Source organism: Cupressus sempervirens, chromosome 11 (genome assembly GCF_028749045.1).
Source record: "Cupressus sempervirens isolate cs-2001-9-10 chromosome 11, ASM2874904v1, whole genome shotgun sequence".
Taxonomy (NCBI): Eukaryota; Viridiplantae; Streptophyta; class Pinopsida; order Cupressales; family Cupressaceae; genus Cupressus; species Cupressus sempervirens.
Window position 1 is genome coordinate 149,351,436 of NC_143128.1, and position 72,089 is coordinate 149,423,524.

At 35.8% G+C, this 72,089-nt stretch overlaps 1 protein-coding gene across 2 annotated transcripts; it reads right to left on the reverse strand.

Annotated features, from left to right (window-relative positions):
- Window positions 1-14,325: 14,325 nt before the first annotated feature.
- On the reverse strand, window positions 14,326-54,672 carry LOC149528637 (uncharacterized). 2 transcript variants are annotated; one of them, XM_089810262.1, is made up of 8 exons: window positions 54,353-54,672; window positions 52,630-52,760; window positions 51,821-52,055; window positions 50,884-51,277; window positions 50,613-50,747; window positions 50,227-50,383; window positions 16,244-16,658; window positions 14,326-14,895 (listed from the first exon to the last, which is right to left on the reverse strand). In XM_089810262.1, exons 1-8 carry the CDS (start codon window positions 54,431-54,433, stop codon window positions 14,629-14,631), a joined length of 1,815 nt encoding a protein of 604 aa, XP_089666388.1. In that variant the 5' UTR covers window positions 54,434-54,672; the 3' UTR covers window positions 14,326-14,628. The 2 variants fall into 2 exon arrangements, with proteins under 2 accessions (XP_089666388.1, XP_089666389.1); XM_089810263.1 differs by lacking the exon at window positions 52,630-52,760.
- Window positions 54,673-72,089: the final 17,417 nt, after the last annotated feature.

Here is a 72,089-nt window from a genome sequence, read left to right on the forward strand (position 1 = left end):
ATTGTTTGTACTTGCTACCAAAGCTTGTCCCTTACCTTTTGAAGTGGTTGAAGATCCCTTGTCCTTGTAGGCATTTGACACATTAATTTTATGTTTCCTCATTAAGTTTAGCAACTCATCAATTTTCTTATCCTTACATTCATGTTCATCATGACCATTCTTCTTACAATAGGCACAAGTTTTCTTCTCCCTTTTGTTGAACTTGTTCCCCTTATTATTTTTGGAAAAAGACTTGCTTTGTTGTGAGGAAGATTGTTGTGTGGAGGAAGATTGATGTGTAGAGGAAGATTTTTGTGTGTCATCTTGTGGCTTAGCTTTCCACTACTTTTGCTTCTTATTGGAATTTTGATCACCTAGATTCCCTTGATCAGCTACCAAGGCTTTGGTCTTCGAAGATTGGAGAATTCCCATACTCACTAACTTTTCATGTTCTAAGACCAACATTCCTAAAAATGACTTGAATGAAGGCTTAATGAAGGCACTTCCCATTGTTAACTTGAGTATTATAACTTGAAACAAAAGTGGCATATTCAGGAGGAAGATGAGTCATCACATTTTTTATCAACTTTCCATCCTTGATGGGTTCATCACAATCTTTAAATTGTGCCCTATACATGTCTACTTAGGTAAGATAATCTTTGATGGTGTCAAAATTCCTAGGATCCAATTTGAAAATATTGTCCTCAATCGTGTAGGCCATATCTTCATCTACTATCCCATACAATGCTTCAAGTTTATCCCAGATTTCTATTGGATTGTTAATGTTCCTGATGTGATATTTGACAAGATCTGAGGTATTATTTAACAAGGTTCCTAAGGAAATTTCTTTTTTTGATGCACAGTCTTCTTTACGAGACTCATCAGCATCATTATTAGGTTTCTTTATTGCGCCAGTTACATAATAGAGTAAACCTTTTTAAACTAATGGTTCATTTATCTTTTCTTTCCAAGTAGCATAGTTATGTGGTGTTAACTTAGAAAAAGAACCCATAATGCAAAAGAAATAGCATAATATCAAAGAGACACAAAACAAAAGACACACACCCCCTTTTCACTCAATCAAATAACCCCCACTCCCCCCCCCCCCCCCCTGGAAAAGAAAAGAATGCTTTAGGCACTTTATACTTAGTGTAATTACAATAGGCTACTTGTCAAAATGGACAAAAGTGGACTTTTGATTTTGCTATTTACAATCTCCTCTTGGAGTTCAAATTTGGTATTTTGCAATGTAGCTTAGATATACAACAATTTTGAAGTTTGATCAAAGCAATACAGTACAAAAAAGCACCTATTTCTAAAAGTGGTATTTTTTGTCCACACAAGCCTATAATCTAGTTATAGATCTGGAAAGTAAATGAAAAATTATACACTTTCAAAAAAAATAAAACATGAATATGTGTCCACATGAGCTCGTACAAAGCATTTGAAGTTGCAAAAAGTAAGATTGGGTAGGTACAATCACCAAAAACTGATTTTTCTAACAAATTCATACACCAAATAAAAGAAAATAATAGCACCAATGAAAAATTCAAAAAATTCTAGCCCAAATCAAAAAAAAAAAATTACCTGATTTAGAGTTGGATGACCAAGATATGGCTCTTTGAAGTCAGACTATCAAATCAAAAATGCATATGAAGATGGGTCCCATTTACCAACTGCTGATGATGTCAGAAAAGAATAAGAATAAATTTGATGGTTTGGGTCCTGTCAAGCCAAAAAAATGAAAGGCCACCGAGGATCCTGTGACACTTGAACACGAGTCAAATTTTACTTGACAAGAATTGATGGAAATGCCAAAAAATTTAATAAAATTTACCAATCAAGTGTAAGTGCCCTATTGTTTATCATCGAGGGGTCTTGGAGCCTTAATGTCTTCACTTGTTCTTGGATGTGCTAGGTTTGATCTTGTCCAAACTGATACAATCCTCCAATGTCTGAATTGTGAGATGGTTTGGACTTGGCGCTTCCTCTTTATCAGGATTCAGGATTGTTGATCCAATCAAAGAAGGAATTTTTGTATGGGAGCTTTAGTATACTAATGAAGCTTGTGCTAGGAAACTCTGATGTGAAGCCCTACAACGCTACAGTATCAGTGCACCAGCTTGTGGAGAATGCTGATGAGTGAACCGGCGAGGCGGCTGGATCTGTGAACTTTGGCGCTGGTCACGCACTCCAAGCTTTCATTCAGTAATGAAAGACGTATGGTCCATAGTTTTCATTGGGATTCATTACGTTTCTGAACTATGGCGATGAATCCCACCATCTTCTTATTTTTCCATGGGCTCTATTCCATGGGCTTTGTTCAACACTATTCCAGGAACTCTTTTCCACGAGCTCTGTTCAACACCATTCCACGAGCTTTTTTGGCTACTTATCACTGGAATATGTGGCTTCCAGCAAGGCCACAACAGAAGCCGATGTGTTTATCTTTGAAATTATTGTATTAGCGGTGGTGTGTGCTATGAGATGAAAAAAACAGGCCACAGGGCAATAGTCATTCACACCAGGATGTGAAGCTCGGTATTTGGACAATACCGAGGGTAGCTTGAAGATATTTCTGAGAGATTAGTCATCTTCACAAACCACTGACTCGTGAATGTAGAGATCTCGGGTGGGGATTAACCTTCGACAACAATATTTGTAAAAAATTTGGCAAATTTTGATAATCCTTCAAATAGGCAAATTGGGCTTCCAAGTCCGATTTGCAAAAAAAAAATTGCCACAATTTAGCATAATATCTCAAAAAGAAAACTCTGAAATAACAAAGATTTGGAATAATGCGAAATTTCTAAATCTCCAATTAATGACAGAATATATGTAGATTTGAGAAAAAATGAAAAAAAAAAAAAATTAATTAAAAAAACTCAAATCTGTACCACTAAGATTTTGTCTCAAATTTGACTTTTGCCTAACATAGGCAAATTTATAGTCAAAATTTATAGAAATAGCCACCCTAATGCAATGGTGAGGTCAGATCTTGCTCAAAATGCTCCCAATTTTTGTAAATACTCTGGATCTGAATCATGACTCTCTAAGATGAAGCAAAAATGAACCTCTCTAACGGCCATGAAATGAAGCTCCCTCGGCTCTAATACCATGTAAGAATTTGCCTAAGGCAATAATTCAACACCAAGACCAAGAAGTTCAATAGATAGCACAAGAGAGACTAATGATGGTGAAATGAGAATCTCAATAATGATCAAAATAATAATAGAATTCAAATGAATACACACTAGAAGTACCTGTATATAAAGGCATCTAGAATAACTAAGAGTCAGCAAAGTGATAAGCCTCACAACTAAGCACATGTCCACCAAGAGTGGATTATCCTCCATTGAGCACAGGGGTTTGTGCGATGATGAGAGGATAAGTTTACATAGGTGTATCTCGTAAAGAGATGTTGTAGACACCATGTGCTCAATTGGAGTGCAAACAACTTTGTTGTCTACATGACAACCGAGATGAATATGCAAACTCCTATCTTGTCAACAAGACAACTCATATGACTATGCATACTCCTAGGTGTCTATATGATAATGCATTTAACCTAAGTAAACTTAAGTAAAGTGTAATAATAATTAATAATATACACTAACAAATGATAAAGGTCCATGATTCAACTTTAATTCAAGGAGGATTAATTGTGAAGAAAAGTGCACATGATTTTGGCCAATTGAAGAAAAATTAATTCCTTGACTTTTGGCATTGAATAATGTTCCTAGATCAACATTAATTCAAGGTTTGAGGATGTGTAAGTATATTATTTTGATGTTCAAGGGTCTATCCTTAACTACACTCAAGGACTCTTGTTGTAATCAAGTAATTACTCAACCTTGATTTTGATGTTTTTAGTTAGTTGGACTTAGGAAAGCTTTTGACTAAAGGAAATGGATTTTGAAGGGATCTTGAAACCCAAGTATATAGTAGGCTCAAGACTGAGGGACCTGTAAACCACACTCAAAGATATCCAATGCATGCCACAAAAAGAAATGAGACAAATTCAAAACATAACTAAGACAAAGATGGGGAAGTTGAACAACTCACGGCTCTCACCAACACAAATTGGTGGTCAAAGAAAAGATAAACTCTAGATAATTAGACCACCAAAAAAAATAACAAGACAACATAATTAAGATCTCCCCTTAGCTCCCAACTTGTAGGAGCTAAGGGTCATGTTTGAAGAATGAGAGGGATGTTTCTTTGAACATTTTCCTTTGACCATTATCCATCCCTCTTTGGTCATGGCAAGAACAAATTGTCAAGCCAATGAATCAGCAGAGTTTTCGAAGCCAATAGTAATAGGGACAACAAACTCACCCAAAGGAGAAGATCCAATACCATTAGTGACAAGGTCAATAGGATTACCAAGGGAAGCATGGCCATCAACACAAGAGTCACATGCCACAAAATGCTTTTGGAGAGGGACAATACCAATAATATTTCCCCCAAAAACCACATTATTTTTATGCTCATCACTTCTAGCCCTAATAGACTCAACAACAACAAGATGGACAAAACCAACATCAACAAGTTTTTTGTTAAACAATAAAAACAACAACAACCAAAGAAACACCAGAAGAGAGTCATTCATTGAAGTTCTCCCAGTGATTTGTAGATCGGATCCTCCTTCATAAAACCAAAAAATGTGTTATGAGAAGAATGAGTGGAAATTGCAGTCTTCCCATCCTTCTGACTAGAACTAGCACAAAAATCATCTTCCAACACATTAATTTCATACCTGTCCATTGAATGGTCAATGAAATTCATCAAGAATAGAAAATTGAAAGGTCTTATCTTCCTCATGGTCTCTATGAATAATTCAAAAAAATATATACTTCAAATTGTGACAACATACTAGACACTTATATGTAGAGATTGAAGGTTACTAAATTGTGGAATAGAAACTTTCCCAACATTGTCATGGATAAGCATGATGTAGTTATATGTAGACTCTCAAATTTTCTAAGAAAGAAAGAGAAAAAGGGTTGCATCTTCTAAATGATGAGTTTTATGATTAATAGGCATCTTCATTTTTCCTCATTGGTTCTTGCCTTCCAATTTACTCATTGGCTTATTTGGAGGCGATCCATTTTCATTGGTTGTCTATTTAATGTGTGTAGCAACCCTAATTATTCTTTTCTTTGAGGGAATCTATGTCATTGATTTTATATTGATCCTAGTCGTTCACATTTAGAGCACCCTTGCTCCACTCATTTGTAAAGAGATTATTTGGAGAATTATCACCAATCTATTGTCGTGATTGAATCAAAACACTGAAGTGTGGTGATTGAGTGAAAATTATCGAGAGTTGTTTGTTTCATTGATTTCTCAATTTAGAATGGAATTTATTTTCATGAACTTCATAATTTTAGAAGTCGCTCTAAATAATTTTAGTTGGATGAAAATAATTGTGGATACATCCTTATGGAGCCCATCTAGACCAAACCACTAGCTTCTTGTTGATTTTAAGTGTTCCTTGTGTGGTCAAACAACATAATTATAAGCTTGTCTTCGAAAATTATTTGCACATTGATATGCACTGATTACTTGTATTTATAAAATGGTAGTAGATTGAACATCTTTTAGTTTAGATTCATAAAATTAAAGTTCATTTATATTTCATTTTGCAAGCTAGAAGATAGAATAATTAATTTCTTTGAATTGTCATATTATTCAAAGGATAAAGTTGATGCATCATAGTGAACTAGTGTAAGTTCTTTTGTGATACTAGCATATCAAATATTAAACTTAGTGAATATCAACAATAAGGAACCTCTAACTCACTTTGGTGATCTTTCATTATAATCCTCAACATTTGTGACATCTTTATTCAAGACAAAATTCACTATTTTATGTTTCCTCTTGAAACATTGAGCATTTTATCCTACATATTATAATGGCATAAAACTCACATCAACATTTCCATCTTCTTTGTACCTCAATTTTTAAAATATATGGATAATGTTTTTAGATTATGACAAAAATAGGTTTTGAGGGGACCCAAAACCCCTTACAACTAGCTAAAAGATATATGAATAAAGTACCCCACGTTTCACAAGAATCCGAAACCTAAAGTTCAAAAAACATCAAAAAGTTGTGTTTTACAAGGACCTGGAACCTACCAAAAAGCAATTCAAAGTTCAAAACTAGGTTTTACAAGGACCTAGAACCTAAAGTAAACAGTTAACAAAAGATAGAAACGAAACAACACTAGCTAGGAAAGCTAGGACCAAAAACCCAACCAAAGACCAAAACCAGCAATTAAACAACTCTTTGATAACCTTTGCTAATTCCTTACCAGCCTCCACAGTACCCTGAAGGGTTTCTTCTATAGCAGCACTAGGAACAGCAACCACAACTTTCTTAATGCTTTATATAGTTGTTTTAGTAGGGCCACCCGAGATCTTGACAACAACAGGGAAATAATCTCCTCATTGCTTCTTTCACCTATACTTGTAGTAGCAGCACATAAACTAGAAGTAACCATGTCCATACGTTGTTCACTATCCTTTACCAATTGGCATAATTCCATTTTGTAGGCCTTCAACCTCTCACGGATGTTTCCTACCTAATTCTCCAGCTGGACTCTCTCTATTTTTTCTTCATCTAGTTCTCTCTAGAACTTTCCCATTTTTTCTTAGGCACAATAATTTCATTATAGAGCCACGAATCGACCTAGAGAAAAGTGTTTGCTTTCAGCTTAGCCTTATGGAGAAAAGACAGCTTCACTATATTATTATCATCTTTGGTCTCATCATCAGACCTTTTCTCTAAGTTGGTAGTCACTTTTTGGTACCATTCACATGTAACTAATTTTTGTTGTTTAAACCCTCTTGAGTTGTCATCTCCTTCTGGATCTCCTTATTCAAATTCTCCTCTTTAATCACAAGGGCTTTACTCTCTACATTCTTCTCCTTCTCAGTGTCCTCCATAAGCTTGACATCTATTATTTTCATTTTAGTAGGTATAGGTCTTTCACTTTGAGTCAAAATTTTATCATTTTGGCCTGAAGGTTTTGAAACCGACTTTGATTCCATATTCCCCTCTTTTCTACTTTCCCCATCATTTTTAACCAAAGTGATACCCCAACTACCAGAATACCCGTCCATATTTGAACTGAGATCCTCGGTTTCTATTTCATCCTCTACATCTTCACTTTTCTTAGACTCCATAGCTTCCTCATTAGCTTTTTTAGTTTTGTCAGCCTTACTCTTCTTTTTACCCTTATTATTGCTACAACCCTCCTCAATTTTGATAATATTGCTTCTAATTTTCTTAGCACTCATCTTATGAAGAGGCTCATTCCAAACCAATTTCCTCTTCTTTTCCACTATAGGTGAAAGGTTCACTGCATTTTTTTTTATAGTAATTTTCAATCAACAAAATAAGTCCTTCATGGAGCACAGGCCTAGTCTCTTTCTTTCTATGGGCCTATAGACTATTCAGTAAAGAAAATCTCAAATTGCAGGGAAAGGACATCCTATCCTTATACCGAAAATGTCTCAAAAACACAAAATGAAATTTATGAACCCTTTTTTATCTTTCATCCAAAATAAAATACTCATGGACACAAGATAAAACATCTTGCCATATTACCTTAATTTGCTCCAGGTTGTAGAAATCCTTGTTCTTCACAAGCTTCTTCTCATCCTCTTCATTTTTTGAAATTTTTTTGAAAGCATCATTTGATATATTGGTTTGCCCTTTGAATTTCAAGCCCTCCATAGGAAGAGCAATAATCTCTGCTATAAACTTCATCAAATCCACTGCTACCCCATGAATAGTAATCCTCTCCTCAGATCAGTTCTTGAAGAAGTAATCAGTAATGTGAGGTTTGAAACTGTGCAATTTCTCAATATACGTTGTCACTTTTCCCTTTTGGAGAATCTTCCAAACTACAGGTTTAACTTTCCATTCTTTGTTGCTAAAAGGCTCTTGTTTCCTTGGCTCCCCACCCATAATGCATCCAGCTCTGTAAATTGTATAAAAAATAGTAACTATCACAAAAGACAAAATATGATGTATTTCAAGAAAGCTATTCACCTGGAAAACATGCCAAGTTCTCTTGATAATAATGAAAAGGTACTTCCTTGAAATACGATAATAGTCCATAATAAAAGCACCACTTTCCATTATAACTTGCAAAATCTCACATAATCTTTCCTTCAATTGCATTAGTCATATCATAATTAATGATCGCCATAAGTTCACTTTCCTTGCTAAGGTTATTACTCCATGTCATCTTTTCGCTCGTGTACACATATTTATTAGCTATCCAATCAACCACTTTATTGTCTTCTCATAAATTATGAGATATAAATACTTTCTCAAATTTGTTAATCAAAATTTTAATTTCCATAATCCTTCCACCAATATTCCATGTCACCATATTCTTATTATTCAGTATATTAATTATGTTTAATGAATCTCCTTCCAACCATAAATTTCTATTACCAATTTCCACTACCATTTTGACCATGTAAAGAGAAGCAATAGCCTCTTCTTTATGGCTAGTCGAATGACCAATAAGTATGGCCACAACATCCACCACTCTGCTATAATGGTCCCTTAGGACTCCACTACACCCTGCTCTTCTAGGATTCCCTTTAGTAGAAACATCAAAATTAGCTTTCACCAACCCAGAGGAGAAGAACTCCATATCACACCCTCTCTGTGTTCATTTTGTTTAGTACTAGTTCTTGTCATTTTCATTGGATTGCAAATATGCACATCATCATTATTTTTATTCTGAGATTTAAAGTTCTCTTTGATTGCCCTAATAATATTTTGGCACACCACCCAATCAGGATCTTCTTTGTTTCTGAAGATTTTTTTGTTCGTTTATTTCTAGATGCTCCAACATAGACGGGGGAGAGATATATTCCATAGGAAACCAATGTCGGGCCTTCTCACAGGATATTTCCAATTTTGAAAACACTCAACATTATTAATAGCTTGAACTCACAAAATTTTCCAATATTGAAGGAGTGATCCCCACACATTATGGTTGTACGTAAAATTCATGAACATGTGGATAATGTCTTCAATTTTCATCTTACCTAGGGAACATATGTTCACTATATAAATACCTCCTTTTTAAAGATTATCTAGAGTTACGATTTTATTTTGAAGCATAGTTCAAATGAAGATATTAATTTTGGGAATAAGACCTTTAATCCAAGCTTTATCCCACAAGGGGGGATTGGTCTTTTCCTCAAATCTAAACACAAATGAAACCTTAAAGAAACCACTAGGTTCTGTTTCCCATACCATAGTATTCTCCACATTAGGATAGAGGTTACAAGAATTGAGGGAGATTTGAAAACTGGAAAAACTGTGCCAAAACTAAATAATATTTATCCACCCATTGATAGTCCAGAAGTTCACCACATAATCTCCAAAAACTCATTTACATCTTTCTATATGACTGATATCATCAAAGTCATCCGAAAAAGGATGATCCAAAAGCCACTCATCTTCCCAAAATCTGACCTTTTTAACATTCCCAATTTTCCACTTACAGCCTTTATTCAGAATATGTTTAGATCCTTGAATTAATCCCCAAATAGTAGAGGAATTAGAAATAATAGGATAGGACATTAAGTCAAAAATAGATGGAGCATTATAAAGGTACTTATGTTTCCAAACTGAACTCCATTCTTTGTCATCATAGTACACTCTCCATCCTTGTTTAGCCAATAGGACTCTATTTATACTTCTAATTGATTTGATACCCAATCCTCCTTCAATCTTAGGTTTACAAACCTTTTCCCAAGCTATCAGAGTCATTCTCTTTTTTTCTTCAATAGTAGACTACAAAAAAATTCTTTGAATTTTATCAATAGCATCTGCAAATTTAGTTGGAATTTTGAAGTAGCTAAGAGCATAGGTAGGGAGACTTTGAAGACAAACCTTTAGTAAAGTAACTTTTCCTGCTTGACTCAACATTTTTCCTTTCCAACCAACTAATTTCTTGTTGAATTTCTCCACTTAGTCCTCTCAATAGGATTCAAAAGGATTCAACCCCAAGGGAAGACCAAGGGAAGTCCTCAGAAAGGAACCTATAGAACACCCCAAAATGTTAGCAATTTTCCTTTGCCCTGTAACTATAGAATAAAGATTCAAAGCCTTTTTAAGACTCCTTGCCTCCCTCACATCAACTTTTCTCATAAAAATAGTGTCATCCACAAATTGTTCATGAGAATAGAGAAATGGTTGAGAATTAACCTTGAATTTCCCCTTTCAAAACTAGACTTCCAATATACCTCCCAAGACTATCATCCATAATAGTAAAAAAAATAGGAGATATAGGATTGAACCTTGTCTCAAACCCATTAAGGGCTTAAAAAATTCAAGTGAACTCTCATTAACTAAGATAGCTAGAGAAGATGTAGTAACAAGTTGCATTATATCTTAAGACTTTGTTCACTAAAACCAAATGTCAGTAACACCTTTTGAAGAAAACTCCAGTCAACTCTATCATAAGCTTTAACTATGTCCACCTTCATCACAAAACCCTAAAAGTTGGAGAGAGATAAAGAATGAATATTTTCATTTACTACAATAATAGAGTTCAGAATTTGCCTTCTAGGGATGAACCCATTCTGTTGATTAGAAATGATTTTAGGAAGGATAATCAATAAACATAGAGTTAGAACTTTAGAGATAATTTTGTAAATAGAATTAAAAAGGTTAATAAGTCTAAAATGTTCAGAGGAATCGGCTTGATGCTTCTTTGGGATTAGACAAAGGAAAGTAGAATTGATCTCCTTAAGCATTCTTTTAGCTCCAAAAAATTCTTTCAATGCATCACAAACATCTTTACCCACCACTTCCCAATATTTCTGGAAGAAGAACATAGGAAAACTATCCGGGTTTGGAGATTTATCTCCTTCAAAGGAATAGACAACTTTATAAATTTCATCCCCAGAAGGAATAGCTATCATCATTTTGTTCTACTCATTAGTAACAACTAGAGGAATGACTTCAAGGAGCTCCATATGTCTAGTGCCATCAACATTTGGGTCAACAGAAAGAAGGGATGAGAAATAAGACACCATTTCTCTAGAAATTTCATTTCCATTAGTAATTTTATCCCTTCCCTGGATAGGCTAGAAATACGATTCTTAGCCCTATGTTTCATAGTAGTTAGATGAAGGGATTTAGTATTACAATCACCTTCTTCAAGCTAAATAAGATATAGAGAATGTTTGAAATCTTACTTGTCTAAGTTTTTCCATACCTTGATATGTAATTTTTGAAGTCTCTATGCATCTTTAAATTTTAGAAGCGAAGTATAAAAGAGAAAATTGAAACATACAATATGTAAATGTTTTAGGATCTTAGAGAGAGAGAGAGAGAGAGAGAGAGAGAGAGAGAGAGAGAGAGAGAGAGAGAGAGAGAGAGAGCGTGTATGTGTGTGTGTGTGTACATACATACATATAAGTAACAGTGAATTTGTAATGTGCAGAATTGGAGAGTTGATCACTGCTATAGATATTGAAGATTATTGTATGTTACATCTATTTTTCACCAAGTAGCAATCAACATAAATATAAGTATATAGGGTCAAGTCCCCGTAGGCACATGACTCTACGTAAAGTCAAGTCCACGTAAGGTTGTGTCCCTACATCCACTCCTAACATATCTACTTGATTAGTTAAGACCATAGTCAGCCTATTTGCCAGCAACTGTAGATCTATATGAGGCTCGATAATAATACAAAGAAACATGATTTAGATCATTTATTTATTATGATCATGTGTGTGTGTGTGTGTGATTATGAGAATATATATATATATATATATATATATATATATATATATATATATATATATATATATATATATATATATATATATAGAATGAGTGTCAATTCAACAGAAGCTACAATTTAACACTAGAGATTGGATTGTGAAAAGATCTCGTGTATTTCCACTAATATGATCTTAAGACAATAGTAGGTCTTCTTTTTAATACATTAATAAGTATAGTTGTCTCCTATAAACATAATAAAGTTTGTATAATTGACTCCATTAATAATATAAAAACATGGATTAAAATAACACATATATACTTGAAAAAAATCATCCCTTATAGAAAAGAAAAAAGCAATTACACTTTCTTAAAAGCAATCAAATAACCAAATTTTTGAAATTGTAATGCATAGTAAATTGTCTGCATTAACTACATTTTAATCTTTATTGCAAGGTAAGATTGAAGGATGAAAAAATTTATAAAGAAAATAAAATAAAATCGAACTTAAATCTTAACAATATATACATGTGCAAGTATGATGAATTGGGTTGTTTAAACTTCCTTTACACGCTTGGATTGAGAAAACAAATTAACACTTTGCATGTGCAAAATCACAAAAAGACAAGGGAAGAACATCATAAACTGAATGTATTTTTACCGCATATTTCATGCACACTTGAGCCCCTAATTATTATTAATAAAGAAGACCAAAAATGATAACACATGAATCATTAGTTGATCTTTTTTAGTTTTGTGGTTCATAATTAGTCCTTTTGTGCACCACTAAGGACAAGAAAGTAGTGACAATTTTGAGTGAATATTCTTTGGTGCATCTTTAAGTGGGTATTAAACACACTTTGAAATGGCCACTTTTTTACTCTCAAATGCTCAATGATCGATCTCCTTGTGTGCACCACTAACGGGACAACAAAGTAGTGACAATTTTGAGTGAATGTTCTTTGGTGCATCTTTAAGTGGTATTAAACAACACTTTGAAATGGCCAACATTTTACTCTTAAATGCTCAATGATCTCCTATAACTTAAGCTCTACAAATACATGAGATTAGGATATATGAGTACTAGTGCTCTTCCTTATTATAATTTAATACACAATAAAATTGTTCATCAAAATTGTAAACTCTCTTTAATAATATCATATATTATTTTTCTTTGACAAAATTAGTTTTAGTTTGAAATTATTATTTCTATATATAAAACTATATCTATAAACATCAATTATCTTTAAAATTAGAAAATTACAAATAATATAATCTAACATGAAATTAGAAACATATGCTGAAATAGAAAACAAAAAACGAGATTATGATCAAACATTAGCTGGAAACTATTTATTAACATTATTAACCTTTTTCATATATTACATAATACTTCTAAAATTTTAAAACAAAACTGTCCTTTGAAATTTTAATTAAGATTTATTATTGTTGGCCATTTATCTAAAAGTTAGAATTGACCAAATCTAATGTTTTTAGGATATCAGATGGAGTTCAATTACTCTTAATGGAATCTGAAACTAAAGCAGCTGCTTAACACACGCATATACCGAGGGATAAGCTTGCAGCGACGCAGAATACTATGCACTGAAAGAATAGGCTATTCAAACATTTCTCTATTACCGCGTCACATCCTAGCCTAAAAAGCATAAACTCAACACCTAGATAATGGCTATCATCTAACCTTAAATCACTTTGCAAAATATATGGAAAGGTTGGTGAGATGATAATCTTTTCATAAACAATTGCATATTATTATTCTAAAATACTTTCCATACAACAAGAGGATCTTCATGCTCACGTTTTCAATGGGCATACATAATCCTTCGAATAGTAAAATATGTTAGAGTAGGATGTCGGCACAGACTATTACTTAAGCTTGGGATTTCAGTGTTCTGATTTGCAAATAGCTGTTCTGTTTTGCAACTCTTTGTTTTGTGTTTTCTGTCGAAATATTAATGGCTTCCCACAGAAGCCAAAACAGTACAGTAGCATGATGGTATGTTGAGGGCTCTACATCCCACACGTGAGGTTAGTCTTTTACTGTTTGTAAAAAGTTCACACATAATGAAAATTTAGTGCTGTCGTAGTTTTCTTCAAGATGGTTGCCCGCTTATGTGAACTTGATTATTTTGGTGACTTGTTATTCACTTCTCTTAAGCTGTCGTCTGTAAAGTTTGCTTTGTTCAATAAAAATTTCAATAGAATATTTATTAGATATTTGATATGGAGATAAAAACAGATATATTTTGGAAGCATGCTGCCAAAATATTTCCAAAAATTCTGATTGTTGTAATTTTCTATCAACGCTTGAACCTAAAGATTGTATTGCAGCTTTTATTCCTAGAAATACAATTGCTTCAAAGTTTGAAGGTTAGATATTTTTTCAAATGAATTTCAATTTTCTCTAACAAAAATATTGTATAATGTGTTATGCATTTATTTTTTCCCTATCAGACTATTATTTTATTTATTACACTTCTCTCTCTTCAATATTTTATATTTTTCTTTACTACACTTACTCTTCAAATTACAGCTGAGAAGTTATCCAGATTTCTTGGGAACCTCAGTTAAGGGATCCAACTCGCATGAAATTTAGCCACGAAACATATGGACAAAAATGTAACCAGTGTACTCTTCCAAGTGATGATATATATAAAATCATGGTAGGCCATATGCTATTCCACTAAGAGCATCACTTAATCTGACAAAGCATGTGAAGGGAGACACTATTACACAGATTACTGATAGAGAAATGTCAGGCAGTCAGGTGAAGCCGAGGCCGAGTAATGTCGATATTTGGGCAGGAAGTTCCTTGATAACAATATTCGTTCTTATCCATTCAGTCAAGCTAGATCAAAGCACAGTAGAAATTGCATTGCTTATTTCTGTTATCAAACCATTGTCAACTATGCTTCGAAATGGCACTCCTGCCAAATCTAAATTCATTTGATTCAGCACTACTCCACTGGCACAAAGTCCGATTCCTGCTAATGCAAATCTTCCTCCAAGGACTGTCAAGGGTTTAGAATCTTCAGATTTTAATTTATCATTTGATTCTCTCAATGCCCATGCCATTGCAGGTGGGAAAATGCCATAAAGTGCCATCATGCCATAAGCACCCTTCAACAGAAAAAACAATTCCTGACGTTAGCAGAAAAATAGCTTTAAATCCAAGAGACGGACTCTTAAACACTTTGTAAGAGAGGCGTAGTACACCTTAAATGATCAAAAAACCATAAAAATTAACAGTCCCTGAAGGCATACAAATTAAACCTAAAATGTTGGTAAAGAAAAGAGGATAGAATGCAGCTGTTTCTGGATATACTTCTCATAAAAATTTACGTACATTTCTGTCAAGTAAAATCACTCTTTATAGAAATCAGTTACAATGAAACCTTGTATGAATCAACCAAATACAAGACAGAAAGAGATCCTAAATGCAAAGAAATTGCATACATTGTTTCAGAAGTCAACTTGACAAAGAAACCTATGAAAGCTAACCTTGCCTTTTGTTAACATCACCTTAACTAATAGAATATTAGTTTACTTCTTTATAAGTTCATGCGTGTAGCCACCATTTTCCGTGGGTATATCAAGATTAAATTTTAAGAAACGTGATTCTTTCCGTCAATTATAGCTATCCATATTTTGAGTGATTGGTAAACTATGAATATGCATACATAACGTCTCCTTATACTTGAATTAGGCTATGCTTTCAAAATCATTTAGCGAGGTTGCAGCTATTATTGAGAGGACTAAGACCACATTTGAGAATATTTCTCTTCTTGTCGTTTGCCATTAGGAGAGACATGTTGCATTTTCTCTAAGAGAGCATGTCTGGTGAATGGAATTATAAATTAACAAATAAAATAAAATAAGCAACGATCATGCCTAATTATAAATGGCCATGGCATGTCTTAAACAAATATATTCATAGAGTTCTCTGTAAAGTAAGGCTCTGTTATTATACTACACTCTAAATATTGGCCCGATTGGGTTGGAGAAACTTGTTTCTTTCTCTAAACCCTAGAATCTATAGATGTTTCTAAGTATCTAGAAGATTTTTGAGCCCACCATTTTTCTTGTTCCCAAATTTCTCTTTATTCTTAGCGTTACTCCTTTATTTTCAATTTTATTCTTATTGTTGCTCCTTTATTTTCAATTTTTTAGTACTATTCTCTAGAAGGAAAGTCAAGTGCATTGAGCAACAAGATTCCACACGTTAATGGGTGAGGGTGCAAAGGAAGGAATTAGGTGCGATCAGTGCAATATTAACTAATTAAATTTCATGACAAGATGTGTTAACGCACAATAACAGCTCAATAAACATAGAAATTAGGCAAACTGCTTAACTTTAACAATAAATATTATATCTGTGGGCATATAATCAGGAGAATAACTCATCTACTACAAATTCTAGTTGTGCTGTACAAATATAAACAAAAATTAAGTCATTTAATTTACTAACCGCAATATCTGTTGCAGAGAAGAATGCATTTCCCACAAAACTTGAAATCAGTGTAGGTGGAAATATCACTAGTGCAAAAGATGCAAGCCGCAAACCATTACTTAGCCACCATCTGTTAACGACTGAACCCAATTCACTTGCCCTAACCATGGTATAAGGAAAAGATCTCCAAAAAGCTAAATGTGAAAATATGTCCTTAAAGGGATGCATTAATGTGATAGAATGCTTTGCTTTTGGGTATATCGTAGAGACAGTTGCATTGCAAATATCTCGTCTTAACAACACAATCATTTTGGATTTGCTTAATTGCTCCAAGAAAAACTCCAGCAATCCTAACCAAGTACCAATTAATGAAGTTGCGAGAGCCAAGAGAGAGAATAATTGAACAATGTAGGAAGCATTGCTCCCTCCAAACCTGCAAACCAAGCACACACACTTTTAGCTCTACATACAAGTGTTTTTCATTTCCTTAAATGCATGTCGAGAAGGAAACATTGAAACATGTTCTTTAACTGATGCATAAACTAAAATGAGAATAATGGTCAGTGACTGATGTACTTTTAAGACCAGAGAAGTGATAAACGACATAGGGTTCATATTCCAGAAGGAAATTGTTAGTACTGCTTGAACTCCATCCATCTCTCTCTATTGTATTTGAAACAGGGATATGGGAGACATGTAGAGATAGTCAAATTAAAGATATATTGTACGAAATCACCAATCAGTAAGCCTTCCAACACATTGTGAACAAATAGTCCAAGTTACCAAGAGGACTCACATAGCAAAGTGGGACACTGGCTAACCCTGTTATCATGAACATGAAAGAGCTGTAATCATCTACCATTTCTGAAACTTTTGTTCAGAAATTTTAGGTATAGAGTATCAAGTTTCATTATCTAAACACAAACAATTGAAGGCACGCCACCTCCCATCATGCTCAAGAAACCAAATTAAATCAAATCCAATTATTAAAAGGCAGATAAGACGGCACAGAATGAAATCTCCCACTGCATTCCATTTTGACATCTGCCATAGGCTATAGTATATACACTCGCATTAGCCACCAACTGTAATCCCTCAATCTGAAGGTTCCCTTTCGCAAAAAGAAATTTTGTTATGCCGCTCTTCCACCACAGGACTAACTCCACAAATGCCATAAACACATGTCAAATCCATACTGAAATCAAGCAAACTGCCAACAAATTTCAGAGCTAGTGTTTCTGAATTAGAGCCTTATCAGTCATTTGAACATTGAAAATTAGTAACTGAATCTACTTCATATGAGAAGAAACCTCATCCATAAAGGCACAAATCACTTTTTTCATATTTTCAAATTTCTTCATAGTAACAATAGCTGCCAGACCAGTATAATTTGAAATAGTATAAGACAGACTACTGGCAAAAGGATATGCTCCTGCACAAGAGTCAACAACTATAATAACAGACTTTTATTCACCTAAATAGAGTCTTTGACTACTCGCACTGAGGAGATTAGTCATTCCTACTTCAAACCTTGATTAATTAGGTGATCGCAATACGTAGATGTCTGCTGGAGCAGCGGTTAAGTGGGAGAAGAAGCAGTTTATGTTGATCGCATTAATGATGCAAGAGAGTTTGTTTAGGGTTTAGGGTTTTGGATAGGACTGGGTATCATCAAGATATTAAAGGCAATAGGATTTTAAGATTTATGGTACAGCCCTTACTCCTCCATATTCTTGAGAAATTTAGTCCCAGCAGCAGTAAAGGGATCATTACATTTTTCCACTCAATATATATAGTGATCCTTAGGATACAGACAGGGTTTTCTATCAGAATAAGTAACAAAGTTCCTGGAAAGCTTGACTTGGGATTGCTGACTAAGAAATAAAAATGTTACTTCGTGTTTTTTAGAGTATTCATACATGTATTCCTTAGCAGCCTAAAGAGAGTTTTTACCAACCACAAAAACTTATTAATGCAGATGAATCTCAACACACAAACATATAGAGAGAGGGAGAAAGAGAAAAAGACCGAGGGGAAAAATAAAAACTCGATTTGGGAAGTCTTCAGTTGAAGATAGATTTGTGTAATCAACCACATATTCACATTATCGGTTCCACTATTAGCTATTCATTTCTATATATTGATGTGCAATATACTTATCTAAGAGTTGATATTTCCATCATATTAATTGCAATTTCCATGTAAATTGTGAATACATACGAAGTGAAGTATCCTTGTTGTACACCAACATACAGACACGGCAAATCAATGGGGTCCGAACCTATGCTGTACGGGTGTAGTAACTACACCATACAGCCCTTGCCATCTCCATCATACAACCTTTCTGCGCATGTTGTACAGCCTTCCAACTCCACCGTACGGGCTGTCTACGTTCCACCTTACGGGAAGACTACTTCCATCATGCGGTTAAGAAAGCCACCATACGACATTTTGTCATACGGCTGTGAGCATTGCTTGGTCGACAAGGGCATAGTCGCACATCATCATACAGAAGACAAGGTGACGTAGGAGGACCATACCTAGGTTGTCGTACTTTGAAACATTGCAATGGTATCAGAGATGGTGATTTTGCCAACCTATTGGATAGCTCCTTTTGGCGTACACTATGGTGATTTTGCAAAACAAAGTGAAGTATGCAGGTGTATGCCAAAAGGAGGTACCATTCTACTAACAAAATAAGGGAACAATAGGATCGTGTCATTGAAGTCATGGAACTATTAATGGAGCTAACTAGAAGCCAAGCTCAGCTCAACAAAACCATAGTCAAAGGGGAACAACGACAACAAATCATGGACGAGACGTATTGTGAGGTTTTCACATCATCGCCCCAAAAAATTTGGGGACCCCCCTTTTTTCAGTTGCCATAGCAAATTTGGAGTTGTCCAAAGGTTTTTGAATTGGTAATTTTACACCTTGGACGTCTTCGGGCTAGGAAAGGGTTTGGTTTATTTTCACCCGATGCGAAACTTGATTTTCCAGTACATGTAATTTTATCCGTAGGCCAAACAGAATTCAACAACATTTTTTTGATGGTTAGAACTTAGAATGATATCTGGCGGGATAAATTTGCAAATTTTAGACTTAAATGGATTTTGAAAATTTGATATAATTGTATAAGCTTGAGCATTTTCAAAATGAAATTTTTAGATTTAGCTGTTTTGGAATATCTTGATTTTTTTTGGTGAAAAGGAAAATTTTGTATATATGCTTCTGGATTCGATTGTGTTAAGATTTTTACCATCGATTTTTCGAATCACACTATGTGATCCATCATCAAGATGAAGAGTAAGAAGCAAAACAAAGTGAAATTGAAATTGGAGTTTGAATTTTGACTGTCAGGAAAAGGATTTATTTTGTTAAAAATTAAAATTGTATTGCAAAATTGAAATTGGATTAAATTGCAAAATCTCATTAATTTGGTTGAAATTTTCCCTAGAGAATTTTAGAAATGTTAAGGGAAATTGGTAATTTGGAATTGAAAATTGATTTTGGCTTTGCTAGATTTGATTTTAATGATATTTTAATTACCAAAGCATTTTTTAAATGAAAATTTTAACATCTCCTAAGCTTACCTTGTTTCTATTTTGCAAATTCTGATCAAACTGGCAATTAAATGGGTCACTTTCACTATAGGGCTAAGTAATTTTAATGTTGCATTTAAATATGGGCCATTAATTAAGGGACTAACTTAATTTTGTTTTCCCTCCAGGCAGGTCGGCCCAATTGGAGAGGCAAAAAGTTTGGTATAAGAGGGGCTTCCCCCCTCTTATTTCCTCATTCATTCTTTCCACCTCTTCTTGCAAGTTGCAGCGATTTTCTTCTTTGGCAGCGAATTTCCAACTAAGGCAATTTTTGGGGATCTGATTTTGCATTTTGGCAGCGATTTCTTCTTCCTTGGATGGGAGATTTCTGCCCTAGCACGATTTGAAGGAGCAGATCCGAATTTTGGCAAGTTGGGCAATTTTTGCCCTGGGTCGAATGTGTGGTGAAGAAGCTTGATTTTTGCAAGATTGGCAACAATTTTGAAATCTTTTTCTTTCCTCCAAGGGCTGCGATTTTCTTCTTCAGCTTTGGCGATTTTATTTGGTGAAGAGGCAATGTGATTTAAGGTCTGAATTTTGGCAATTTTGGGTGAATTTGGAGAACCGAAATTTTGATTTAGAGTAGATTTTTCTACCCTTGGGCAGCGATTTCCTTCAAATTGGGCGATTTTGGCAAAGGAGGTCAAAATTCAGTGGCATGAGCAGATTTTTTTGCAAGGTTGGTGAGTTCTGATTTTTGCTAGGGCATCACATTTTGAAGAGGGACTGAATTCTCTGAGATCAGATCCAAACTTGAAGAGGGCTCGATTATTGGTAAAGGCAGATTTAAGGTAAAATTCTTATTCATTTTTAGAGGTGAAGATTGGTTTTAAAGGCGGATTCTATTCCTTGTTCTTGCTTGGTTCGTTTCCCTTATCTTCTTCTTGCACTCATCATCCACCACTTCATCATTTCCATTGATAGTCTAAAGTTGGAAGATATAAGTGTAGATTTCATGATAGGACATTTCGAGAGGCAGAGATAAGCTAGACCACCCTAGGATTGAAGTTTGGAGATTGATAAGTGTAGTCCATCCTAAGGTAACGAAGAGGCAGAAATAAGCTAGACCACCCTAGGATTGAAGACCCTAGGATTGAAGTTTGGAGATTGATAAGTGTAGTGCATCCTAAGGTAACGAAGAAGCAGAAATAAGTGGTAGTCCCACCCCTAGGATTGAAGTTTGGAGATTGATAAGTGTAGAGATAGGACTTGAAGAGGCAGAAATAAGCTAGATTCCATCGATAGAAAGAAGTTCGGAGATTGATAAGTGTAGTCCATATCATTTAGAATGAAGGGGCAGAAATAAGTGTTTAAGATGGTAGATGTTAGTACAAGCAAGAACCCAAAGAGAATGAATACCAAAAAAGACAAGGAAGACATGATATGTAAGACCACCTTCTTCTCGAAAGTGAGGCGAATAACTGACATCAATATCGACACGGTGAACATGGTATAGTTGAAGAATAGATTGAAGGAAGGTCAATCCCCCATGGCAAAGAAGATCTACAAGAGCGAAATTGTGCACGGCAACTTTCCCTCCTACCTTGCCTTGCCTGGAATTGGTAATGGAGTGTGCATCCTAGTTTGATATCATTACCAAGTCCATTATTTTTAATGAAGGGAAGAGAGTATAGGCTAAAATCAGCGGACAAGTGGTCGAAGAAGTATTTAATATTCCCCAGTATAAAGGCATGACAATGTTAATGATGGATCAGGAAACCAAGTTATTTCAGGGTAACCAAGAGGTCTAATTCATTCATCTAAAGCAGAATTGGTTTCACGAAGGCAAGAAGGGAGTCACCAGGTCGTCAAGGCTCACTAAGTCAAATTTCAAATCAGAGTATGGTGACCTTATTGTGCTTATCAACCGAATCATGGGCATGGCTCAAGGTATGCAATTCGAGAACTAGATGTACTATTTTATTGATGAAATTGAAAATGGAAAGAGAAAATTTGATTGGGCTATAATTATAAGTGAAAATTTAGAGTTGCAACTTAGGACATTGCAAAATCAAAAGCAATTCTACATGGGATCCTATCTTTTCTATTTGATTGTGAGACTATATGAAAATCCTGGACTTAAAGCTTTAGGAGTGATTGGCAATGGACTGGGGCAATGTTTGGTGCATGAGTGCTATCCACAGCTTCATTTGCACAAGACCAAAGATTATAAGATGTTTTATGACACCTTTTCCATGAAAACAGTAAGGATATTACAAGGGACACCTGCTAGGAGGCTCTCATTGGAAGCGGAAGCAAAAGTTAAGAAGTATGGGAGTTGGTTCATCCAATTTCTGCAATTCACATATATTAGAGTGGCAGGAAGTACAATTTGTCCCAAGAGACTTCCAAGGTACCCACCCGACAAGGTAGTTTTGATGGAGTTGGCTAGGCAACTTGAGCATTATGACAAGATAATGAAACTTAAAGGTGAGATAGGGATTACCTTCTCATTGTGAATAGGCAATGATACTTGCCCCAACCCTATTGCCTTTGCGGCTATGGAGAAGGAGTTAGAATGGTATCCTCTAGGATGGTGTAGAGCAAGATAATGATTCGATCCTAATGGTCTTACCAAGGTATCTCATGAAAACACATTCAAACATATTACTACTATAGAAGATTTATGGGCCAATGCATAGGATGACTTTCAAGTCAAGAAGCTAGCTTTCTCAAGATTGTCAATGGACATGATGTGAGCACTCAGATGGAGAGGCCTTGATATTCCCGATCAACTGGAAGAGGATGAAAATGTGCTAAGAGAGGATTATGATACAGTAGATGGAACTAAATTGGGTCCAATGGATTGGGATGATCATCAGGATCCTTCCTTAGAGGCAGTTACAAGGACAGTTGATCTACACACTAAGTCATGGTACAATGAGAAGTTAAGGCAATTACAAAGTCAGAGGGTACGCCTTACTTATGAGAAGATGAAATCGGAGAAAGAAGGTCCGATGGACTCAGTCGGACAAAAAGGTGGGGGCAGTAGTCAGCAACAAAGAGCAGTTAAGGGCAAGAAGAGAAATTTGGAGGTTGAGAAAAGTAAAGAACATTAGGAGCCTCCAGCAAAGAGAAAGATTGCAGCACCGTCAAGGGAGAGAATAATTGAGGCTAGGAGCCAAGAGATTAATACAAGTAGAAAAAGGGTCTCGGTAGAGGTGAGCTCTGATTTGGAATCAAGTGGTTATAGTGATAGTACTGAGTACTCTCCTCTCTCGAAGAACCAGCATGGAGATGATGTGACAGTCACTAGTAAAGAAGAGGATAGGACAATTGATATTAAGGAAATAAGCTAGGCGCCTGAGGCTGTTGGTGATGTTTTGCTAGTTGAACTGAATCTAGATTTGGGGAGATGCACTGCACCACTATGATTTAGGCAAATGCTTATGCCAAGAGGCGAGATGGTGACTGTTCGAATAGTTGAAGATATTCAAGGGTTAGTGGAAAAGGAAGATAGCGAGAAACAAAGACAAATTCCAAAAACGGTGGCAAAGGTAATCAAGAGCGATGATGATGGTCACCAAAAAGTTCAGATTGCTATACCAAGGTTAGCAAGGCAATGGATGAGATTGTAGCTTAGGAGTATGAGATAGTTGAGCATAACTTGAGAAGAATCACGGATGACATGGAATGTGAGGAGATCCAAGAAGGCATGGTTTCAATTAGAGAAAGGTTGAGGAAGGCAAACGAGAGGATTGTAAAGTTGGAGGCCAAAAACAAGTATTGGAGGGATTGCTAGTCTATCCAATAGTTGCATCAGGCAACCCTTCCACAAGACAACATAGAAGAGATATCGGCTCAGTTCTGCGAAGTCAAAGATTGGACCAATGATATAATTCAAGATGGTCGAAATTTCTTGCCTTCCTTTATCTCGACATTAAGATCATTAGTGGCTATTAGAGATAAATTCAAAACATATGAAGGGGAGTGGAAGGATTTCCTTCCTGTCAAGGACTTAGCCATTCCCAAGCTACGAACATTTATTGGGCTACCGGAGAGATATTTGGAGAGAACCAAGTTGGTGGATGAAGGAGAAATGATTACGGTGGAGTCTTGGTATGTTGCCTTGACCATCAAATTGCGGATACTTGAAGAGATATGGAGTGAGATTGCACAACATAGCCTAGGCGTTGACACTTCCATTTCAACCATGTTGAGCAGTGTTGGGGTTGCACTTGATTTTGAAGATATCAAAGAGGAGAGTGTCAGTGAGACAGAGTTTGGATTGAGATTGGATGAGTTGTGGAAGGTTTCCATCAAGAAAAAGCTTTTGGACACCCTTGCCTCCCTCAATGCCTTTATTGGATATGTGAAAGAATATGAGAAAGATCACGAGAAGACACTACAAGCAGCGAGCAACATGATGAATTCAGCTGAGCTCAAGATGAAGCACACGCCTTGCCCTCCCATGAAGGAAGTCAACGACAAGCTAGCCAAGTTCATTGCCTTGGCTAAAAAGATGAAAGAAAAGAGTAGAATTATATTAGTAGATCATTTGATGTAAGCCCAAGTGGAAAATTTTCCTTTTTCTTGGGTAAGATAGGTGTCTGATTCTGATTGGCTACCATTTTGGTGCCTCCTCATTGCTTGCCACTTTTCCTTTTTTTTCATTGGTCCATTGATGAGGTGGCATCTTCTCATTGGCCGATGGAGTGGCAACACTAATTAGGGATTTTGGGATTTGATCTGGATCGTTAATTTTGCCTCTTAATCTCTACCGTTGATTGTAATTCTGGCCTCTATATAAGGCCATTTGCTCTCATTTGTAAAGGGTTGAAGAAAATTGTTGCTTAGATAATACCAAAATTGCTTCTTTATCATTGTTGTGTCTTGCATGGTGATTAAGAACACTTGGTGTTATTGCATGGTTTCTCCTTCCAATGGTTGAAGAAAATTGTTGCTTAGATAATACCAAAATTGCTTCTTTATCATTGTTGTGTCTTGCATGGTGATTAAGAACACTTGGTGTTATTGCATGGTTTCTACTTCCAATGGTTGAAGAAATTGTTGCTTAAGATAATAAAAAAATTGCTTTTCTTTATCATTGTTGTGACTTGCATGGTGATTAAGAACACTTGGTGTTATTGCATGGTTTCTACTTCCAATAGTTAGACTTAAATTTCATTGAAGTTGTTAAAGTATATTTTATTTTAAGAAAGTTGTTAAGAGTAAGAGTAGACGGATAGTTGCATGGTGATATTAGTGGATGTTTGATAGGGATCTATAAACTAGGCCACTAGCATCCTAGTGGCTGGTTAGGAAGCCTTGCGTGGTAATCTAGTCTTTTTTTCCTTGAATCATTGCATCTATGGAAGTAGAGCCGCTAGTAAGCTTTCATCAAATTTGATCCCCGTCCATTTGCTAATCTTTCCATTCAAAGGAGTAGGAGTAAAGCATCGAGTAGTTCAATAGTTGGAGTTCATTTAAGAAGAAAGTTACAAAAGGAGAAGCATCATTGGCAAACATACCCTCCATCATCATCACCATCAACATTATTTGTTGCTCATATACTTTACAAAGCCAGATATCATCACCATCACAACAAGAGTTCGACAATCTTTGAATGAACAATGTAAGGCCACCTACGTGATTAACCAGCAAATCACATTAATATAACTGATTTAGTATCCACAGGTATAAGGAACCTTGGAGTTTTTCTCATGTTCTTCATGAGTATTTACTTTTTAAGAGAGGGATTGAGTGTTTGATATTCCATATCAAGTATTCAATCGCTATATGTTATGTAGTGGTATAAAACTAACATCAACATTATTTGGCGCTAGGAGGGCGGAATTTAAATCCATTCTTGGGAAAATTAGAAGCATTATTGGTAGACATACCCTCCATCATCATCACCATCAACATTATTTGGCGCTCATATACTTTACAAAGCCAGACATCATCACCATCACAACGAGAGTTTGACAATCTTTGAATGAACAACGTAAGGCCGCCTACGTGATTAACCAGCAAATCACATTAATATAACTGAGTTAGTATCCACAGGTGTAAGGAACATTGGAGTTTTTCTCATGTCTTCATGAGTGTTTACTTTTCAAGAGAGGGTTGAGTGTTTGATATTCCTTATCAAGTATTCAATTCTTATATGTTATGTAGTGGTACAAAATTGACATCAACAAGACATTGTGGAAATTGGCAGAAGAGAGAACAAATGGAGATAAAATGGGCATGACAATTTTCTAACATAAGAAGAGCAAACACTAAGTAGTTAGCACTCTTGGCCATCAATGCTAGGAATTTCCCCACAAAACAGAAGCACCTCGTGGGGAGCGATAACCTACTTTCCAATAGTTTCAAGAACAGCTAAAACAAGAATAGAGGGATGCAAATCTTGAGGAAGATATATCCGCCAAGCATTATGTTGATCTTCAAATGAAATAATCGGGCAGCAAGAGTCGTGGCTACTGCAATGATGACATCAATTGAAAGGTAAACAAAATAAATTTATTATCCTTTAATGGGACTAGGGCAATATCAACATGAGCATGGATATAGAAGGCATATACCTACTACCATCTTAAATTGGTGCCTAAGGATGAGGTGATCGAATTTGTAGGACTTCACCTAGAAGGGGTCACTCGCGAATAGTGGCATCATGGAATGGTCACCTTCAGCCACAATCAAGTAACCTCATAAGCCAAATTCACCAATAAGCTTATAGACCACTTTCACAGAAAGGATCCAAAACTCAACTTTAAGGAGTCGGCTCAAGTGAAGCAATCCAGATCAATAGACAATTACATTACAGAATTCTAGAGGTCATCTGTGCTAGTAACAAACATCTCAAAGGGGCGATTACTTGTGTTATTCATGGATGGACTAATGGAACCCCAAAAGAGTTGGGCGAAAGGACCCACCCCAAAATGCTTACTGAAGCAATTAAAAGGCATGTCACATGGTTGCATCCTCTTCTTCAAGGTGTTATTCACACCTCAAACCATCTCTTTCTCCAAAGGAGAAAGACAAAAAAATCCCATCCGAAGAAACCATCATTAGTACAGTTAGTACAAAAGGTTTGTGATGCGATTTTCACAGCTCGGTGCACCAATAATAGATCTAATGAAGAAGGGATCCTTCCATTGGGCTGAGCAGTCACAAGACACCTTTGACAAGTTGAAGGAAGTCATGAGTACATGTCCGGCACTGGCACTACCAAAGTTCACTTGGCCCTTGGTCCTAGAGTTTGACGTGTCAGGCGAAGGTATTGGAGCAGTGTTAATGCAAGAATGTCACCCCATCGCGTTTGAGAGTCGGAAGCTCTCAGGAACGGAATGACTATACTTCATTTGTGACACGGAGGTGCTTATCATCATGCACATACTTGCCAAGTTTCGGCAGTACCTTGTTGGAGCACAATTTATTGTGTAAATAGACCAAAACAGTGTAAGATATTTCCTTGAGCAAAAGAACTTGAACTAGCAGGAACAGAAATGGGTAAGAAAAATCTAAGCATTGATTTTAATTTTTGATATTGAGCACATGAAGGGCAATTGTAATAACCCTCATGGGTTCAAGCTTGACAAACTCCCAATTCTTTACAATTCAGACATTTGACATTTCGTCAAACACTTGGCGGGCAAGCTTAATTCCACTTAAATGACTCTGAACAACTCCATTGTCTATGTCGATAGATTGCAAAATATATTTCTTCTTTTTACATTTGTTCAAGACTTTGAATTTCTTTGTGTGTTTTTTGAAATATAGATATAAATATTTGAGTGGAACAAATACAGATAATTTGGAAACAAAAACTGATGTTTCTGAAGTATTCAACAATAATCACAGGGAATTGAGTATCTTTATTGCAACAATAAACAACCTTACAACTTAATAATTCAGAATTTTATTTACTTGGCCAAAATAAACAAACACATAGGAACCTGATTTTCTAGTTACAATTCCCACAGCAGTCTCAATCTTCACAACTTCCCATACAATTTGCTCAGTATGTTGTTGGCTTAGACAGCACTCATTCCCATACCCAATGCACTTGCCAAGCTGACACTGCCTTTGGCATCAATTTCAAATCATACCCCAGGGCCTGCTGTGTATAGGGAAAACGCCCTGGTTCAGGGCCAATAGCAGCAAGTTTGTGGGTAATAATCCCACACTAGGCTGGCCTTGTAGAAACACCTAGAATTCGGGCACAATGGCTGGTAAACACAGATGATCTCTGCCCAGAAAGATTGCAGAAACTGGAATCAATTTGTAACAGCAGACTCCAACGTTGCAGCCACTAACACTAAATATAGTATTAATTTGCAGAATTACTAGATGTCTAACAGAGGGAATTTCAGGCACTCATCTCAGTCAATGAATCACTTCCAATGCTTGGAATGAATTCCTCCATCTTTTTAATTATATCAGGTGCCCAATATGCACATAAGCCCCCAAATTCAGATTGCTCCAATACCAATTCGAATCCCACAAATTGCAATTGATTCCTCGGCATCAATAACATCTTCCTAGCAACAACAGTTACACAAGGAAGACAATAGAGTTCAAATTGCCAAACTTAGAATTGATCTACTATACCTCAACAGTAGATTAAATGTACTCCTCAGATTAAAACTTTATACTTCAGCAAGGGAATTGAAATCACCAAATTCAAAGAAACCCTCTGAAGAAAGCAACAAAGAAAAATAGACAATTGGATGCATGTTCCTTCACAATGGGCTCACATTTATAACACTAAATGGCACTTAGCTTCTTCATCACACCTTTCACTTACAAAGCTTCACCAATACAAAATCATTATATAACATATAATAATAAAGTCTCATTATAATAATGAAACCTTTATAATTATTTAATAAATATGATCTTGTGCAATAAATACCCCATGCAATGAAATCTCACTGTTAGCTCACGAGGATCACTATGATGAACTGACTCAATCCTGCAGAAACATGCCAAAAAATGGGTGCATGACAGAAAGAATAATGTGGCAGTCAATGCCCTGTCAAGAAGACCTGCCATATGTTCGATGTCACAGATCTCGGCAAACTGTAAGGCACATCTACTAGATGAATAATCCAAGAATTCTTTTGTGTGCAAAGTAATGGATAGACAAATAACGAACGACCAGTACAAGGTGTTTGACAACATCGTCTACTACAAGGATAGAATCCATTAGATACCCAAATCAAAGATGAAGATTTTGAGAGAAGTTCATGACTCACCTCTCACATGACAATCGAGGTACCTCAAGACATATAGGCAAGTTCAAGAGAGGTTCACTTGGAAGGGACTGAAAAATGATGTCCTACAGTATGTACGAGAGTGTTTGACTTGCCAACAATATAAATTGAACATACCTCGCCTATAGGATTACTGCAACCCCTACTAATACCTAAAATATGGGAGAGCATTTTGATGGATTTCATTACTATAGTTTTGAGAGTGCAAGGGTGAGATTGCATTTATGTCGTAGTAGACCGCTTCACCAAATATAAGCATTTCTTTGCCATTCCCACAAGATACCAAACAACTCATGTGGTCGAGTTATTTTTCGAAGAGGTGTTTCTCTTGCATGGCCTTCTACAGAACATAGTCAATGCCAAGGATAGCCGTTTTCTCTGCACCTTTTTGGATGGAGTTTTTTTGGTTGGCAAAAATGAAGTTGTCATCAAGTACAAGCTATGACGTAGGTATGGATGGGAAAGTTAGGGCCAAAGGCACACCTAACAATCCAAGCACCCTGCAGAGTAAACACAACAGAAGCAAACAACAAAGAGAACAACACCAAGAAGAGAAGGAACAACAGTACTTTATTAATCCATCAAATTGTTCCAAAGTAACGAGAATCGGAATCGTATCGGAATCGGCACGGCCGAATCGAATCGTGAATCGGGGGTGAATCGCCGGTGAATCGGCAAATTTGAAAAAACCCTTTAAATGTAGAGATTTTAACAATTTAAGACTTATTTCATGCACCCTTTATTGAATATAACTTAAACACACTATAACATCATCAAATAGAAGTTGAAACTTAACATATATAAACATGGAAGTTTGTGTTTACCACATGGGGTAAAGAGTTTTTATAAGACAGCTTCACATCCAACACCTACTCCAAGTGCTTCAAAGCATATCACCCCTCTCGAAAGGCTTGCTCTATTGTTCTCTCCACCACAGACACTCCATGCCTGCAACAGCTTCAAATCTCATCAACTGGTGAGACTTCCCATGACTGATAACCGCAGCGACTGGGGGTCTAGGGGGCAACGCCCCCAGCGGGGTCGGGGGCAGCGCCCTCGCCAAAACCAAATTTGCACTCTGAAACCCACACAAAACTATATGGAACACAGTGTTTTTGTGATTTTCTTCTGATCCCACACTCTTTCTGGGAACCGCTGATGTTTTACTACCTGATTATGTCTTTCCCTTCCCTTGGGCATCATCTGTTATGCATTCTAAACATTTTTTATTTGTCGTCGTTTTTTTTTTTTTTTTTTTTTTTTTTTATTTTTATAACCTATGGTTCTTTTCTCTTCTCCTCTCTACTAGTCATGCCTAACAATTAGAAGGCCCTTTAGGGTTATAAAAAAGAGGAAAGGTAAAAAAGAAAGCAAAAAACATAAGTGATTTTTTTATTATTTCCAACTAAACATGCATGCTGTTGCCAGCCGATTTTTGGCGATTTCTAATGGCGATTCAGGCGATTTTTTGAGTGAATCGCCGATACATGCGATTCAGGCGATTCATCCGATGAAATCGCCGATCACGATTTCCGACTCCAAAAAAATCGGGGTGCATGAATCTGATCGCTGAATCGGCGATTCACGCGATTTCAGCGCGATTCTCGTTACTCTGAATTGTTCACACGACTGTGAGGCCTGTCGAATTACGGGCAACAAGATTTACGAAAATCCAGACTTAGAATTTTTACAAATCCTTAATTCCGACTTCTATCTCCCTTCACTTCACTCTACCTAACCTAACCTAAGTACCATTATTATACTTGCCAAAATGGCTTTCAGAAGATTTTAGATCATTACGTTCTGGCATTCTGCACACATCCCAATGCACGATCCTACCATTAAATTTATGATTTAAATTAAATACATAAGTTGGCTCAAACTAACAACCAATCACAGACAAACTCGGTCAAAGAAGGATCCAAGCATCAACAAACATCAAGTTCACTCGGCACATGAAGGAACACTCGGCCACCAAAGCACTCGGTCAATACTAAACAACTCGGCCAACACTAAACAACTCGGTGGCAACTGCAGCTTGGCAACCATTGGAACTCGGCACTAACAGGCAAAATGAACAAAGATGAGCAAGATAGCAAGGCAACCCAGGATGCTCCTGCATCAAGCTAGCACCCGCGAAAGGCTGGTCTTTAGAAGATTGTGAACAAATGGTTGGAAATTACCTCAAGAACTACGTTTTAGCATAGTAGAAGGCATAGGTTTGTTTATTTGCACTTAGGAGAACATTGTTACAACACTACCTATCACATGTCAATAGGTATGTTGCCCTTCAAGGCACTTTATCATTATGAGGCTTTGTCATTTGTGGATTTGATCTTAGGCAACAATCGTGCACCAAAAGCCAAGGATTGGCTGCAAAAAAGTTTGGATATTCTGAGATCTTTCAAGGACAAACCGCAAAGGGCTCAAAATGAATAGAAGATATATGTCGACCAACATAGAGTAGGTGGAGCTTTAAGGTAGGAGGTTTAGTTTACCTCTAGATACAATAGTTTAGACAATCTTCCTTGAAAAAAAGAGGTGTCAAGAAGTTGAGGTCACGCCTCTATAAACCTTACAGAGTGGTACGAAGGGTGGATGAAGTTGTCTTTGAGTTGGAGCTTCCCGAGGAAAGTCGAATTCACAATGTCTTTCATGATTCATTTTTGAAAAAGGAAGTTAGGTCACATGTCACAATTTCAAAGGAACTCAACCTGTGGACAAAGAAGGAAAACTTAATCTGGAGCCTACACCGATCACTAACGTCAGAGAAGAAAGTCGAGGTTGTGCATTGTTAACCAAAAATGCTACCCCCCCGGGCAAATATTTCAATTTAAATACCAAAGCTCACCTAACTGCCACTTTCCATATTTAAAATATTCAAATGCCAATGGAAATGAGAAATAAATGGAATTAAAACCTTATGTATTTCCATATTATCCTAAGTTTACTTTTGGGCTCTCGCAACTTTCCAGACCGTCAGATCTTGCATAGATCCACAACAGTCGTTTTCTTGCTTTCTCAAAATGAACGACCTTTAAACAAAGCAGGCAAGCGCCTCGCTGCCATGTGCCGTATGGGTCCCATTTCTCATGGGCCACAAATGAAGTAAGGTATCATGCTGACATGCCGATGTGAGTTGGAATACAGCTAAGATTCTATTAGCGGTCACTTTCCTGCATTTTGTCTTTTGTCAGACTTTCTGACAATGCGGGCAAGCGATGTTGTGACATGTGGACTAGTGGGTCTATCCTTCCATGTGGGCCACCAGGGTTAAAAGTAGTGCCAGTTGGATGCCAAGTCATGCTGAAGCGGATGCTAAGTGGTCCATGGGCCCAAAAGATAAAGGACAGGCACAATAATGATAAAGGTTTTCAACGATCGTCGATCTTCTGTAGATCGACGATCAACGCTCTCCTGCATCATGGAATTGTGAGGACGTTAAGCAATACGGGGAAGCGCCTGAAGGACACATATCCTTACCGACCCGAGTAGTAACAATAGTGGTAATATCAAGGTTGGGTCACAGTTCCTTGGGCAGTCACAATTAGGGATGGCACAGTTATGATGGATAAGATGGTCAAAGCACGAGGACTTTGCAGGGTGGCGGAAAGATAAAGAGCTATTGGCCCACGTGGCTTATCCCCGTTGGAGAACTCAGTTGACCTACTGACTTCTCTTGATTTGTCGAGCCAACTATGGGAAAGAGATGGTTTTCTTGCACGATCCATTCTTCATGATCGATTCCAACCACTCTCAAATGAATGCCATGCCTGGTAAATGAAGTAAACACTCCACCACCTCTGGTTTTATCCATCTACCTATTCAGAGCGACTTAATGGCGTCGTTCTGTCTTCTCAAGGCTCTGTTTTGGCAAAATATTGGATTTCATTGTACCTGAATCTGTGCCAAGATCAGATTTTATCTAGAACTGTATGATTGTTCTCTGAGCGTTTAATGACAGTAGTTGTGGAGTAACTCAGTTAGAGATATCTCAGTTATGCTTGAGCTATAAAGGCATATTTTGTGATCTTTGTAAGGGTTGATCTTTCTCTAATTCTCTAGTATTGCTATATGCATATTACTATAATTTCTCATGCCTTTGAGCCATTGTAATCCTCTTCCAAGTCTCTTTTAGCCATTAACACATTGTGCAAGGTTTCTTTGCTTCTAGTTAATGTTTTTGTCTATATTCTGCAATTTGCATGATTGTATCTACTTTTGACATTTGAATGATATTAAGTGAAGTTTCTCCCTATAGCATTCTTTTGTTGTCTGATCTACATGTGGTTGTTGAATTAAGCGAAGTCTAAATCTGTATTCCTTGAGGTTATAACTGGTTAGTTGTGCATTCATGGGCAGAGATAAGTTCAAACACTCTATTTTTGGTGCATCACCCCCTTAGGTTAGAGTAGGTAGATTTGCTTTCATGCATTCCTTCTCTCGTTTCCTCTCCGAGTATAGTTAGATGCATCCTGATAGCAAAGGAAGTCGACCTTCTCCGAAGACTCAATCTCACAGTTCAAGTCCCATAGCTTGGAGGTTGTTTGCATGTTTCACAAGGTTGTCCTTAGGTAAAAACTTTGGACAAGAGTGCAAACTTTTGTGACAACATGCACCAACAAGGAGTACTTTGGTTTTTTGGAAGGATCTGTCAATTGAAGATGCCACATGGGAAGGCAAATAGATCTTGGAGCACCCAAGTTTGTAATTGCTTGAGGGAAAGCAGTTCTTGGGTCAAGATGTTAAAACTAGAGCCCAGAAATCCATGAAGATAACCGGCAATAGGAAAGAGAGAAAATTGAAACAAAGAACACCAAAATTATCGTGGGAAAACCCTTCGAGAATGAAGGGAAAAACCCAGCCACACAACACAAATATATCTTTATTGATAATGAAATGTTCAAGTGTACAATATCCTTGGCTTGATACGAATATATAACAATAGGAGAGACTCTTCACATTATAATCGAAGGTCTCTTGATATTTTCATAACTCCTATAATTAATTATGACTCTTCAAATATTCATGCCTCAATGCATGTGAATGACACATGTCATTTACATTTAATATTACAAATTAAACTTAAGTGTCATTTTCAACTGAAGATGACAATAACAGTAATAACGTCCAAATTTCGAGAGATAAAGATCTCTATAGCAGGTACAAACTTTAACACTCCCTCTTAGCAAGAGAAAGATCTTTAGCTAAATAGTCACACAAAGTTGCAACCAAAAATGTCAATGATAAATTCTGATCATATGAATTCAAAACATAATTCATGGAGTTACTCAACATGAAAACCTGTAACGATGAATCATATTCATGGAATCACTCAACATGAAAGCCTATAACAATGAGTCATATTCATGGAATCACTCAGCATGAAGACCTATAACAATTACTCATTCATGGAATCACTCAACATGAAAAGATTTGTAAGACTCATAGCTAAACCTTTATTCACGGACTCTCTCAATGTGAACTGTCATGGAATCTCTCAACATGACATCCAACTCTCATCACGAAATCTATCAACGTGATGACATCATGGACTCTTTCAACATGATGTTCACTATCGCATAGTGAAAGAGTTATCATAGCTGATCTTACAATCTCATTTATTCACACAAGAATAAAATAGGCAATAACAAACTAGGACTTGATTCCGTGTAAGTCTTAAATTTTATAAATACCAGAAGCATCACAAACATATATGAGAATGATTGGGGTTCCATAAACACTCCCTCTTAATTATGAAGCCTCCCTCTGAAGCTAAAAGATCCTGTAGCTAAGAGAGATTAAATCAACTTAATTCAAAATGATTTTGATCATTAAAAAATCTCCCTCTTAAGCTAAAACATTACCCTCTAGATGCAAAGAAAAATTCATTTTATTGCTTCATCCTAAAAAAAAATCAAACCAACATAAACCATTCTCAATGACAACTAGCACATAAATTAGAAATCAATTTTTAACTTGAGATGAAAACTTATCTCTTGATATTTCAAAGTTGATCTTTGTGTCTTTTTCCTCAGAGTAGAGCACACTCATGTAAACGAATCTCTCCATCGTCTGGGTGTTGATACGTCTTCTGCAACATGTGTTGAAAAACACTAAAATCTTCTAGAAACCATCCTCGAGACTTCAAGAACCATAAACACTTTCTCTGCTACAGCAACACAACTCTATAGTATTAGCAAAGTTGTTATTACTAAAAAGGCTCACTGCACCACACCCCCTCACATGATAACTAATGTGGCTCCTCAAAAAACCGACGACTTTTATCTTGAAGTTAGTCAGTTGAGACGATACCATCTCATCAACAATAATAGTCATCTTAAACAAAGGGAGAGAACATATTCTGCCGGTATTGAATAAATATCCACTATAAGCATTATGGTCAAGATACACGTTGATCACGAACTGCGCTTGCCATTATTTGAACATTTACGATTTGACAGTGAATAACTCGAACATGCACTAATTGCGTAAATGCAACCCAATCATGCACCAATGGAAGTCATGATCATACTTCCAAAAATAAATGAATCCAAGACTTTTCGCTTTCCATAATGAATCATTAGCATCAATGAATAATCCGGCATTAGAACAAGGAATATATAGTTTCCTTTAATGAGTGTTGAAACTGCACGACTCCAACAACATACAAGGATTGCCCAGGGGTGTCGATGCCATTTTTAACCTGGCAATAATCAAGAACTGACTATGCCATAAAGCTTAAAACTAGGAATCAATCTTTGAAAATCGTCTTTAATTCCTTTTCAAATCAAAAGAAAGAAATAATTAAAATCTCTGATAACATATAATACTATAACCAGAACATGCAATTCTCATAAATAACTTGTAAAATAGAACTTTTCTGTCATCCGAATATGCAGAGGTCTGAAAAAAAACCACTTGTGCAATCATGACTTATCGTTGAATAATAAAGATAGGCAAATCCATACACAATGTCGTTAAATATCTGGAAGCCCATCAAGGAAAAGATCATGCTAGAAAACACACGATGCAGAGTGTCAAATGCAAAGTCTCCATATATATTTCATATCGTCGCAATCTGAAATCTTCTCCAAATGTGTCAAATTGACACTCAGTTCTTCAGTCATTGAGAACAGTTATCTTCCTCCCATAAGAGTAATATTTATACAAAGTGCAAGAAGGATCATGAAACATAGAAAATAAAACAGATGCTCAACAACAAACATCCACTATGCTCTAATGAACTTCATTGCATAAACAAGAGAACCTTTCTTACTGTTATCTAACCTGGCTCTGATACCATGCTAAAACTAGAGCCCAGAAATCCATGAAGATAACCAGCAATAAGAAGAGAGAAAACTGAAACAAAGAACACTAGAATTATCCTGGGATAATCCTTCAAAAATGAAGGGAAAAACCAGCCACACAACACAAATATATCTTTATTGATAATGAAATGTTCAAGTGTACAATATCCTTGGCTTGATGCGAATATATAACAATAGGAGAGACTCTTCACATTATAACTGAAGGTTTCTTGAGATTCTCATAACTCCTATAATTAATTATGACTCTTCGAATATTCATGCCTCAATGTATGTGAATGACACATGTCATTTACATTTAATATTACAAATTAAAATTAAGTGTCATTTTCAGCTGAAGATGACAATAACGGTAATAACGTCCAAATTTCGAGACATAAAGATCTCTGTTGCAGCTACAAACTTTAACACAGGAGGACTCTAATGTCCCTGATATAATTAAATAATAATAATTAATTGTTTGTATGGCCTAAAACTGAATAATAATATCTTTTGGACCCTTTTATTTTGTAATCCTTTAGGAAGTTTCTCGAACCCATTTATAAATTTGAATTTGGCATAGTTGTAGGTATAGTGTATCTTATGTTTCTTTGTATTTGCAAATCCAATTGGATTTTTGCATTGTTGTCGTTTCAAAGGTGAGAGATCCTCCCTATCCTAACTTGTTGCAGTTTCGGTGGGAGTCACTCCTCACCCTACTCTGTTTGGTGAATTGTATTTGGGAAGTCTTCAGTTGAGGAGAAATTAGTGTAATCGGCAACATTTATATTAATAGTTTCATTATTAGCTATTCATTGCTATGTATTGGCATACCATATACTTGCCTGAGAGTTAATATTTCCATCATATTAATTGCAATTTTTGTCTCAATTGTGAATAGCTACAGAGCAAAGTATTCTTCTTGTATGGACACAACAAATCAATGAGGGTTAAAGCTAGCACTATATAGGTGTGATAACTACAATGTACTACCTGGTAGGCCAACACTGGGGCGAATAATAACAAAAGAATTAACAATTTTATGATGAAGTTTGGCTGGTCTATACGTGTCAATCTGAGAGCGTACGCTTGTAAAAGGTGTCCGAGCAATATGCCATCAAGGGATGATAGTTGTGATTTAAGCGATTATGAATGCAACTAAAACACACAAAATTGAATCTATGAAAAACTAAAGAAATCCCAGCGATAGGAAATGTCACTTCCTGGCGACAGGAACATCAGAAACATAAATAACTCAATAAAACTAATCTGTAATAAAAATAATTACAACTCAATAAATTATCAACTCATAATCTATTTCATATGAAATATTATTATATAATCAAATACTGATATTAAACACATAAACTAATTTACTTCGATTATATCTATAATATGTAATGCTAAGCTAACTAACATACAAATGAAAACTAATTTAAATATACTCCAAACAGAAATAAAATGAGATCACCAGATAACTTTGGAGTGGGCCCTTCCTCCTTAGTCACCTAGTGATGAAACCAAGTAGTAGTCTTAAGTCTCCGTAATCATGCAAATATAAACTTTATATTTCCAAATGATAATGATCTATTACAATGATGTGCGTTCTGTAAAACCTGTACACTTCTCTTTTCCCACTATATCTCGCACTATATATATATATATGCAAGCTTAACAAGTTTATGACTATTTTGACATACACCAGCTTAACAAAGAATGGATATTGCGTAACCATTCTTAACAAAAATTTGCATCATGTAAAGAATAGCCAATTTACTGTTATCATGCCATATGGAATAATACTATCTTTATCCATCTTTGTGGAGCCACAGGTTTGAAGTGGTTATATTATAACAAAATACAAGTGTAGAGAGAAGTTGGTTGACAGGTTTCCTGTCCACATGATTATTGGGAATGAATCTCAACTATAATATATTTTCTTTACTGCCTTACATACCAATGATAGTGGTCAATTACGAGCCAAGCTTGCTGCCACGTAAATCTTGCTGATGTCTACTTCATGTGTTCATGCATTGTGAATGGTATATGCCTAAAAACGTGTCTCTATACCAACAAGAAACAATGAGTAATAAAAAGTATATATTGTGGCCTTCCTCTTTAATAATATAATCTTCACCAACTAATATTGCTTTGGAAGTTGATGAGGCTTTGTATTGGTGAAATAGCTACAGGAAGATCTGTAGGCGACAGGAAGATCTATGCTACAAATCAGCATGCTGCAATAATAAAGATTAGTAAACACGTAATCAACAATGAATTTTCTATATTTTAATCCCAAAACAATATTAAATACTACTTAATTATATTAAACTATATGCAACATTATAATGGTAAAATGGAATGAAATGGAATACAAATGGAATAGAGAAGTATGTAGGAAAGTGCGTAAGATAGATTAAAATAGAGTATTAAAATAGGTTATAATTGGCTCTCATCATTCCCCCCAACTTAGCTTATTGCACGTCCTCGTGCAATCATTATGATCATGAGGTCTTTAGTTTGAATTAAAAGCACTTGGATTTATGGATTTAAACTTTGTCTCCACCCTGAACCATGATAACTCATAGATGAACACAAATCCCTTTCTTTGCTTTACATGACAAGCTTTGTTATTTTTCTTCTTCAATAGGGATATCTCTTATAACTTTTCTTACATTATTTTTCTTCTCTTTTTTTTTCATTTCTTTTCATTTTTTATATCATCATGGTTCAAAAGGTTTCATATAGGAGAATTTATCTCAATTTGCACAAGAGGAGTTTAAATGGGCGAAATAGGAGAGATAAGAGACAAAACAAAGGCTATTGTACGATGGATATAATGGATAGTATGATGGGTTTAGTAAGGGTGATAGATGGAAGATAATAGGATGACACTATCCTTGCTGTTACATCCCAAATTTTGACCTAATTTTAAATTTGCTCATAGCCATTAGATTGAACGGAATTTTCTTTCATAATCATGTAAAGTAGGTAGTTATTTATACCCATTGTATTAACTATTTAATGAAGATGATCGTTATCGATTATTTTTCATGTGATGTTTAGCAGTTGCTTGATTTTGGAATTATGGTTAATAATTAAAATTCTTTTAAATGTTAATAAGAAAATTATTATGGAACTTGTTATTATCAAGGAAATGTTGCACAGGTGATTGCAGAAGAAGATGAAGGGGGGAAGCATTGCTAAACGAGATCAATGGAATGGGATACTAGCTTAGTCCAATCATCAGGATGATAGGTATGACCTTAAATTGCCTTGGTAAGGACCTAGCAATGTAAACTTCAGGATACAATTGAAAGACCCGCATGAGCTATTAAGTAAACATTTTAAACATAAAATAATTTAATTAAAATATAATATGTACCTCAAAGGATTTTGATTGATCTCTCCACCGCATAATTATAATAAATACCTATGTACATACACATAGATATAAGAATAAAGTGACACCAGAACATTATTGTTTCTTTTATAATAGTATGATGTCACCTCATAATTATATCTACGTGCATGTAGATAGACATAAACCATAATTATTTTTCGATTTATAACCTCCAAATCATTTTCCATCTTTAATTCTTTTTCTTATTTGAAATCGATTGAAACACGTGGCATTTTTATTTGGCATTCAATAGCCATGATATTCCTTTTATGTTACGGCTTCTTGGAAGCCAAAGAGACATAACATCTCTTTTTATTAAGGAGTTGAGAGAAGCGGAAGACATCTTTTTCAAGCACCCGACTTTCCTTCTCATTCCCGATTCCTTTTTCTACCATTCGATACCTCTGCATTTTATAACAGTGCCAATCTTGTTACAGTTTGCCTTATGTTATTCTTTCCTTGTTGAAGTCGGGTTTGTATTTTCACACTGTGTTTACGCCTGGAAAGCAATTCGAACAAGAGCTGATACATAAGCATCTGGCAAGACTCTAGACATTTCCAGATTATACCAGGTCATGTGGTTAATCAAATTCCAAATATTACTATAATTCCATTAACAATTGTTATTCCATTTCGATTACCATAGTAGTAAGCTACATATTATATTCATCACACTTAAGTAACATCAGGAAGTTGTTTACCATAAATGATAGTAAAGTATCCATGACATGAAATCATGAATTATTTTTGCCACTGGAAATCAGAATCAAATGATATTTATTTTTTGCAAGTCTTAAAGAACATATTCTTTCAAATCATAGGTTGTGAAAAGCTAGAAGTATATAATTTTCATGAATCAACAGATAGAGTCGATTGCTCTGAGATTCGAGCACCTAGGACTCACCGGTTGTATAACCATGAAAAAGGTGAAGAGGTGAGATGGAATCTGCATTGATATAAAAATAAAAGTCAGATATGATACAATAAATCTAAATAGTTTTATTTAATAGCTCATGCTCGTCCATATTGTTGTTCCCTTGTAGTCAAGTCAAGCGGTAGTGATCGGGTCATTGAACCCATCAGAAAACCTTGGCCAAGGTCATTTAAAGGCATGTTTGTCATCTATGATCACTTGATGTCAGTGGAGCTAGTTATTCAAACATACCCGTCCACAACTGTGTGGATATTCTAAACACCGGAATGCTCAGGTGGCTAGACTAAAAGTATCATAAGCCCGATCCCAGGGTAGGGAGGGTCTTTCTAATTCAATAGATTGTGTGGGGATAAGTATGGTCCGAGGTTGGGAGGTTAAGCCTAAGTTAATGCTTCTCCTCTTACCAAAAGTCGAGGCTTGCTCAACCAACTAAAGACTCACCGGATATTACTTGTATGATCTTCTTCTTTTCTTGTTAGGCATTTACTTTACTTGTATGTAGGAAAAGATAGTTAATCGTTGATCCAGTTATTACAATTGATCATTGATACAGTTATTTGAGTTAATTGTTATTATAGTTATTTCTGATGATCAATGTTACAGTTATTTCAATTAATTGTTATTATAGTTATTTCTGATGGTCAATGTTACAGTTATTTCAGTTAATCGTTATTATAATTATTTATGATGATCAATGCTACAGGTATTTCAGTTAATCGTTATTATAGTTATTTTTGTTAATCTTTATTTTAATTATTTCAATTAACCGTTGAAAGCAGTTAATGTCCCATGAAAAGGAATTCAGTTATTTGATCAATGATTTGTTGGGGAAAACTCTTTATCAATCGTCCTATTTTGTTATGAAAAACCGTTTGTTACACTTGCCATCTCCACAATACGAACTTTCTACACAAGCCATACGGCATTCCAACTCACCGTATGGGCTGTCCTCATACCACCATATGGGTAAGAAAGCCACCATATGACATTTTGTTGTATGGTTGTGATCATGACTTAGCTGACGAGGACATAGCCATATACCACCGTACATAAGGTGGGATGACGGAGGAGGGTCATACCTAAGTTGTTATAAATAAGAACATTACATGGGGACACACTTTTCTATGTTTTCTTTCACTCCAAGCCTCAAGTAGATTATGCTTGGATCCTAACCAAGTTTGTCATATATGAAATTTGTGGTGTTCGAGGTACCAAATTTTATCATCTACAAAAAGGGCTCAACCACTTTTTGATTTGTTCAAATTCTAAGCACTTTACTTGTAGTTGTAAACTATGAAAGTCACTTAAGCATTCATTTTGGTTTTTTCCCAATGATCAAGATAAATTCATTTTCCAATGCCTTTTGGCATTTGACTTGTTTTCAAACATTGCTTTACTTGGTTTTATCTACAAAGTACAAAGTTAACTAAAAATTTCCACAAATGTGATACTTTTTGAATAGACATTACCTTCCAAGCACCAAAAGACATTTCCTTTCAAGTATCAAAACATACGTATGAAGATACTCGTAAAATCATTTTGATTTCTAGTACTATGATACTTTTTGACATGCATATGAGAAGGTGGCTACAAAGGGAGTGAATGTCAAACCTTATTGATTCTAGGAAAATGGTTAATTGATAATGAGTTATGTGCCTTCAAAACCCTCATTAAGTCGTGATACTCTAGGCCAAGGGAGAGCCCAAGACAAAAGGAACCATATTCACTTGTTTTCGATGTTTTGTCCTCAATTTTGATATCATCACAAGATTGGGGCAACCCTATGCAATTTTCTCATAGATTCGTACGTGTATCCTCTACGTTTTTTGATGTTTTGAATCACGCCTCATAAAGGCAATTTGTCATCCTTGAATGTCCTTTATTTTGCACTTCCATGCATCCTTTTTGAGGGTTTTCATTAATCATCTTATTGCTTGTCTAGACAAGTTTTTATTCTTTGACTATGAGCACTTGATTTTTAATGAACTTGAATTGCTCTCAATAAAGGGGGCAACTTGCTTTCAAACTTTGTGTTGATTAAAGATGTTGTGTGATGATATTTTTTGGATATTGATTGTAAGTTTTGAAGCTTTTCTCAAAAGGGATTTGAATTCAATTGTAAAGACTTTGATATGTCAATTGCATCCAGAGCTAATTTGAACTTTTGAAGACTCCGTGTTGTAGGAGGATAAATTGTTATAGTTGGTAGTGGCTGCAAATACTTGAGCTAATTTGAACTTTTGAAGACTCCGTGTTGTAGGAGGATAAATTGTTATAGTTGGTAGTGGCTGCAAATACTTGGAACTAAAGACTTTGGGCTTCAATTGTAGTTGTTTTTATTAAGTTTGAGAGTACCCAATTAGAGACTTTGTGTCTTACTAATTATTTTGCTTGAATCTTAATCTGGGATAATCACAGGAAACTTTGGGTTCCTGTATGTATTCCACAAAACATATAAACTAAACTATTGTCTCTGGTATTGTTCTTACATCAGTCTCTTGGTCACTAGTATAATCATACCAACAAGTCCTTTTTGTTTAAGTATTATTGTTGTTCACGAGCTGTTTATTGAATCATTCCTAAAAAAGAGGGAATAGATTGAGAGAACCGCCCTATTTTGTCATTTGTAGTTAAGTCCTTGTTAAAGGTACCTACAGTAAGAAAGCAGCCTCCCCTATTGCTGAAAGGAGAGAAAAATCTCATGAGACGTTGCCTAAAGTCGCAATTTTGTAAGTTGTGGTATTAGTGACTTACAAGAAATTTAGCCAATAGTTTTTCTCATGGATTTGTAGGTGTATCCTCTATGTTTGATGTTTGCAATGATGCACTGTAAATGCAATTAGTCATACTTGAATTGTCCTTTATTTTTGCAATTTCATACATCGCTTTTGAGTTTTTCCCTCATTTGAAGAGTTTGTTTTTCTTAATATCCTTCACCCTTTGTTTCTCAAAGGCATTCCACTTTTATCCTATACGCATACTCTTCCAAATCTGCAAAGTTCGAGCTTAAAAGACCATGTTATGGCTTTTTGGGGAAAACTAAGGAACAACCATTATGATACAAGACAACCAAGGATGTAGGCTCTTGTTCCAGATCAAGATGCTTTCACCAAAACAGAAAATATCAACCATCAGGCATCCTATAGCAGCATGGGGACCAATAAAAGATGATGTTATAGAAGTTTTGTCTTGTCGGGCACTTACAATATTTTCATCATATATTTGTAATTTATATTTGACAAATTACATGTTATGTAAAAAAAATGTATTTACATGTGATAGAATTACGTGCAAAGTTGTAACATGTAATCATGTTGCAAGTACTTTAAGCCTTGTAGCATTTAATAAGACAAAGTTAATTAGTTAATTAGAGAATAAGTCAAGGTAGTTAAGAGTTTTCCCTTTCTTTCTCCACTATTTTCCTATATAAAGGAGGGAGCCCATTGTAAATAGTCATCTTTTGGAAATGCAAGAAAATTTTCCCAGTTTGTATTTGCAGTCTCAAGACTTTGAGCTTAGATATAGATTGAGTTGGTTTCAATAAAAGGGGCAACTTTCTTTCAAACTTTCTATTGATTCACGTTGTTTTGTGACAACATTTCTAGATTTTGACTCTAAGTTTGGAACTTTGCTCAAGAGGGATTTGAATCCAATTGTGCATACTTTGAGTTGCCTATTGCATTTAGAGCCAATTTGAACTTTTGAAAACTTTGTGTTCTAGGAGGACAAATTGTTATAGTTGGTAGTGGCTGCAAATACTTAGATTTGAGGACTTTGGGCTTCAGTTATAGCTATTTTTGTTAAGTTTGAGGTATATGGTAAGAGACTTTGTGTCTTACTAGTTTTTCTACTTGAATCCTAATTCGGGATAATCGTAGGAGACTTTGGATTCCTATACATATTCCACAAAACATAAAAATTAAATTGTTTCCTTTGGTGTTGTTCTTACATAAGTCTCGGGATCATTAGTAATATCGTACCAACAAGTCCTTTTCGTTTAAGCATTAGTGTTGTTTGCGAGTTGTTTATTGAATCATTCTTGAAGAAAGAGGAATAGATTGAGAGAACCACCCTATTTTTTGATTTTCAGTTAAGTCAGTGTTGAACCCACCTACAGTAAGAAAGGATCCTCCCCCATTGCTGAGAGGACAGAAAAATCTCATCAAACATTGCCTGAAGTCATAATTTTGTAAGTTGTGGTATCAAGGACTTACAAAAAATTTAGCCAACAACTCAAGGAGTGTGATGATGGTTTCTTCTCCCATTGTAAGTCCTCTAGTTTCTAGAATATCTTGGAGTACTTCTATATTAACCTTTCACCAAATGACCAATCCATTAATATTCTCCTTGTTAATGCTATAGCTATGGTTGGATTCCTTGTTGTAATAGCTATAGTTGAATGTTTTGGTCATGTATCCATAAAAAAAGTCAATTGGATCAATAATGTGTCTATTGACTCTGTAACAAACAAATTTTCATAACAAAATAAAGGAGAACTAGCATAGGAAAGAGTTTTCCTTATCTAACAATTTAAATAATGTATCTTGAATCCTTTTCATAAGACATTAGCTGATTTAACTACTAACGATTAACTAAGATAACAAAAACTAACTAAAAAAGCTGTAATAATGATCAACTAAAATAATTGTAATAACAATCAACTGAAATAACTATAATACCGATCAACTGAAATAATGATTAACTATCTTTCCTTGCATATAAGTAAAGTAAATGCATAAAATAGAAAGAGGAACATACGAGAAGTAACTGGTGAGTCTTTAATTAGTTGTGCAAGCCACGGCTTTCGATAAGAAAAGAAGCATTGACTTAGGCTTAACCTCCTAACCTCGGACCATATTCATCCCCACACAATCTATTGAATAGAAAGGCCCTCCCTACCCCGGGATCAGGCTTGGGATACTTTTAGTCCAGCCACCTGAGCATTCTGGTGTTTAGAATGTCTGCACAGTTATGGACGAACATGTCTGAATAACTGGCACTACTGACATCAAGTGATCATAGATGGAAAGCATGCCTTTAACGACCTTGGCCAAGGTTTTCGGATGGGTTCAATTACCCGATCACCACCGCTCGACTTGACAACAGGGGAACAATAAGTATGAACATGCATGAGGTATTAAATGATTTTCCTTTTTCAAATAATTTTAGAATCGTTATGTCATGTTTGATTTTTATTCCTTGTTAATGCAGATTTCTATCTCACCTCTTCACCTCTTCCTTAGCTATACAGACGGGTGAGTCCCAGGTGTTTGAATCTCAAAGAAACCAGCTCTTTCTGTTGATTCTCAACTGATATAAGAATATTATATGCTTCCAGCATATCACATTTTTGTGACCTGAGAAATATAACTTTAAGACTTGCAAAATAAATACCACTTGATTATGACATTCAATGGTAGAATAAAGATATGATATCATGTCATGGATACTTGGTCTTGACTCATCATAAAAAGTTTTGTCCTAAAGAGGAACTAACGGATGATATTAAACAAAGATGATTTATGGCATATTCTGGAACTGTATCTTACTGCTATAATTTCAAAATAAAGTAGTATTTGAATGTATTATAATCATTGGAATATGGGGGCAGCCACATAACCTGGTAAAATTTGGAAAGTAATTGAGTCTTGGTTGGACGCAATCAAACAACTCCTTCACGGAAAGAACTTTGGATGCAGTCACGTACTTCAGCAAGGAAATATAAATGAAAGGGAAGTTATCGTGGCAGAAATGTTATACAGGGAAAGAACGAAAGGAAAATTTCAAAGGAAACCACCGTAAAAAAAAATACTGCAGAGGTATATCATGTATATCGTGAGGAATGAGACTCAATGGTCTTATATGTCATCTTGGTCTCTCACAGCTTCCATAATTTAAAGAGGTATTCGATAAAAACTTTATGCCTTCCAAGAAGCCATAACTCATAAAGAAAAGACTTGGCTTCTTGAACGCCAATATAATATACCAAATGTGCATTTCGGTTTCTAGCAAGAAATTGAATAAATATGGAAAAAGATTTGAAGGTTATAAATCAAGGATAATTTACAATATATTTATCTACTTGCACATAGATGTATTTATGAGTTAGCACCATATTATATATTTTACCCAAGGTGGTATCTATTATTATGTATATTTAAATACATGCTTTATTTGAAAGATTATTTTATCTTCTTGTACATGTATTTAAATGTACGTATTAGATAAATCTGGTATAAAAATATTATTATGGTGTCACCTTTATTTCTATATCTATGTGCACATACATAAATATACATTATAATGATATAGTGAAAAAATCAATCAAAAGCCATTTCAGGTACGCATTATTTTAATTTAATTTAAAATAACTAATATTTTAAATGTTTATTTAATAACTCATGCATTTCCATCGATAGTATCCTGATGTTCAAGTCGCTAGGTCCTTACCAAGATAGTTAAAGGTCATACTTGTCGACCCAATTATTGGACTAAGTTAGTATCCCACTCCATTGATCCCGTTTAGCAATGCTTCTCCCCTTCATCTTCTTCTGCAACCACCCGTGCAACATTTTCCATGATAATAACAAGTTCCATGATAAATCCATAATAACATTTAATGTAAATAAAGAATTTAATTATTAACCATAATTTCAAAACCAAGCAACTGTTAATCATCGTATGACAAACAGTGGATATCGACCATCATCATTAAATAGTTAACATAATGAATACAACGGATATATTTAACTATTCTTTTCACATGATTATGAAAGAAAATCCATTCAATTCAATGGCTATAAATAAATTTAAATTAGGTCAAGTTCAAGATGTAATAGACTTAACAAGGATAAGAGAGAGATCGATCATAGCTAATCAACTTCAGTTCATGGAGCCAATTACTAAGCAATCAACTAAATATAACATCAACTCACCAAACGACGATTATCATTTGCAAACAATGCAGTTAATGATAAAAAATAGTTGTGTGATGGTCATTATTGAAGGGATGTAATTAAATGTTGAATGGATGCAACTCATTCCTACTGCATGGCTCTTTACTCCTTTACACGAGTATAAGGAGACATTCAACTTGTCTTCACAAAGATCACACAGAAAATCAATTTAATATAAGCAGGCCAAACAATACATGTATGCAGATCAAACAATATATACAGGTGGATATATATTCATTGGCAATTAAATAAGGACTGCAAGTATATAAACATTGCTGATTGTTAAATCCAATTAACAAATATGTAAAGAAGAGCATATAAATAAGGAGTGGTGGGTACAATCATTCAGAAAAGACATAAAATTAAATACTTACATTTGATGAATACTGCACAAGATCAATATGTTGATATTAGGAAGATCGATATGTGTGTGTATACACATATATATTGCCGAACGATATTCATCAACAAGAACTCATTAAAATTATCAGCCTGGAGTTGGCAAAGTTGTAATCAGATCTTAATCGTTTGGTAAATATAATCAGAGTTTTTTTGTTGCAGGGTTTTTCACCTTCAAGTTGGAAGGTTTTCCCAAGATATCTATCATGTAATTTTGCATAAATTACTTTACTTCTTCATTTTGATAATCTGATCATAAAAACAACACTCCCATCTTGAACCACCAAGGTCTCTTGCACAGGCCCCTTAGCTCAAGGCTCTAAATTTATTCAGATAAGCTATGTATCATCAAGGATGTGTCTTGTCAATCTACTAATTCTTGGGTATCTTGGCATGAATTCATGACTAGATTTAATCTCACTAGAGCCGAATTTGAAACATGTATTCAAATTACTATCACATTTTTCAATAAGATTTTATTTAACCTTGACCTTACAAAAGCTTTCTAGTGTTGCATAGACTCACAATGGCATGCAGACACACTCTTCTAAGTTTTTTTTCACTTTAAGCCCCAGCTAAGTTATTATTGGATCTTGACTAAGTTCGTCATATACAAAATTTGCAGTGCTTGAGTTACCAAAGTCTATCATCAAGAGAAAGGCTCAAGCACTTCTAGTTTATTCAAACCCTAAGTGATATACTTGTAAGCAGTCAAACTCACTTTAAGCATTCATTTTGGTTTTGTCCCAGTGCTTAAGATAAATTATATTAGATAAATTCCTTTATAATGCCTTATGGCATTTGATACATTTTTCAAATAGAATTTTGCTTTATTTTATCCACAAATGTGATACGTTTTGAATCGATATACCTTTCAAGTTTTAAAAAACAAAAATGCAGCTATTTTAAAATAAACTGCTATGAAAGTTGGAATCAAAATGTATGTTTGAAGATACTTATGAAATCTTTGTGCTTTCCGGTAGTCTGATGCAGTATCACATCCAATATAAGAAGGTGGCTCTTGAGGTAGTGAATGTCAAACCTTACTGAATATAGGAAATTGCTCCCTTGATAACGAGTTGTGTTCCTTCAAAACCCTCATTGATTCATAATACTCTAGGCGAAGGATGATTCCAAGACAAAAGCAACCATTCTCAAACTTTCTGCAAATCAAGAAACATGACAATGGCTTCTTCTCCCATAAGAAATCCTCTCCCCCTTGAAGGAGTTGTTGAGTTCCACTGAAAAAAACATTCTCAATTGGCTCCCACCATTTCTTATACTGTATCCAATGATAGATACACATGGCTTTCATGAATATCCAATCTCATCATGTTAAGGCACTTAATATGCATCATAGACAGGATCAGTTGCCTAATAATTAAATTTGGTTCTCTTGCAAGAAGGAACGGATGGGCTAATAATCCAAATGTTCTTCTACAGTATTATGTGGTTGGATTAGTTGGCTTGGTGGCTCAACATTTTATTTGTCTGCAGATATGATTTTAATTATCTTTGTGCATTTGTTATTTGGAGTTTCTTGAGGCTTCTGTGCCATTTAAAATATTGGTGTGTGAACCTGACAGAGCTGCTCCTATTTTTAATTACTTGCACACTATGTTCTTTCAATGTTTGATACCTTCCACCCAATCTTATGCAGAAATAGTTATAATTATTTGTCTTCTTAAAGAATATTAGGCCGGCTTTAAATTAGAAAAACAGTTGCTAGGGCTGTAAGGAAAACTCTGTTCAAAGAGAGATCCCATTTTATTCTTGCCCTTAAGGTGACACGTTTTTAGGTATTGCAAAATTGTGTCGTGTTCTAGTAATATAACATGAAGGCAATTGTCTCTCGAGAACTACTTCAAAATCAAACGAATTAATGATGACCATAAATGGAACTAACAATTGAAGGAGGATCCCCAATGAAAGCTTTCAAAGGGCTATAGAAATTTCCCCAAATTTGCATGTACAACTCAAGAAACATTTCTAGTAGCTTAATATTGTGTTAGAATATCAGAAACTACACTTATAGGTTGATCTCTGGCATTAATGTGTTTCAGGTGTGCAGCAGAAGCTTAAACAATCTGGAGTCACTTAAATTGTCGATCTGAACATGTTGTCATTTGACTATATTAATAAAATCAGCATTTCAACAGGAAAAGCAGGGTTCAACCTTAGAAGAGAATCCAAAGGGTCTTCGCCACTCGAAATTGGAGCAACCCCAAGAGCAGCAGCATCCCAAACAAGAAAGGCTACTAAAGGCACCATACTTCCAACAATGATGGATGTCTTGATGCGGGATATGTCCCCGCCTAAGTATGCACAGAGGACTGCAAAGAATACCTACTCTGGTAAATCAATCTGGCATTTATATAAGTTTATTTTATTTCTATATGAAAATAGGTTCTTCTTTATAAGAATTCCCTTGACAAGTCATGTATCCTCCCTTCTCAGTAATTGTGTTTGTGTAATACCTGGAATCCAAATGTGTTTTGCATAATACCTGGAATCATAATGCATTTTAATGATACCTGGAATCAAATTGTGTTTATGTAATACCTGGAATTAGGTCATGATAGACAAGAGAGAATAGAATCACAGGAACTGTCTGTGGCACCTGGTCCCAGTCCATGTGACTGATCCCTGACCAACCTCTAAGTAAGGGTGTTGCTGCCACAATAAATAGAAATAGACCTGTTCAAAATGATCCATAAATTAGATAACTGGATATCGAGTGTTGATGAGAGACTAACAATATTGATACGTAGAAAACACCATATCAATTATAGAAGCTCAAGTTCCACTCATAGGAAATGATACGAAAGCTCACCCATCAAGCAAGCTGTAAGTAACTGATTCACCTTATCTGTAACCTTGGTGCCACCAACCAAGACAAGGATTCCGAATATACCTGCAAACAATTGCCCTGCTATTGAAGCGGGTATTTGAACAAAGCAGGAGAGAACCTCACCAGACTTTGATATATAAGCAACCATTATTGTATAAGACAAAAAAATATAATTGACTGTTGAGACATATCCACCCCATTTTCCCAATGTTTTTTCTGCCATAGTGCGTAAGGATATTACTGCTAACATGACCTTCCTGGGTTGACTTGGATCCTGCTGTCTCAGTAAAGATACATTCAATTCTGCTAGAAGAAGAGCTTCAAGCACTAAAAATCCCCAGCAAATTATCATTGAGACTGCAGAAGGTATAAATCCCTGAAGCAGGAGAAGATGACAGGATTTCATTATATGTTAATTTTAAATCAGATTAAGGGAATGAAGAAAAGATATGTATTATTTCTCTTATATTTCATTGATCATAGTACATATCATATTCTGTTTTGAATACAAAAGCCAAAAAAATTAAATTTATACACTACATATTTTAATAGCAACAGGGATTCGATGTTACAGGAAATCTTTGCCTTTATTTCTTAGACATGTGTTCAATGGGTTGGACAAAAAGAACTTCCTTGTCATTTCAGTGTAACACAGTGCCTCAATGAGGAACAAACAAACAAATAATAATGTTGAATTCATTGAAGGAGACGCAAACTCTGTGTAGCTTGTCTTGAAGAATGATCTAAATGACTAAAAAATCACAATCTTGAGAGCTGATTTATTCTCATGATTGGATGTAATGAATGTTAGATGCACTGCTACAAAGACAATTTAACAAATTCAAGTCTTTAAAAAAAATTACATCTTAAAATTCTTCATGAGAATGGAATGTTGTCTTTCACTCTTTTATTAACATACAGCAGGAGCAGTACGTGCAGGAAGAGCGAGAATTCCAGATCCAATGCTTGTTCCTGTAATAAGTGATATTGCACCTATTAATGTTCCCTGCTTATTGCATTCAGCGAACTGCTTGGTCAAGTTATCATCGCGATCAAAGCTCTTTGTGGATAGGACTTCTTCCAGAACCTCTTGAACAGGGACATGTGAACCATCTCCTAAACCGGACTCTTTATCAGATGTCCGAAATGATTCCCTGCAAACAATTTATCATTAGAAATGTAAACATAAAATTGTGTATCACTTTTCTCTTTTGTGTGGTGCTTAATAAGTTATGCAACAAAAGAAACAAATGAATTCGGGATGGTAATAGAAAAAGTACTCAAGCACACTATTGTCATCTCAATTGGTTTTATAGTTTCCTTCCTAGGAATACTAGTATATTTTTCCCTTATTAAGGAATTCTTATCTCTGTCTTTCCTTGTAATCATCAAGTAATCCTGATGTACAAGAATTTTATAAAGCAGCGGACCTTGGTCAGTCCCTCTTTCCTCTCTCACTTTGATTTTTCATTATTACAAACATTCTGTGGCAGCACAAACATAATCAGTCATGCTGAATTAGAAGCCTAAGACAAATTTATTCTTATAGAATGCAAGCATATCCTTTGTTTTTCCGCTTCCAATGATAGTTTGAATTGGGAATTGAGAAAGAAGGATGCTATATATATCAATATACTAGTTGGATATAACACCAAATATATAAATTCAATCATACTCTCAATCTCTTCATATGATTGAAGCCAGTATTCCTAAAGATAAAGAGTGTACCTTGGATTTTGTTTCATGCTAAGCAGACTATTGTTCTCTTTCAAATTTTCTTGTCTACTATTATCCTTTCCTTTGTCTAACATGGAGATAACAAACAGACAAGTAGACTGTTTTCCATGGCAGCCCTGCATCTGAAGTGCCACAATGAACAATTCATTTTAGCATCATTAAAAAACATGCAAAAACTGAAAAAAATTAAAAAACATCAAGAACAAAACATTGTTTACATGCACATATATTCATACACTATATTCTATCACTATAGATGTATTAATCATTGAATATGTGTATTTTTATAATAGTCATGGTCTGTTTCCACAATACTCCGCCTTCACTTTTTATCCCTATTATCAGCCATGGAATATCAAATGAGTCCGAAAAGAAAATGAGCCCAAACTCAAGAGAGAACCACTGTGAAGATCAATTGGCCCTGAGAATAGGAATTAGGTTTCCTATAGGAGGTCTACTGATATTTGAGTTAGTTTATCTTGAAACATTGGCATTCTATATCACCAGGTGAAAAGATCTTTACCAACATATGAGGGAGCAATTGACCTAATTACATGTTAAACCCCAATATCCATAAAGTGAAGATATGAAATTATTTATTATTTAGGATGACTAATATTTGAATCATAGAACATAAATTAAGCTTACACGCTGGCATTATGAAGCATAAAAAATCAAAATACTAAGGTTAATCTTTCTATAAAAAATAACCCAACTTTGTCGCTCTGCCATTGCAGTTCATGGACAAGCTGGCTGAACTTACATTCATGTCAGACACAGAAAAATGTATATGATAACTGAGCAGAACCAGTGACCCTAGCATTACAATTGAGTACATACAAAATGCAAACTACTAACTAAATAGGTTTTGCAGGTCGTCTATCAAGATTATGGCTTTGCTTGACAAAAAATTCAAGAGAAGATTTCTGCATTCATCCAAGACAGTAATTCGGTATGCTTACTCCAGACAACGGCAACTGGCAGCTGCAGACCGCTTTCTGGTCTGAACATTATTACCAAAGACTGAGTTTGAAGGGACCCCTTAATACTCCTTATTCAGGTGAACCCCTGTTTTCAGTTAAAGGCAAATAGGAGAGAAGTGTTCATGTGGAACAAAGTCCCATCTTAAGGATACGCCATTTTAGTAAACAGCGTGTAAATTACAGACATCACATATATGACAAGGTACAAACACATGCTAAAGAAGTTCCACAAGGCAGAGGACCAAAACTGCCAACCATTCTTCTACCAAAGAGGAAGCTAACAAAATAAGCAAGAACTTGCACCCTAAAGCCGGCTTCTGATTGGTGAAGCTTTTAAAATGGGTGGTACATGCTTAGTTCTGACATTTTTCAATTTCAAAAGCAAACAACCAGGAGAAACTGAATATTGACTTCAATTTCTTATAATGTCCTTTTCCTTTGAAAAATCAATATACAAACAAAATTATATAGAACCAAATATATATGAAAAACATACTTAAGACTTCTCCAAAATTCAAAATCGTGGGAGTTTTGATTTTAATCAAATGGTGAAATTTCCTAGAAGACCACTCCCAGCTCCTCAAAATATTCCTTCACAAAACTCCTCTGACCATTACTCTGCTACCAAATATGTATTTTACCAAGACCTTCATTTATACTTTAGAATTTCCTGTAAAATATGAATTGTAACAATAATCAGAAAGAATTGAAGGTTAGGCATAGAGAATCACCTTGAATGCTGTAGTGGATCTTGTCTGATTTGTACGGAACCAACTGCTCCTGGGCAGTGCCACATAATGGAATACTGCCATTTCAAACGTTTATAAAAACCAGAGATTCAAATTGATTCGGGGTATTCGTAATAGCTCACAAAACTTATAAGAATCCAGTGAAATTTTAATGGGGCGAGTTTCGAAAGATTCCAACGCAGTGCCCATATCAAGTTTTAACCATGGAAAATTGCTCAAAAGATTCTGCGAGGTAGACCCCACATGGAATGTTCGAAATCCTGTCATCATCTTTTTCCGTGGCTGAGATGCAGCGCTTCTGAAGAAAGATCTTGTTCCCTGTTCGCTCTTGCTTGTGTGATTTGGTTTTTTTATTAATTTATTTTTAATTTTCCCTCCTTTTGAAAGAGCGTGGGAATAGGGAATTGATTCTGTTTCCAAAGACCCTTTGCTGTTTACTTAAATATTATAAATGATAATCTATTTCAAGCATTGTAAAGAATTTTGGGAGCTCTTACCTATATTTGGAAATGTGAAAAAGTGAATGCAATGCATTGAGTTCTTATGGAAAATATTTGATATCTACTAGCACTTGCACCCAAAAGAAGGTGCAAGGATTACGTCGATAGGAAATTATTTGTACGGTAAAATACAATACATGTATATATTGTCTCATTTTGTGAATGATTTGGATTATGTATTTGTCTATAATTAATGTTTAAAAAAATTGCAATATTTTCAACAAGAGATGCATTCATGATAGTTCCTAGCTAAAGATGACAATTGTAAAGTAGGATAAAATGGAGATGAAGATATAGGAGAGAGGGGAGAAGGAAAACAAATATTTAGCATCTTGTATGTTTATAGTCAATGAAGATGCCCTACAAAGCTTGAAATAATTAATAATCAATTGCATTAATAGTGACACAGAGCATAAATGTAGGATTCATTTGGAATGGTTGTGCTCGTCCATTGAAGATCATTCTTTTTGTTTTTGTATTTTGATTAAGGCTTTGGAAGCACTCACTAAACTCCTTTTTAGAAGAGCCACAACCTGGAAGAGAAAGCGGAAAATATAACACATAAATTATGGTCTTAAAGAGCCATTGGTTTATCCTAACTACCATTCATTTTGTGTATTTTACTTTATGATTTTACAAGCCCGATGCTACGATAAGCGCACTTATATAATGTGAAAGGGTTAAAAAATGAAAAATATTTAAGCATATATAGTTGGTTGCCAACTTCATTCCTCCAATCGCCCTGAATATTTGACTTTACACCAAGCTCTTAAAAAATGAGTGTAAGGAGAGAACAAACCAAGTCTCATAGTTATTATATTACCTTGTTCAACACATTTGCGTTTTTTAAAACAAGAGACACAAAACATCATAGTTCCTTCATATTGCTTAATGGTTATAGAATTGTCGTGGAATAGGAAAACGTAAAGTTAAGGTGAAGGAATTGTTTTTAATGATCTAAAAGAATGTGAATGACTTTAAATATTTGTAAATTAGCGTTGAGTGCATTGAAGCAATGAACTTGGATAGTTGTGATCACAAATCCTCATACTAAGAACTTAAACAATTGTGAGTTGCACTACTAACATGGATTTTTTCTCTGCCAAGTTGCCACATTAGAGGGGTACCTATTGGACATAACTCTTCTTAGGGCTTATCCAATTTCAACTTTTTTTTTTCACAACCACAAGGAATGAATCTTGGTGGGTAGTCCTACACATAGGCTACACCAACTACACAAAGTTGTAATATTTTATAGTTTGAGTTTAGATATGTGTAATAATAGATTTGAAGGAAAATATAATATAGGTAGAATGAAGACACTATATACTTGGTCCTTAAACTATTTCATGATTTTTAATGTCATCTTTTTTCCATCCGTTCTATTAAGATTTCTTAAGAATATTTGATATACTTTTGATTCATGTATCAAACATAAAGCTTGGATGTCATGATTGATCAAATACCAAAACTTTGATTTGCAATAGTATAAGTATGATCAAATGCAAAAAAATCAATTCTCATTCTACCTATTAGTAATCTATTATTTGTAAATATTTTTGCTTTTTGATTCTCACTATCATATATAATTATAAATGTATATTCATAATATCATATATAATATTCTTCTTAGACTTAAACATCACAAATATGTGTAAGATGCCCCTTAAATCCGAAGATGGAAGTGAAAAAGAGCATTGCTAGGGTTTTCTTGCTACATGTGAACTTTCAGTTTTTTTTGCAAACGGCCCTTCGCCTGCACTCCCCTTCTATCGGCACTTGTCATACCGCATTTACTACGGGAGCTTTGGGTTAGGATATAATGGCTCTGGCCAGCGGTGAACCAATTGTTTCTGGTGTTCACGCTACTGCTTCGGACTGCCATGGCGCCGCCACCGAACAAATGCCCGCGCAAGTTTGTCCCGAAGGTCTTCCACGAGGTAATCCTGATATTGTCCTTCCTTTGCAAGAATTTGATGTTGCATGTGACTGGTTAGAACAACATACCTTGATAGGGTATTTTGTTGGTAGGACTCCCCCTGAAGCTATGCTCAGAGAATGGGTCAACGAAAGCTGGACTCCTCATGGAGTCCACCTTGACACTGTCCAAAACCTTACCAAAGGTTTTTTTTAATTTCGCTTTGCTAACCCGTCACAAACAGATGCGGTTTTTACCAACAGCCTTTGGTCTGTGTGTTCCTCTCTGCTTGTTTTTCAGAAATGGTCCCGAGACTTCTCTGTCTCGAATGATAAAAAGATTAGGGTTCTTGTTTGGGTCGAATTCCCAGGTCTACCCTTGCCCTACTGGCCTTTTATTGAGTCTATTGCCCAAGCCCTTGGCAAAGTTGTTACCAAGGAGCTAGAAAAAAAATTTTAATGCTCGCCCTCAGCGGCGTGTTTACATTAAAGTTGATCTTTCTAAAGATCTCAAGGATTCTGTGGAAATCCAGATTGGCGCTCAAACCTTCTCACAAAAGGTGCTTTACTTGAACCTACCTAACACCTATTATAGGTGCCAGTCTGCGGAACATAAGATCAGGGATTGCCTTTTGGCTACGCCTAGGGTCAAACCCCAGCCTAAAGTGACGCCTGTCAAACAGGTCAAAGGAAAAAAAGAAGAATGGGTTACTGTTGGGCGCAAGGGCAAGCCTGCCTTGAATCCTTTAGCCCCCAAGCCATCCTATGCGGCAGTTACCGCGATTCCTCCTGCTTCCACCGAAGTGTCAGCGCCTACTAGCGTGGAGACGCCAGCGGCTTCCATTACACTTGTTCCAGTTTTGCAGGTTTCAAACCCTGTTGGTTTGCAGGGGATTATGGTGGCCGCCAGGGCCTCGTCCTTGGCTGGGGCTCATTCTCCTCTAGCAGTCTCTTCCATAGTACCACCAGTAACAAGGCGTTCTCGCAGTCCTCCTGGACGTGCAAAGATATCAGGGGTAAAATGGTAGGCTGTAAGTTCAGAGGATTTCCTGTCTGACTTCCACCCGATTTCTACCTTTTTGCGGAATAGTTACTCCTCTCTGGAGGACAAGGATGATATGAAAGAGTTCTCATGAACTTCCTCTCTTGGAATGTTCGAGGTCTTACAGACCTCCCCAGAAAGTTCTATGTCCGGGATACCCGTCATAGACTTGGGAATTTAGATTTTCTTTGCCTACAAGAAGTTAAGATTTCTGGTTTCATGCTTTCTGCTGCGTGCCGCGTCATTTGGCAAGATAGCATCATGTTTTCTTCTCAGCATGAAGCTGGCTGAGGTGGTGTAGTTACTCTCATGTCACCTCGCCTTCATTCTGCTATTATCTCTCACAGTTCTGACCCCACACACCGTATTATTTGGCTTCTTCTTTCTATTAACAATCATTCTTTTGGAGTCATTAATGTTTATGCCTCCAATGATGCTGTGGAAAGGGCACAAATGTGGGTTTGGCTTGCTAACAACTTGCCGCCAGCTACTTGGGTCCTGTGTGGGGACTTCAATATGGTTGAAGTGGCCTCTGACAAAGATGGCATTCTGCCTTTCCGTTGGACAGTTGGGGAAAGAGAAGCCTGGTTTTACATGCGTCATAAATTGTGCCTTTTTTATCCCAATACTAGTCGTCGTCATGATAGTGGGGCCTGGCACACTTGGTCCAATTTTTGAGCCGGTCCTGACCGCATATTGAAACATCTTGATCGTGCTATGATCTCGGCGCAATCTTTTTTTTCCTTTTCTGAAGATCGTGATCTACCTGTCATTCCCCTGACAGATGTGACGTTGTCAAACCACTATCCCATTTATTTTGGCATTTTTTGGCAAACAGCTGTCGCCAAAGTGGCCAAGTCTCAATTCTTCCTCAACACGTCTGTGCTGTTGCATGCTTCCACCATCCCCCACATACAACGTGTCTAGAATTTGGAACCATGTCCACACTCCCATCGAGGTTGGATTCAATAGTGGAATGATGCCATTACCAAAACGACTCAATTTTTGCACATCTACGGGCGTCGGCTGGCAATTTTTAGAAAACAGTCTTATGAAGCCAACACCCTTGCCCTCAAAAAAGCCTCTGAAGCACTCACCTTCAACCCCTTTGATGTGGATCTTCAAATTCAGCTTGCCAAGCTTCGCCATGAAAAGCAAATTGCTGATAACTATGTTGCCCAAGGAGCTCAAATCAAAGTCCGTCTCCACTGGTTGGAGGTTGGCGACAAAGCCTCGAAGGAGTTCTTCCAGGCTCTCTGAGCCCATCATACCAATGTTGGGTTAAAAAGATAAAACAGGGAACTGATGTTCTTTCCAGTCTGCCTGACATCCTACAAGCTTTTGTTCTTCATTATGAGAACGTCTTTGCTTCACAGGGTCATTTGGTTGCTCAGGAGGAGGCTCTCAGAAAGTGTATTACTGTTACTCCAAATCACCTTGCGATTGAGCAACGCACTTTCTATGAGCAACTTCTTTCCCTCTGAGACCTTAAAGAGGTAGTTTACTCCATGGCGGATGACAAATCCCCTAGGTGTGATGGATTTCCCTGTGAATTTTACAAACATCTTTGGGAGCAAATTGGTCCTGATCTGCACAAAGTCTATCTTGAAGCATACCATTCTAAAAGCTTAGGAGCGATCATAAATAAAGGCAATATTAAATTCATACCTAAAGCTGGTGATCCTGAGGACATCTGCAACTGGAGGCCCATCACCCTCCTGAATGTGTCTTATAAGATCATTGCTAAGGCACTCTCTCTCAAAATTTTCCATATGCTTCCTCTAATTGTGCGGCCTGAACAAACTAGCTTCATCAAATCCAGGTATATTCTTGACAACATCATTGTTGTCTAGGAAGGTATGGAATGGGCTCGTAAGTCCAAGTAGCAAGCTATCTTTTTAAAGATAGATTTTGCTAAAGTCTATGATTGCATTGAATGGCCTTTTATTTTGGCTATGCTTTAGGCTCTGGGTTTTGGTCCCAATTTTCTTCAGTCCGTGGAGATGCTCTTTGGTGACGCTAATGCTTGCATCACCATCAATAATTTGCAATCTAAAGCTTTTGGACTTTTTCGTTCCATCAGACAAGGTTGTCCGCTAGCTCCAGCGCTTTATGTCCTTGTTGCTGAAGGTTTTGGTTATTTACTTGCTCATTCTATGTCTTCAGGACTGGTCCGTGGCATTTCCTTGCCTGATTCTTCCTCCCAGTTAGTTAATGGTCATTTTGTTGATGATTCTTTTCTTACTCTTCTTGAAGATGAAGAAAACATCAAAAATGCTTTAAATTGTCTAGACACTTTTTCTCAAGCCTCTAGCTCTGCCATTCAATGGCATAAAATGCTCTGCTACCAACAGTCTTTTTTCCTAGCTCCACCTTGGCTTAGCCAATTCCAATGGAAATGGGTTACTCATGGAGAAATCTTTCGCTTTCTTGGCATTCCCTTTGCTTTCCAAGCTTCCCCTATGGAACTTTGGAATGTTGTGCTTACAAAGATTAGCAAAAAGCTTGATTATTGGATCACTAAGCTGTTCTCTCTTGCTGGTAAATTCTAGATTTGTTCTAAGATTTTGGCTGCCACCCATGTGTATTATTCTTCTTGTTGGGCTCCCTCCAAAGCTTCCTATCTCAAATTAGAACGTTTGCTCAGAGATTTTCTTTGGGCCTCTGGTTCTGACCATCATGGTTTTCACAGAGTTGCTTGGGATTTCTGTTGTCTCCCAAGGGAATCTGGGGGTCTCGGCTTGCTTTCCACTCGGAAGCAGGGCCTTTCCCTCTGTGCTAAATGGATTATCAGAGCTATTTCTGGAGATGAAGCCTAGAAAATTCTTGTTAGGCATTCCATCTCTTCAAGCTTCCCTGCTAACAGACCGGCGTGGAAGAGGATTGGTTTTTAGACCCTTCTCACTATGCGTGAACCAATGGTCATACAGGGCTCTTTTGTTATAAAGAGCATCTGGAAAGCTTGGGAAGCTGTTAAAACTTGGCTTCGTTGGGCTAGTGATGAGTTTCGCAATGGGTTGTCCTTAAATCAATAGAACATTTGGTGGTCTCCCCTGTTTGCCTTCCAGGGTACTCCTCTTGCCAAGACTCAAGGTGCCAGTGCTTTGTGTTTCTTTAAACATGGCATCCACACTACCAAGGACATTTTTTCAAGAGTCACCATGAATTTCAAGTCATGGGAGGATATGCAAGTTCAATACCGCCTTGTTCGTGTCAATCGCCAGACTTATGACCTTCTGTTGTCTTCCATCCCTGTGCACTTACTTCATAAAGTGGGGATTCAGTCTGTTCGTCCTTGGTGGTATGATTGGAAGTGGTTTCCTGCCACTCCATTTACCAATTATAAGCCCAATATGGGATACAGATGGCTTTCACCCCACCTTCCAATGGCGGACACGCTTAATCAATGGTGGCATTTGCATTCTTCACTTTCTCAATGGAGAAAACAGTTCGACACCATTTGGAGTGCCATTACAGAACCTAAGATTGCACACTGTGCTTGGTGCCTTGCCTTTCAAGGTCTTCCCTTGGGGCCTCGGCTCAAGCACATTGGGGTTCCTGATCCCAGATACCCCTTCTGTGACCCACCTGAGTCCTTTTTGCATATTTTTTGGTTTTGCAAGTGTGCTCAGAATTATTGGCACTGGATTCATGATTTTTTCAAGCCTTTTAGGCCCGAACCTTTTTCATAGCACATGATCGTACTGGGTGATTCCCCCAGATTTCTTCGAAAGTTCTCCCAGATTTGGCATACTTTCAGGATGGAAATTTTGTTTTCTCTATGGAAAGATAGGAATGCAGTTTTATTCACTCATAGTTTTTTGGATGTTAACATTGCAATGAACACTAAGGCATGCATTTGTAACAATGTTATTATGCAGATACAGGTGCAAGCTAATAAAGTTTCCCTGGAGGTTGCACACTTATAGAAATTGTTAAATCATTGGGGCAATGCTCCTTGCACCATTGCCAGAGTGCCTTCGGATGCCTCGGTTGATGCCTCCTCATCTCGCGGTTGCCGTTCTCGACGCCAGTCCTCTGGCCGCCATTCACACACACCGTGCTCCCAGGGTCCCTGCCACCGCTCTCCCAGCGGTGGTCATGGCAGTTGGAGGCGCCGCTCCGCTTCCCCACCAGATGGTGGTTCTGGCTGGTCCCCGACTCCCCCCCCCTAAGCGAGCTTCTGGCCGGTCTCTGGCTCCTCCCCCTGGATGGGCGCACTCTAGCAAGTTTCCTCGCCTAGCCTTGGCAATTTCTCCTCTGCGGCCAGACAAGAAGGATGCGGAGACTGCGACTACCCCAAATCCTGTTGATGCTGCTGACGGCTGGACTGTTCTCAGTCCGCCTCACAATCCCACTGATGCGTGGGGATTTCATGATAAAGATGATCCTCCTCCCTCTGCTCGTACTACCTTGGCAGCCTGAGGTTATTAAATTTTTTTTTTGATAAATAGTTTATAGTTTATGGCTGAGGCCATGTTGTTTATTTCGGCTTCGGCCGTTTGAACTCATTCGCGGGGTGATCCTGTATCCCCTGGCCTCTTTTTTGTGAATTGTAATCTTAGTAAATTTTATTAATTGAAAAGGACTATTCATCAAAAAAAAATTCCAAAGATCTAATAATACCATAAAATACAAGTAAAAAATAAATCTCAATATATTCAATTGAAATCTAGCTTTACTTGAATGCAGTTTTCCCAATCCACTTTAAACTATAACCAATTGATAGTCACGTGTCACAACATGGCTATAGATTAGTTTGCAAATAGAACATATGGCATTTTTCACATGTGCAAGTGTGTTGTTTGTGCTTGGATATCTTGAGGTCTTCTAAATTTGGAGTTGAATCTTTTTTGCAAATAGATTCCTTTGACAAAAGACTTGGGAAGATTGAAAGAAGAAAGTTTGATGACATTGCTTTGTTGTTTCTTCAATTTCCTCTTCTTCTCCTCGCCTTTTCTATTATTGGATGGATAGTCATACGGTCCATGCCTAAAAACATTTTTTTCTCCCATGCAGTCATGCCATGCATATCCAGGCTTGAGAGAAAATATGTGCAGAAATATTATGTGTACCCCTTGAAACCACAAGAAATCTGTGCAAAGACAGTATCAATTACACCCTAAGAACAATGTAACCCTTGTCCCATTGCAGCAACACAACTTGTGGCACCAATATTTTCGGGATGACTTCCTCTCAGCAACACATCTATATAACATGTCGATCAAATAACCTGAAATTGATATTCATCCATCTTGCGATTCTAGTGGAATTTCCAAGTTTATGAAGAGGGCAGCGATAGACAAAATGTACCGTGTCTTCCTAAAATTATCAGATGAATCTCTACAAACATTTTCTCCATGACCAGCCCTTGCGCCTCTACCTACTACTGACACCGCCAAGGTAGGTTTGAAATTTTTATGCAATATCCGCAACTGGGAAAGATTTAAGGTTGTATTGACACTTAATGTTGGCCTTACAAGAATTATAATTTAGTGAAACATTATTAACAGTCTTTGGAAAAATTGATTGATCAAATGTGTATATGCTTTTGATGAAATGTTTAATTATTATGTGGATGGTGGGTTTCTCAGGAGAGGACAGAGTTGGAGCTTTTGATGAAAACTGGTAAAAAAATATTTCCTATACATTTTGATGAGCTAGATTCTAATTTGCGTTGTGTCTATGGGTTTTCTTTGACTTGTAATTTGATGAAGATTGGGGATATTGAGATTTTCTTGTGAAATGCTCTGCAGATTTTAGCATACTTTATAGGATTTCACAATAATATGAAAGTAGCGTTAGTAGATGGCTTTATAGATTGGAGCACTGCTGAAGTTATAATGATTTTTTATTGATATGATTATAATCTTGGGTCCTTGCTAATGCATGGATTTTTCATATCACCATGGCATGGATCCGACAAGTGAGTTCGAAAACACACATTGGTGCTCATGACATCAATAAATGATGCATTTCATTTGAGCACCCAAATTCATTGAGGAAATTATGATCTCTGATGGTGCCCCAAAAAATAGTAAGAGCTCTGCTGCATATGGTATTACTCTGGCTGCTTAGAATTTACTTTATCAACTATAGAACCAACTGAATTACCACAAATTTTACACAATCCATTCTACAGACTACAAATAGAAAAATTGTAAAGAAAAGTGCAAGGAATTCGATAAGGCTTTCAAATTACCGGCATGAATGAAGGGGTTAACTAGATGATCTAGAGTCAATTCCAACACATATAATTAGGCAGTCTTTGGGCCGAAACATCTAGACATTGCTCGCAAAAGAAATTTTGCAAGGAAATTTTGAGAATTGCCTAAGCTAATGTTTTAATTTTTTTATGGTCCTAATGTTCATAAATTTGCCCTATCAAATTTGATTTTGATTTACGAAACATTTGATTTAATGGCTAAGATATTTGGATTGAAGAGAGATGTGAGTAGTTTTTGTTAAAATTATATCACATGATGCCTCCAACAGATGTCGAATGCAGTGCTATCTGTATCATATTGCCTCCAACAAATATCGTCGACTGCAATGTTATTTCTATCATATTTTTATTAGAAATTGCTTTGTTGAAAAGACATTTAATGCAATGCTATTTGTATTCGATTTTTATTAAAAATTGATCCGTTAAAAAGACATTTAGGAACCTTTAGAATATTTTATTGATTGCACAGAGTTAACCTTTTCAAGTACCAATAAATGTGTAAGTTTAAATGTACTCAACTTAATGCCATCAACTTTACAGGTAAGACGCCAATAAACTTGTCTATATTGTACGTTTTTAATTGCAAAGGATATTCATCAGAAAACCATGATCTGGAAATTATTATGAGATAGTTGTTTACCAGTGAGATAGTTGTTTACCGATGTGAGATAAATTTCAGTTACAAGTAACCTCATAGGGAAAGCCTTTCGGCTAATTATAACAAATAACAAAACAAGAGACATGTATCAAATTCTTGTCGGAAAAGAAAGAAAATAGAGATTTATAGATAGAAATGGACGATACGAAGAGAGAGCTAAAAGAGAGAATGATATGTTGTTACAAGGACAAGTAAATGTAGAATGATAGGGAGAGTTGAAGGAAATTTTAGAAATATTAATAATTATATATTATTTTATGAAATATATAAATAACAATAGAAATTATATTATATGAATGAACTACTCATTTCTATCAATTCAATAAATATTTAATTTTAAAAAATAAATTGTTAATTACTTAATTCAAACTACCAAAATATCTAGTAAGTTTGACGGGTAGTATTAGTTTTACAATTTGTAAAATGGTATTAAAAAAATAAGAACAAGATTGTAAAATAGTAGCTAGTAAAACATAGTGTAAACTTAAAGAAATAGCATTTTACAATTGGCAAAAATAAACATCAATGTAAAACTAATAAATATATTTAAAATAAGAAATATAAAACATTTAATCCTATATTTGAACTTCATAATAAAAATAGATTATGATAATTAATATTGATTAAACATTCATTTTTGAGGTGGAAAATTGAAAAAAAATTAATCAACTTGTCACAAATGTGAAAAAGATAAAATTGGAATTAATGCATGATAGAGTTGCTAGTAAAAAATTGTATTTTTGTTGAAGAAATTTGAATTTTCTCCCTACCAAAAATAGTATGGTCCAATAGAATGAATGAAAAATGTGATTTATAAAATAATGAAAAATTAGAAAAAGATATAAACATTTGAAGCTTCTTTTAATCTTTTAAATTCTATAAATTGATTGGTCAATTCAATTGAATGAAAGCAATAGTATCCTCCCTTTGGCAGGAACTAATAATATCCTCCAATTTTAATGCATCAAGATACAAAGTAATTAGACTACAATAAATGTAAGTTTATCATTAAAAAGGTAACAAGAATTTTTTTAAGATTAAATTTAAAAAATCATAGTGGTGTGTATCTTATATTTTAAAGTTAAGGTTGTCATATGTTATTTATAAACACAAAAATTACATATGAAGTTTTTATTACTACATTTAATTTTCATCTATAATGTAGATAGCTTTATGAAAAAATTAGAGAGTATCTATTATCCCTCGTTTACATAACAACTTAGCCTCCAATTAGAGCAATGACCCTTGTGCAAGGAATTGATTAATAATAGGGAATCACTATCTGTAATAAATTTCTTAAAATTTATTTGTGTTGGTGTCACTATTCTCTTAGACTACTCTATCTTTAACAGTATGATTATATCTAATTCCTAGTAAAAGATAGTCACCACACATGTAAACTATCCATTTTCGTACATTAACCCAAGTCTTACTGTAGTATTTGCTTCACTAACGAATCAGATGAAAAGTGGGAAAAAAAAATTTAAGGGCCTTCGAGCAAAACCTTGGTTTCCATTGAAGCCTCCACATGGCTTCACTCGAAGCCATGTGGACATGACTTCGAGGAAAGTCGTAGGCTTCACTCGAAGCACGAGCAGCCCATGGGCCTACTAGGGCTTAGAACGAAGCCTAAGGCTTCTCTCAAAACCTATATGGCTTCGTTCAAAGCCCATAACGCTTCGCTTGAAACCATTTTAAACCCTAACAATTGCCCAAAAATAGTTTTTTAAAAGTCATTTTACCATTTTACCTTTTATTATCACATTTACAGTTTGCAATAGGGCTTGGAGCGAACTTTGTGACGTCTTTAATTGCATCATCATTGTGTGTTACCATTTTCAACCTCCCTCAAGCATTCAACGTACCATGTATGTTCATTTTTGTATTTGAATGATTATTTAGTTATTTTTAATGAATAGTTGAATTTTTAATGAATTATTAGTAGTTTTTTATGAATATTTAGTTATTTTTATGAATATTTAGTTGTTTATGGTTTTTTTATTTTTAGTATACAATAATTAATATTATGTTTATATGTTGTAGTTTAGTTTAAATGTTAGAAGTTGTCAAAATTGTAGTCAACTAAAGAAATAATATGTTTAGTTTATATAAAATGCTAGGTAGATAAACAATAAAAACAAAAAAATATGATTAGATGTAGAAAACAAAAAATGATTTAAAACTCTAGATGAATAAAAAAATAAAAAAATTGCCTTGAATATCTAGAAAAACTCTCTCTTCTCACTTTCTCTCTCTCCTTACTTTCTCTCTCTTCTCACTTTCTCTCTCCTCACTCTCTCATCTCACTTTCTCTCTCCTCACACTCTCTCCCTCTTCTTACTTTCTCTCTCATCACTTTCTCTCTCTTCTCACTTTCTCTCTCCTCACACTTTCTCTCCTTGAACTCTCTCTCCTTTCACTTCTCTCTCCTTTCTCTCTCATCACTTGCTCTCTCCTCACACTTTCTCTCTCTCTCCTCGCACTCTCTCCCTCTTCTTACTTTCTCTCTCCTCTCACTTCTCTCTCCTTACTTTCTCTCCTAAAATGTTCTCTCTCTCCTCATACTCTCTCTATCTCTCTTCACTTTCTCTCTCCTCACACTTTCTCTCTCCTTGAACTCTCTCTCTTCTTTCTCTCTTCTCACTTTCTCTCTCCTCACTTTCTCATCTCACTTGCTCTCTCCTCACTCTCTCATCTCACTTTCTCTCTCCACACACTCTCCCTCTTCTTACTTTCTCTCTCATCACTTTCTCTCTCGTCTCACTTTCTTACTCCCCACACTTTCTCTCTCCTCACACTCTCTCCCTCTTCTTGCTTTCTCTCTTATCACTTTCTCTCTCTCTTCTCACTTTCTCTATCCTCTCACTTCTCTCTCCTTACTTTCTCTCTCATCACTTTCTCTCTTCTCACACTCTCTCTCTCTCCTCACACTTTCTCTCCTTGAGCTCTCTCTCTTCGCTTTCTCTCTTCTCACACTTTCTCTCTCCTTGAACTCTCTCTTCACTTTCTCTCTCCTCACACTTTCTCTCTCCTTGAATTCTCTCTCTTCTCACTTTCTCTCTCCTCTCTCTTCTCACTTTCTCTTTCCTCACACTCTCTACCTCTTCTTACTTTCCCTCTCTTCTCACTTTCTCTCCTCACACTTTTCTCTCCTTGAACTCTCTCTCCTCTCACTTCTCTCTCCTTACTTTCTCTCTCATCACTTTCTCTCTCCTCACACTCTCCTTCTTCTTACTTTCTCTCTCTTCTCACTTCCTCTCCCCTCACACTTTCTCTCTCCTTGAACTCTCTCTCTTCACTTTCTCTCTCCTTGAACTCTCTCTCCTCTCACTTCTCTCTCACCACTTTCTCTCTTGTCACACACTCCCTCTTCTTACTTTCTCTCTACTTATGCTCTCTCTCTCCTCACACTTTCTCTCTCTCCACTTATGCTCTCTCTCTCCTCATCACTTTCTCTCTACTTATGCTCTCTCTCACTTTCTCTCTCCTCTCCTCTCACTTCTCTCTCCTTACTTTCTCTCTCACCACTTTCTCTCTTGTCACACTCTCCCTCTTCTTACTTTCTCTCTCATCACTTTCTCTCTACATATGCTCTCTCTCTCCTCATCACTTTCTCTCTACTTATGCTCTCTCTCTCTCCTCGCACTTTCTCTCTCCTTGAACTCTCTCTCCTCTCACTTCTCTCTCCTTACTTTCACTTTCGCCACTTTCTCTCTTGTCACACTCCTCCTTACCTTCTCTCTCGTCACTTTCTCTCTACTTATGCTCTCTCTCTCCTCGCACTTTCGCTCTCCTCGAACTCTCTCTCCTCTCACTTCTCTCTCCTTACTTTCACTTTCGCCACTTTATCTCTTGTCACACTCCTCCTTACTTTCTCTCTCATCACTTTCTCTCTACTTATGCTCTCTCTCTCCTCACACTTTCTCTCTCTCCTCTTTTTACTTTCTCTCGCTTCTCACTTTATACATGACCTCTTAAGACCTTAGAAATAATTATAAGACTTAAGACCTTATACTTGACCTCTTAAGACCTTAGAAATACTTAAATAAGACTTAATAGGACCCCTTATGACCTTAGATTAATGATAGAACCTGTCACGACCCCTTGTGAGAATACATGTTCTTGTAATTATATGGCATCCCCTTATTGACCCCTTATGTTCTTGTAATATTAAGTTAACATTTAATTTGCACATTGTACCTGTAGATGGCATCCCATTGTCAACCTCAACCTCAAGATTAGGGAGAGGGAGAGGGTTAGGGACAAGAACATGATCTAGGGACAAGAACATGATCTAGGATAGGGATAGGGATAGGGACAACCTGGATAGGGACAAGGACAGGCTCAGGCTATATACGTGGCCTCACTAGAGAGCACAGACATATGGAGATGGTCTTGTATTTTCTAGATGATTTTTTACAGGCATATTCATACATCACAGATACATAGGGGATGCCTTTACATAATGTCACAGAGATAATTTCACAAAGGCCTATATTTCGAGCATCCCATGACATGCCATTAGGTCATGCACACCAGAGTATGCAACACTTTGCACATGACATTGGCATTGAGCACTCCACACAGCACTCTGGCGCTTAGCAGTCTAGCGCTTAGCAGTCTAACACTCAACACTCACCTCAGCACTCAACATAGCAGTTTGTTGTAGCTCCACTTGAGGGGACCTTAGGAGTTGGTCAAGGTATTTCTATTTCTATTGATGGACTTGACATGCTTGATCAATAGTTACAAGATTTGCATTAGATTCATGTTCCCACTAAGATAGGATCATACATGGACATGATATTTCAGTCTACTAACTCTACACCACTTCCATCCCAGATTGTTAGTCATTTGCACTCCTTACTATTTCAGAGGATTGAGACTATTGGAGATGGAGTTTCTATTGATGACACCTTAGTACATGTCATTGATGACCCTCTTGCTCCTCAAACCTAGGTACACCTCTTTTAAGTTTCATTTTACAATAACAAATTTCTATTCACAAGTATATAATTATGTACTCATATTTCCAAATGAATTATATTTTTGTAGGCACAAGTAGCAGAGCATGCTTCTTCTAGTGTGGGCTCTGATCATAGTGCGAGGAGACATGTTTTCGATGCAACACCCACTACTCGTGGGGTTACAAATATGATGGATGTGACACCCACTGTGTTCAGGTAATTTTTAAATAGAAATTTAAATTAATTTGAAATTTACTAGATACATGTGCACTTCTATCAATGCATTTAAATTTAAACATATGAGAATATTTGAAACTAGAACCCATGTATATATACAGACCTATGCATGTCTAACGTATTGTTATATTTTAATTCATAGGGCTCAGTTGATACTTCTCATGAGTCTCGATCAGAGGGTCACTCTTTTTGTATGTGTCTCGATGACTCTCTAGTTTAGGACACATGCACATGTTTACTTTATCATTGATATGATCGAGACATATGCATTCATGATTTAACATATATATACGTATTGATCTTTGCACATGTGGGTTTATGATTCAATTTTTGTTAAATACATGATCGGTTTGAAATTTATCCAATCATCATATATATTTCTAGTTTATGGTCTGGATGTGATATGTGTATTTCGTTCATGGTTAGATGTACATGATTGGTTCAATTTATGATTAGAAATATGATATATACATGTTTCTAGTTTATGGTCCATGTGATATACATGTATTTAGTTTATGGTTAGACATATGTACATGATTGATTCAATTTATGATTATCTAAATGTGATATACATGTTTCTAGTTTATGGTCCATGTGATATACATGTATTTAGTTTATGGTTCTGACATGTACATGAATGGTTAAATTTTTTATTAGACTAATTATATGTATATTTAGTTTATGGTTAGATGTAAATGATTGATGAAAATGTATATGTACACAAATAAACTCCTAAACTTCATATAAAATGAACATGTAAGTATTCAATATCAGTCCTAGCAAGTTACATGAAATGAACACATACATGTATACACTCGATATAAGTCCTGGCAAGTTATGTATGAAATGAGCACATGTACACATGTCGATACACATAATGTACATGAAATTTATTAAATTAAATATGAAATATGAAATATCTAAGCAAGTGAGCTAGAAATGTGAAGTATTAAATGTAGCAAGTCCTAGAAATATGAAATATCTAAGCAAGTGCTTCAAATATGAAATATGTCAAGTGGTTCCACATGCTCATGGAGAACATTTAATATTCTCTCTTAGTCCTCAATATCTAATCTCCACTTACGACATCCACTTTTATGTTTAATTGGATGTAGAGAAATGGACGTAGCAATAACATGGTGACTATATTGAAGCACTTTATTGTCAGGTTGGTGATCAACAAAGTGAATTCCATGTTTCACTAATTTGTGTTGCCTGAGATATGTTCCCTCCAAAACAACTGAACCTACAAACCATGCATTTAAAAGTTGATTTAATGTACATAAATGTAATAAATAAATTCATCATTTAAATATAAAAATACATAATTTAGTTAATTTAATGCGCATACCTGTAGGAAATAACATTCCATCACTTTCTTCAGGTTCAATTAACTTCATCCTTTCTACAGTGCAATGCAATAAATAGTAACTCACTCCTTCTACATTTCCAGGCTCAACAATAACTACAAAGACTTCGCCTATACACACAATTTAAATATAATACATATATATATATATATATATATATATATATTGTGAGCTCTAATATTTCTTTGTGACTTTAATATATATAAATTTATTATTTTTAAAATTTTACTTACCAATTTGAACTAGTCAAAATATATGGTTATAATCAGTAGAAATCAAAGGAATGTCATCAAAGTTTTCATCTTCATCTCTATCATCTATATCAGTAACAATAAGTGACACCAAAGTCCATAGACCTAGACATATCCACAATCTTGATTGATGCATTCATTGTAATTCTTAGCAATGCAATAACAACAAAAATATGAATAGTCTCTCATGTACAATGTCCAATTACGATGATTAGTACTCATAACAGAATGTAAGGATTGTGTTTTTTCTATCCTCTTGCAACCATGCATAGTTTTCCTATCCACGCCTCAAGACACATATTTAATATATACAAAAAAATTAAAGGCAAAAATATATATTCACATGTCATGTGTGTATAAGTTAAATTAGATTTAAGAGAAAATATATATACACATGCATGTACATTTACCTGATATCTCCCAAAAGACTCTACATGGTACTATTTGACTCACTCTTGATGATGTGCCAACCTCATTTGATTCAAAATGTGTCTTGTATCATTCAACAACATCATGTGCATTATATATACAAACTCCCTTATAATTCATTT

What these genes read in the sequence shown, in the direction of transcription:
- LOC149528637 (XM_089810262.1), bottom strand. Translation starts at nt 54,433, where the DNA reads ATGGCAGTATTCCATTATGTGGCACTGCCCAGGAGCAGTTGGTTCCGT. An exon ending in CTGCACGTACTGCTCCTGCT is followed by an intron (nt 51,278 to 51,820) that starts GTATGTTAATAA and finishes CTCCTGCTTCAG; the next exon opens with GGATTTATACCTTCTGCAGT. An exon ending in TCTCTGCAACAGATATTGCG is followed by an intron (nt 14,896 to 16,243) that starts GTTAGTAAATTA and finishes TTTCTGTTGAAG; the next exon opens with GGTGCTTATGGCATGATGGC.